Source organism: Hemiscyllium ocellatum, chromosome 22 (genome assembly GCF_020745735.1).
Source record: "Hemiscyllium ocellatum isolate sHemOce1 chromosome 22, sHemOce1.pat.X.cur, whole genome shotgun sequence".
Taxonomy (NCBI): Eukaryota; Metazoa; Chordata; class Chondrichthyes; order Orectolobiformes; family Hemiscylliidae; genus Hemiscyllium; species Hemiscyllium ocellatum.
The window spans coordinates 11,685,011-11,757,099 of NC_083422.1; positions in this window are offsets into that span (position 1 = coordinate 11,685,011).

Here is a 72,089-nt window from a genome sequence, read left to right on the forward strand (position 1 = left end):
TCATTCTATGTATTTACTTTTTCATTTCTATGTTCTGACAGAAAATACGTTTCAATGATAGCGCAGCTTTATCTGACAAAATTGTTATTTTTTTAACAATATTGTTCACAAAGCAATGCATTTAAAGTACAGGTATTTATTTTTCTGCAAATATAAAGCAGGGATATTTGTAAGAATGATGATGAGATTTAAATCCTGTTGAAACTGCCACTAAATATGACTGCTTGGAATTTCCAAACCAACACAATAATTATTTTTGCTTTTTGATTTTTTCCACTTGAAAGAAGTTCATCACTTCTTTCTCTAGTTAGTGTAACGTTACAAATAAATAGTTCCCATTTTGAAAGTTGCAGATGCTGTACATTGTGGGTAATTTGCATCAGAATTACATTTGAAATTACATTAAGAGGGTAGCGTATTTTACAAAATGCCAATTTCTTTTGGTTTAAGTGCCACATACATTTGAGTAAACATTTTGATACTCATCCATATCCTTCGTTTTCACATGTTTTGAACTCATCACACCTGGAAGTGTGGACTTCTCAGAGCTTATGTTTTATTTCCCATGTGGGTTGTGACCTTGACTTTGGCCTACCCTGTGGATACTTATCCTCCAACTGGCCACAGCAGAATGGGAGTCATGTTCTCATTGGCCATGACCATTTAAGTACGGTGAGTGAACCGGACATGTGGTATTCCCAGTTGGAGAATCTGCAGCATGTCTGGTGTGATGATGCTCCTCCTTTAACAAGATTATGCTGTCCAGCGAGGTCATAAAAGCAATGATGCTGAAAAGTCTGGGTTGAACTACTTGAGTGAGATTTCAAATGTTTTTTTAAAAAGCACTTGTACAATGAAAGGGGAGTGGCCAGTTCTCCCAGCTCAGGATGTCTCTAGTTTGGGTTTGGTTTGGTTTTAACAAGCAGAGTTAAGAAGCTGCTGGACTCAAAAGAAGCAAATCTGTGCTGATCCTCCCTCTCTCTGACATCTCTCCTGTAAGAACTTGTGTTGGATTTTTCCTTTTTTGTGCAAAAGGGTGTTTATGGGAATTGTTGCAAGTATTTGGAAGAGCATCATTAAGTTGGGATAATCTGTTTGGTTTTTGGATAGGTTACATTATTCTATATTGTGTTCTCTTTGTTTGTGTTCCATTTGATAATCTTGCAAATAAATTGTTTTGTTTGAAATTAAGTGGTCTGACCAGCTACGTCACTCCTGGAATATTCACTCTACACCTGCTTAGAACAGCTAGCAAAGTTACATTCTTGAAATGTTTTGAGAGGGTCTGGCCTAGTCCATAATACTGGTCAATATCCCTATCTTAAGTGGTGACCTGTGTTGGAGAAAAGGACAAATGTCTTAAAATGGAGGGTCTCACAAAGACCAGTATGAGAAAAGAAATGGCACAATCTCATGCGAGGTCTCATAGTGGATGATGATCTCTCATGAAGAATGCCTGCAGCCACTTTCTATCCTCTTCATGAGTCTTGTATGCCCTCATTAAAACACCTCCACATGTGTGCTCCAATGGCAGGAAACAGATGTGGGTTTCTGAAAATTGCCCTTAAGCGAGACTGTAATTGGTCAAATTGGATGTGTGTCTCTCTGGGGTGGCCTGATAATTGTTTCCACATTACTCTTAGGAATCTTTTTCCAGAGGAGACTTAGGGAGGCAATTGCAACATATTCCTCCCCCCATTTCAGTTGTCCCATCACCAGCAGGTTTGGATTTTCATATATTGTAGCCCTTAAATGGTACAAGGAAGAGTTTCCTACCAGTCAGAGCAAGAGGTGATGGGAACTGGAATAGAACAAAGTCAAACTCATTTAGATTCTCCATGGCAACATTCATTGAGGCTGCTCATTTTGTTGAGCAATAAATCTGCAGTATTTCTGAAGCCTTCCATTGCTCTACATGAAAGTGAACCATCGAAGTGTGTCAGAGGTGTGGGTCAGGACAGCCCCTTATTGCATTGTGACCCTGCATCTAAGTCTGGAGAACATAATAGGGAGGAGGTAGATCCTCTTGGATAATGGTAAATGTAAATGCAGATATATGCCTGAAGATACTGTCTGAGGTAATGATCAAAAAGAGTCCACATTGATCAACAATAAGTGTTATCTAATATGATGATGTCATTCAGACTAAAAGTAGAAAAGGCAGAAAATATCTTAAGGTACCAGGTGGAGGCCACATGATCATGCAGCAGAGGTAGTTCTCTGCTCTCTGCCACTTCCCTTCAACATCCTTTTCTGTCTTGCCTCATGCTCCTAATACTGTCCCATTGAGCTATCTCCTTCCATTGCCCCACTGTACTCAAGGTTTCCACCATGGAGATCTTAATAAACTTGTACAATAACCAAGAGCTTTGAAGGAGCCTCCTGATCCATCCAGACATCTTCAGAAGCCTGATGACCATTTTAATAGTAAGCTGTTTAGCAGGGGCCATTGCTTGCATTGCTCCCATGCTTATGTCAGGGACACAGTCAGAGGGATGAGCACCCCTCTCTTCAAGGGTTTCTTTTCTCCATCAATTCTTCCTGGAAACTCACCCTGTTGATGTATCTCACTGGCTAGTCACAGGGTTCCTTGATGGTTGTATATGCAGAATCATATGGGGGTATCTACAAATTGACACATTAGCCACCACCTACACTTTCAGGACTCTCCCACCACAATTCCCAACTTTGTGTCCAAATTTCAGGACACCGTGAAGAGTCTTCAAATTCCTCAACCTCACCCACCCAGTTGCTGACACCTTCTCTAGCTTGCTGACCTCTGCACTCCTCCAATTCTGCCTACTTGCATGTCCTCGCTTTCCACCATTGATGACCATGCCTTATTAAACTGCAAAGATCCTAGCCTTATATGCACTGATGGTTAAAAGAGTAAGAGATGCCTTGTTTGATAAATGTAAGAAGCTGAGCTAGCCTAACTGGGTAAATGTGGAGAGGATATTTCCTCTCAGAGTAGAATCAAGATCTAAGGGTCACTGCTGTTAAAGATCAGGGATCACTCATTTAAAACAAAAAGATGAGTTGAATATTGTTTGTCATGCTTTGTTTGTGAGTCATTGTAATTTTTTTCTGAAAAGGCAGAAGAAGCAGAGTCTAAATATTTTTATGGCAGAGATGGACAAATTCTTGTTAAACACGAGTACGAAAGATTATCGAGAGTAGTTATTATTGTGGTTTTGAGGTTACAATCAGATCAGCCATGATCTTATTGAATGCCAGAGCAGTGTGAGGTGCCGAATAGCCTGTTGCCCCTAATTTGCATGTTTAATTTTGAGAGCAACAAGAGAAATGTTCGATAGTCTGGTATTGAAATGCCAGAGAAATCATTTTCTGTGCATCAGGAGCACTATCTAATATGAAAACAGAATATGCTGTGACGGAGAAGGAAGCTCTCTCTATTCAATGTGCTTGAGAAATATTCAGATTCTATCATTAGTCTAAAATTGATCATTGAAACACGATACAAACCATTAGATTATCTACTGAACAAGAAGGAACTCAGAATAATCCCATCGAAAATGCAAAGATTTCTACTTCATCTCATGTGGATTTTGCACCAAGAAAATTTGTGAACTGTCAAGTGTCAAGTTAAAATCAAGTTGTCCATATGGTGACCTGGGATCTCCAGAACCATGAGGAACTGATTGCTATTTTTCAGATATGTACCAGGCACAGTACAGAGAAAAAAAAATCTAATCTTTAATAGTCCCAAAATTCCCCACCAGATCTTGGGAATGTTTGGGAATGGGTTTATTTGGTTTTGATAGGAACTCTTATTTTATTGTCAGTGTTGTTTTTTTCCAATGTGTTTAAGGAGTTTTTTTTGTTTAGGGGTTGCTTCCAATCATTACAGATACAGTTTCTGAGTCTTACCTGACATTTGCTGATGTGGTTATTTTGGATATTAGGCCACAATTTGTGAATGAATGCTTCAGCCACTTTGCGGTCAGTTTTTTTTTTTCGCCAGATTTGACCAGATTGAAGCATACTGTGATGAACATCTTCCCCCCCAATCACATGAAGAAGCTGGATGTGGGGTCAGAACAACTGCATCACCCTTGAAGTTTTGCTCCACTTACTTGTGGCTCCTCCTGCTGTAGGTCCAATCTGTTCTAGTCACTGGGAAGAAAGTTGAAGATTTGGCTCCTATTCTGCATAAGAAATTAACCCTACACTTAACTCTTCATGATTACTAAGTTCTATGTAATAAAGAGAAATCCTATGCCACAGAGTATTCCACACATTTCAATTTGCAGAACAATGCGAGGAACCTGGAAAACCAGGAACTGGACAATGGGGGTGAACCAAAATGCAAACATTAAAGAGATGATTGCCTATGGAGGTGTGAATTATCAGAGATCGTGCAACATTCATTGTGTGAACAGGACTGTATGAAGGAACCACAGTGATCTGATCCCTTTATAATGGGTTCATTCACACATTTGTTATTGCGATGAACTGATTTGAAAACTACACCTAAACAGCACACATCTGGGCAGAAGAGAGAATCCATAAAATTGTCTGAACTTGTAGTCAATGACTTGTGTGAGGTGGAGTAATAGTTTTATATGTATTTTACTATGAGGGAATAAAAATGGTGGGTAGAGAGATGCTGTATATGAGTCTGAAAGGGTTAATACTTGAATGAGTGCCATAACCACCATCTGCTGGGGTTAAATCACAGGGATTTAGTCAGAGTGTAAAGAAGGAATTTGTAGAAGACATACTTGGGGCTAGCATACTCCTTATGATCTCTCTAGTAATGTGCATTGTATCCATGTAATCTGTGAATAACTGCAGTCATGCATTAAACTTCATATTGGTTCCTCACCAAGACTGTTCTGGTTAAATCAGGAAAGTACATATGCTAATCTATGCCAGGTCATCTTGGGCTTGAAGGAACCCAGGCACAACAATATCCACCCATTCGTATCACCTTCCTTGATTGCATCATGGATCTCTAGCATAGCATACCTATCAGCTGAAAATGTGTTGCTGGTTAAAGCACAGCAGGTTAGACAGCATCCAAGGAACAGGAAATTCGACGTTTCGGGCATAAGCCCTGCCCGAAACGTCGAATTTCCTGTTCCTTGGATGCTGCCTAACCTGCTGTGCTTTAACCAGCAACACATTTTCAGCTGTGATCTCCAGCATCTGCAGACCTTATTTTTTACCCCTAGCATACCTATCAGACAACTGCAGGCTGCAAAGAATTTCTAGATGATGTAAAATGTTTAAGGTTGGAGCAACTTGATTGACTGATGTCATTGACCTACATTTCCTCTCCATCACCATCACCGTGCATTGGGGCAGCACCTCCACCAATCCTCAAAGAATAACATTTTCAAGGCAGCTCCAGGTCAATATTCTGCTCCTTGCAAAATTGAAATGAGCCCTGACCCTTAAAATGAAATGGGATATAAGGTGTGAGAGTGTGAAACAGGACAGTCTAGCTTTTTGGATAAGATTTGGATTTCATGCTAATTGAATGTTCTGTACATATTTGAAAATATTTAGTTTTTAGTGATATTGATAAAGTTGTTCATTAAATTTGCTCTGCAGAAAAAACATGCAGAAACATGACGAGAATTAAGGCATGTTGTATTGTGGCATAATTTCCAGACCAGCCAGACCTGTCAGTCACATGAATCCTAAATTACCAAATGTTCAAGGACAAAAAGAGGAGAGGAATTAAATGCAATTACTCCTACTAAAGAAAAACGTACTAGGGAAATTAATGCAGGAAAACACCAATATGTCCATTGGATTTGATGGGATGCATTTTAGGGTATTAAAGGAAGTAGCTACAACGGTAGTGGATCCGCTGGTAGTAATCTTTCAGAAACTTTTAGATTCTGGAAAATCCCAGAGGATTGGGATAATCCTTATTTAAAAATGGAAGGAGATAAAAAAACACATTATCATAGGCCAGTCAACTTAATTTTTGTTCTTTGGAAAATGTTAGAGTCTATTATAAAGTATGTATTAGAGCATTTGGTGATATGATCAAGTAGAGTCAGCATGGTTTCGTGAACAGGAAATCTGACAAATTTACTTGAATTCTTTGAGGAGGTTACAAGTGGGACAGATAAAGGGGAGGCAGTGGATGAATGTATTTGACTTTCAAAGGCATTTGATAAGGTGTGACACATTAGTCTACCAAATAAGACAAGAGCCCATGCTATTGGAGGTAGTATATTAACATGGAGAGAGGATTGGCTGATTAACAGAAAAGAGTTAGGTTAAGGAAGCACTTTCAGGATGACAGTCTGTAACTAGTGGCTTGCTGTAGGGATCAGTGCTGCAGCCAAATTATTTAGTATATGCATATAACTTTGATGAGGAACACAAATCAAGTTTGCAGATGACACAACAATACAAGAGAAGGCAAATTGTGAGGGTGGCATAAAGAGGGATAATAGGGATGTGGTGCCTCGTGACATTGTCACTAGATAGTTAACCTGAGACTCCAATTATGATCAGGGGACCACAGTTCAAATCATGCCATGGCAGACGGTAGAATTTGCATCTAATAAAAATCTGTGATTAATGGTCTAATGATGACCGTGAAACCATTGCCAATTGCTAGTGGGAGGAAAAACCCATCTGGTTCACTACAGACATTCAAGGAAGGGAATTACCTTACCTCCTCTGGCTTACATGTGACTCCATACACACAACAATGTGGCTGACTCTTAACATGCCCTTTGGACATTTAGGGATGGGCAATAAATGCTGCTTTGCTAGTGATGTCTACGAGAATTGATAAAGTGTGGAGCTGGAAAAAGCACAGCAGGTCAAGCAGCATCAGAGAAGTAGAGAGTTAATGTTTCAGGTCAGAACTTTTTATTAGGACGGGGTAGGGGATGGGGGCTGAGAAATGAATAGAGAGGGGGGTGGGACTGGGGGAAAGGATGGTAAGATGGCAATAGGTGAATGCAGGTAAGAGGTGATTGAGATTGTTCAGTGGGAAAGGTGGGGCACATAGTTGGAAAGGAAGATAGACAGGTAGGGTCAATTGGGGGGGGGTGGGGTGGAGTGGAGTGGAGAGGCAGGGCTGGACCTCGGATGAGTTGGGGGGGTGGGGAGATTTGGAAGCTGATGAATTCTATGTTTAGGCCATCTGGTTGTAAGTACCTGAGGTGGAAGATGAGGTGTTCTTCCTCCAGTTTGCATGTGGCCTTATTTTGACAGTGGAGGAGGCTCAGGATGGAGTTGTCCTTGAGGGAGTGGGAGGGGGAGTTCAAATGGCAACCGGTAGGTGGGGTTGATTGAAGCATAGAGAACCTAGACATTCACCAGCTTCAAAACCTCCCCAATCCTCCACTTCATCCCATGTCCAGCTCTCCCTCTTCACCCTGCTCCCGTAACCTGACCTAACCTGTCCATCTTCCTTCCTACCTATCTGCTCACCCTTCCCACTGACCAATCACAATCACCTCCTACCTGCATCCACCTATCGTCATCCTACTTACCTTTCCCTCAGCCCCACCCCCTCTCTCTTTTGACATCTCTGTTCCCCTCCCCCTCCCCAGTCCTTATGAAAGGTCCTAGTCTGAGACAACAACACTCCTGCTTCTCTGATGCTGCTTGACCTGCTGTGCTTTTTCCAACTCCATGTTTTATTGACTGACTTACCAGCATCTGCGGTCCTCACTATCTCCTAGTGATCCCTACAACCCCGTAAATGAAAACAAAGCATATAGACAGATTAAAGGAGTATGTCAAAACTTGGCAGATAGAGCCATAGAGTTCTACAGAACAGGAAAATTCCCTTCAGCTGCACAGTTTGAAAACAACCATCTACTACTCTATTTCAATTTTCTAGCACTTGGCCTATAGCCTTGTATGCTTTGGCATTGCAAGTGTACATCTCAATGCTTGTTGCATATTATGAGGCTTTCAGCCATCCCACCATCCTCTGGATAAAAGATATCCTCATGTTCCCTCTAAAGCCCTTGCCCCTTATGTAAATTCTATGCTTCATGTCATTGATCCTTCTACCAGGGGGAAACATTTCTTCCCATCTTCCCTGTCTATGCCCTTCATAATGCTATATAACTCAATCATTCATCCCTCAGTCTACCCTGCTCCAGGGAACACATCCATCATCCATCCCCTGCTCCATCTTCCAATTTCTCTGCATAATTAAAACTCTCCAGGCCAGACAACATCCTCGTAAATTCCACTCTGCATCCCCTTTAATGCAATCACTGCCCTTATGATGAGGATTCTCAAACTGCCCACAATACTCTCTGGCCTAACTAACGTTTTATCCATGTGGAATGTGGGGAAATGTGAGGTTACACACTTTGGCTGGAACAATAGAGGAGATGGATGTCATTTAAATGGAGAAAGGTTGCAGAAAACTTCACAACAGAAGGATCTAGGAGACTTTGTTCATAAATCACAAAAAGCTAGCATCCATGTTCAATGTGTTACAGGAAAGGCAAATAGAGTGGTCACCTTTATTTCATAGATAATGAAATATGAAAGTAGGGAAGTTTTCTAAAACTATACAAGGCACTAATCAAATTACAGCTGTGATATGTGGACAGTTTTATGCCCCTTGTCTAAGGAATAATGTACTGGCATTGGATGCGGTTCAGAGAAGGTTCATTTGGTTGATACTTGGTTGACATAAGGAGAGGTTGAATATATAGGAATAGGAGTAGGCCATTCAACCCCTTGAGTAGATTGCACCTATACTCATTGGAGTTCCGAAGAATGAGAGGCAACCTAACTGAATCATACAAGATTCTTGGATCATTAGATGTGATGAGGTGGTTCTCTTTGTGGAAGAGTCTAGGACCAAAATGCACAAACTCAGAATAAGGGGTTTCACATTTTAGACACAGATGTGGAGGATTTCTTCTGAGGGTTGTGAATCTGGAATATTCTTTACCACAGAGGGTTGTTGAAGCTGGGTCATTAAATATGTTCTAAGTTAAAAATCACAACACCAGCTTATGATCCAACAGGTTTATTTGGAAGCACTAGATTTCGGAGCACCACTCCTTCACCTGGTGGAGTGGCACTCTGAAAGCTAGTGCTTCTAAATGAACATGTTGGACTATAACCTGGTGTTGTATAATTTTTAATTTTGTCCACCTCAGTCCAACACCAGCTCCTCCAAGTCAAGTATATTCAAGGTTGAGACAGACCAATCTTTAACAGTAAAGGAATTGAGAGATATGGAGTAAAGGTAAGGCAGAGTTGAGGATTGTTAGATAAGCCATGATGTCATTGAATGGTGGAGCATATCGATGGGCTGAATGGCCTACTTCTTCTCCTGTATGTTACAGTCATATCATGATATATAATATAATGATGTAAAGGTATCTACCTCACTGTTATTGCCATTTTTTTTCTGTTTATGTACTAGCTGTCACCACTAGCTTTAGTCCCCATGTGTGTCTACCATTATGTAATTTGTGGTTAGCCCACATAACATGTACCACAGAGAGTCAGACTCTTCTTGAGACATATGTCTTGAAGATTATTTACAATACAATTTACATGACGACAACATCACACTCAGTCTGGATTCTGTGTGTTCTAATGGTGCTGTATATCAGATACACATAACTGCAAGGCTACACTGACTCCATCACATGGAAAGTGTGACTGAAAGTGAGGCAAATACCTTTACACTGGAATGTCACGTCATAATATCATGTCACTTTTTTAAAGGCACAGGCCTCTCTGTTCTGGTATCTATGCCATATACTCCACAACCATCTGATGAAAGAGCAGTGCTATGAAAGCTGGTGCTTCCAAATAAACCTGTTGGAATATAACCTGGTGTTGTGTGATTTTTAACTTTCTGCCATCGTACAACAGTATTTTCAGGTTCATCATATTGCTAAACTTACATCATTTTCCCTAAATCACTTAAGAAAATTAAAGACTATTCTGAAAGCTACTGTTGCATATTTAACAGTTCTTTGAAAATTTCAGTGGATGACAGGGAGGTAATCTGGGGGACTAATTTTTGAAGGAAGAAAAGAAATTGGCTGCTGAAGTTGTGATCCAGATAATTTGATGTCACTTGTAGGGAACAGGCTTTCAAACATGATGAAGAATGTGATTCATGTGACCTAACAAATTGCTAGTTTTTGGGAATAGCTGCAAATGTGTTGCTAGTTTTTGGGAATAAAATTGACTCCAAGAAACAGAGCTGCCCCTTCATTAACATGATTACAATTTTCTGGGGAAATAATTGAATTATATGATGGCAATAATTTTTGTTTTGAAATTAAAGAAAGCCTCTGATAAATTCTGCATCAAAATTTGAATAAGTTTTCAGCATGCAGGTTTGTCAGTCAGTTTAATTGCTTTACCCAGAAATTGTGAGCCATGCTACCAAAAGTATAGGTAAGCCATGATGCATGTAAGGAAAAGTTACATAAGCTGAAGGAAAGAAAGGATATAAGAAATTTTGATGGATTTAATGGAAATAGATGGAGCAGAAATACTGTATCTGTTGGGCTGAATGGCCTATATACTGTTCTGTAAATAGTCTATAAGCCTATGCATGTCATTTAGGTATGCCCAGCCTGTACTTACCAAAATAGTGGCAGTACTTTAACAGCTATCTAAACAATAATACAATTAGTATTCAGCCATTCACTGTTTCAAGCCAAAGTTGGCTCCCTCAATTGCTTTCTCAGTTTGCTGATTTCTTGTCACTTCATGTGAAGTAATAAAAAATGCTTTTTTGTATTAGAATCATTTAAAAGTTGTAACAGTGCCAATGTAATTATGTTTACATGAATTCCAGCAACGCAGAGAGAAGTTTCAACATTTAGGGATTGTTATTGTCCAGTTACAAAAACAAACATTATTTTGTGGCAGTTTTATACATTTACAACTGGTTCAGGAAAACAGCAATGCATGAAGCAAATGTTATCGTAATAGTACTTTGATCTCAATCTGTCTTAGTTTCTGTTAAATGTGGAGTGTTGATGCATATGCAGGACAGTCATTATTTTTGATGTGCTGAACTCTTCGGCTGGCTTATTGCTAGGGTGTTGTCCTCACTGTTCAATGAGCAGAATGGGCAGTTCAATAACCATTGGCCAAATCCTCCTCAAGAGATCACTGTTCATTTGTAAGTCTTGACAATTGTCATCAATCTTCATTTGTAACTTGGAGGTAGCATTGCAGACCCCTGATTATGTTCTCCAAATATTTCCAATGGTAATGACTTGAGACATTATCCTTGACTTTCTCTTTCCAGTGATATGAACTGAAAAACTCCTTTCATGTCAGCTGATGTCAACTAACTTGGCGCATTGACTAGCTGATAATTGCACTGTGGAGCTTTGAGGTTTGATTGTGTGCTGAGTATGCACAGATCCAAGAGATAGAGGAAAAAGTTATGACAGTATATTTGTGTCACAACATTTATGATATCAATAATTTATGTGACAAATGTAAAGCCAGTCTCCTTTTTTAATGATAATATATGAACAACTTACTTTAAATTAAGCACCAGTTTAGGATGCTAGTTACTTCAGCCAATTTGCTATTCTGTCTTTTCCTGTGAAATAAACAATGATTCATTCAACTAAATTTGACAGAATTTTTTTTAAAAACTCTTGTAAAGCAGCCAGTATAACTTTGGTGAACTTTAATGAGCATGATTCATATCTGGTAAAATGAATAATAGAAGAAATTGGACTTCTCAGTGTCACAGAATATTCAGTGAAGTACTTTATAAAGTTGAGTCAGATTGGTTCTGAACATTGTGGAATTGTCAGCAATTATCCACACTTCTGATCTCATGAGACAGAGAAGTTATATCTGGGTCATCTGATGAATCATCATCAAGCTATTCATGTTCTTACAGATCTCCAAGTCCCCTCAGATGCCTTGGTTCTAAGGAGAACAAACCCAATTTATCTGTATTTCCACAATCATGGAGAAATTGTGGTAAATTTATTTTGAAGTCTCTACAAAGCTTTAGCATTCTCTGGCACCCAATACTCAATGTCATAATTTCAATGGGTTGAATTGTTTTATATAGATTCACCAAACATTTTTTTTGCTGACACACACAATAACCTTTGGCATGTCAGACAGTAACACCAATGACTCATTCACCATAAGTACTTCCCAGTGGGTCTTCCAATCATAGGCTAATTATTTCCCACATTTGGAGGTGTTAGGTTCATTAGTGAACCTATCAGCTGCAAATATGAGAGAAGAATAGTCTGTAATAGAGCAGTATATGAGAGAAAAAATGTTGATGGAGCTGAATCCTCACTGATTCTGTCTCTCTCAGGTATGGGGACAACTTTTATCTGATTAATCACAGAGAGGACAGTGCCCCATCAACCATGTCCCCCTAAAGGCACAAGGTCTATTAATATATACATCCCTCTTTCCATGACTGGTTGAACCTTCTTATTGAGGTTACAATGCCAATGTGTTTGCTCACATATTCTTTTAGATAGGTGTTGCCTGGCCTACTGAGGTTCTCCACTGGTTTCTGTTTATTTTCCTAAAAATGTTATATTTGTTGCTTCACATTCATTTTGTGCATGTGAAAATATGCAAGTCTTTCTCCAGATTATTCATATGTCATGCAATCTCTTGATACCACAGTAGGAGGCTTGTACTAAAAGCATTTCAATCTTGTGTGGTGGCATTGTCATGCAATTAATCATATTAACTGAAATTTCCTCTGGAAGATTGCTTTGAAGAGCCATCTAATAAGCACATAGAATAATGTAGTGTGGAAGGGTGCATTTCAGCTTATCAAGTCTATATTGCTGTCCTAAAGATCAAACAGCGGAGTTTCATTGTGCCTCTTTTTTACCACGGCACTGCAAATATTTCACCTTCAAATACTTAAGTAGTTTTTCAGAGAAATTCAGCTTTGACAGAGAAGTGAGAGGAGGCAGCAAGAGGATATATTGAGACCCAGGATCAGGAACTCAGCATTTCAGCTTCAAACCTTCAGTGAGAGACGAGCTAGTGAAGGGATATAGATTAGATTACTTACAGTGTGGAAACAGGCCCTTCGGCCCAACAAGTCCACACCGACCCGCCGAAGCGCAACCCACCCATACCCCTACATTTACCCCTTACCTAATACTACAGGCAATTTAGCATGGCCAAGTCACCTGACCCGCACATCTTTGGACTGTGGGAGGAAACCGGAGCACCCGGAGGAAATGCACGCAGACATGGGGAGAACGTGCAAACTCCACACAGTCAGTCGACTGAGTCGGGAATTGAACCCGGGTCTCAGGCGCTGTGAGGCAGCAGTGCTAACCACTGTGCCACCGTGCCGCCCACTCAGACCCAGGACCGAGGGCCAGCAGCGAGAAAAGAGACTGAGTTTAACAGTGCAGCTTTAAGCACTGTTTGTTGGGAGGAATAAAAACATCAAGCAATGACATCACATTGAAGCAGTGGTTTGATTAGTTTCAGATTTTAAAAAAAGGGTTAGTTATTTTGGAAGAAAAGATTAACTGAAAAACAGTGGTCCTGGCAAGAGAAGATGTCTGATGGTCCAAGTGCAGAATCAAATTGGCTAGAGCTAAGGAACAAAAAGGTAATGTCTATAAACCATCAGCTAATGTCAAAAATAAAATTTAGAGGGAGAAACAAACATTTTTGAGTACTTATAGTGGGTACTTTAAGTATTCAGAGTCAGATCGGAATACTGCTGTATGGAGCAGCAAAGGGCAAGTGATTCTGGATTACATGCAGCAGAGCTTCCGACAGCAGTATGTTTCCAGTCAAACCACAGGAATGTGGTTGATTCTTAACTGGGCAATCAAGGATTAGGCAATAAATGCTGGCCAAGCTATTGATGCCGTCATCCCTTGAATTAGTAAATAAAAACTGGAAAGAATGCACTGAGGAACCTGGAAATGAAGGCCAATTGGATCAAATATCAGTTGGAAAACATTTAAGTCACAGCAGTCATTATATCGTGAGGCTTTTTTGATAATGATGTAGAATGATATGCAACAATCAAGACTGACAAATATCAATTGGCGGATGTGGACTTAAATTGGACTAGAACAAAGCTGGGCAAGATTCAAATTGTATGAAAAACAAAAACTGCACAATGGACTAATTTTAAAGTGGAGATGATTCAGGTGTAGCCGTGGTATTCTCTCAATTGGGAAAGATAGAAGAAACAAATCCCGAGATCTCTGGATGACAAAGGAGACAGAAATGAAGATAAAGAATTTCTTTAAAATGTACTTATAACAAGTGTCAGGTAGAAAATAAAATTGAAAACTGGTAGGAATAATGAAGATTTAGAGAGGTGGTGGGAAAATAAATAAGAAAAGCAAAGAGGAACCATGAAAAAAGGCAAACAGGCAAGTCAAAGATATGTCCCAAAGTCGTCTATGGTCATATAAATCATAAAATGGTGGTAAGAGGAGGAGTAAGGCCAATTAGAGGGGTCAAACATGAGATTTTCAACTGTAAGGTGCATTGTTGAAGTATTGAATAAATACTTGGCATCTATGTTTCCCAAACAGAAAGATGCTACCCAGACATGGTGACAGGAAAAGAAACTCAGTCAATAGCAGTGTTCAAAATTGATAGGACAGAACCGTTGGATAGTTGAACAGTAATTAAAGTCAACCAGGCTCTGTGACTGGATGAGATGAATCCAAGGATTTTTAAGGAAGTGAGTGTGGAGATTGCAGTGGTGCTGGCCACAATCTTTTAGTCTCAGTTGGCTGGATGGTTCCTTTGTAATGCAGAGTGATGCCAAAGGCATAGGGTCAATTCCTGCACTGGACAAGGTTACCATGAAGGATTCTTCTGCTCAACCTGTCACTTTGCTTCAGATGTGGTGACTCTCAGTTCAAAGTAACTTCAATTGTCTCCCTCTAATGTTATGGACCAGGCCAGAAGCCCTCTGAACATTTCAAGAAAGTAGCCCGGACCCTACCTTATTTTAAGCAGGTGTAGAATGAATATTCCAGGAATGATGCAGCTAGCCCAACCACTTAATTTTAAATAAAACAGTATTTATTTTCAATATTACAGAATGAAACACGAACAAAATAGAACAGAATAGAATAACTTAACCTATCTGAAAACCCAACAGACAATCCTAACTTAATGATGCTGTTCCAAATTCCTGCAACAATCCTCATAAACACCCCTTGGCAATAAAAGTAAAGTTAACACTAGTTCTTACGGGAGAGAGAGAGAGAGAGAGGTGACAGAGAGATTCAGGATGAAATACCTTCTTCTATGTAGCTATTTCTTGGACCAGCCGCCTCAAAACTGACCAGCAGCCCTGAAAAGCCAGCCTGCTATAAACCAAACCAAACCAGAGAAAAGCTGAGTTGGGAGAACTGGCCACTCCCTTACATTGTACAAGTGTTTTTTTTTATTTGAAATCCTTTTGCCTGAGGCAGTATCTGTTAGCTATAATCAAACTGGCCCTGAACCTCTTCAACATCAGATGTTTTGGAGTCTGTGTCATTTATGACTTTTCTGAAAAAAAACCAAGGACACCATCGCCTTGTTAGAGGAGCAGCATCATCACACTAATAAGAGAGCAGCCTGGCAAAGTTATGCTGACTTTTTAGATTCAAAGGAGGTACCACAAGACTGGGGTATTGTGAACATTATGGACTTATTCAAGAAAGGTAATTAAGATGAGCGAGGAGCGAGCCAGAAATTCTCAACACTGGCCGGGTGTTCTGGGATCCAAAGTTCTGCTGCCATACCATCCTCGATGCTGGAAGGCAGGAATTTCCCCTCAGCTTGTGATTATCATTTCCAGAACCCCAAAAAAAATTCTGAGATGCCTCTAGATATTTACTGATGCTGCTCAATAGGCCCATCCACTTGATGAATGTCTGCATCAGACTCATCTGGCCAGGGCTAAGATTGCAGGGCAGCTCAGCACCACAGACGTCACAAAAAGGGGTTTCAAGTTAGCACAAGAAAAACATCAGCAGTCTCTTGAACTTGGCAAAGGCAAGTGGAGCCATCTTTTCTCTGCTACCTCATACTCACAGTTCATCACTTGGTCTACCTCCACCACTGGATAGGCATAGCCTGCAAACTTCTGTGTCACAGAATGTATACCCCATTTTCTCAAACTACTAAGCCCTTCTACCCCAGTTGTAGATGAAATGAAAGATGGTGGAGTCTGTCCACATTGTCACTGTTGTGGTGGCTCTGGCAGGCAATTGTTTGCCTGCCTCCATGGAAAAGGTGAGAGCTGCTTTGGAGACCCAGGTCCAACAGAACACTCAGTAGTTTCCAGATATGTAATTAGACCCATACTGTATTATTGTATCCCTGCAGTGCTCACCATTAATGTCAAAGTCACAGCAGGATAATGCACCTCAATCTCATTCGAGGTAAACCATCTTCCGATGAAGACACAGTACTCAGGAGAGAAGACATAACAGAGACTCGCCCTAGGGGCCACACCTCAAGGCTGTCTCCTGCCTCTCCACCTCCCCACTGCCTGAAGCAGTTAAAGCTTCAGAAGGTGATCCTGCACCTGTGTAAATGCTGTCATCAGGCTGAGGCCATCTTGGTCCAAAGCCCCCAGGCAACACCTGCCAAAGTCTCCATTGTCACATAGTTCCCACTTTGGTAATTAAGATAGTAGAGGGCACTGCAGAATATTATTGTGCAAGAGACCCTGGCTGAAAGAAGGGCTTTAGCCCGAAATGTCGATTTTCCTGCTTCTCGGATGCTGCCTGACCTGCTATGCTTTTCCAGCACCACTCTCATCTAGACCCTGGCTGGAGCCTACTGCATGATATTTGTTGATCAACTATTGAATGAATGTGCTGTGCTGTATTAATGCTTGTGGTCCTCAGGGAATCACATGATTGAAACCAGGACACAAAGTAGTCTCAATTTGTCATTCACAAGAGTAGGTCAGAATTGGAGGGTGTACAGAGAAGAGTTCCTTTGAAATCAACCTGTCTAGGCATGTTATGATGCACCTTGATGGCAGTATGATTTCAACCCAGACCTTCTGTCCCAGAATTAGGGACATTACCTTGCACCACTTGTTCCCCATGAATATATGAGGAATGGTTTGGCAAAAACTGAATGAGACGCAGATCGCCGAGGAGAGAGATTTGAACCATGGAGGCAGTGTAGAAAATGGCACAGCAGCTGATTTGTTTTCAGAAGGTCATAAACTCAAGTCCTGCTTGCACCTATTTGGCAGGCACTTACGGTGCAGTGTTCGTGTCCCTCCATTCTAGCCAGAAGGCATGGATTCAAATCCTACCTGTTCCAGAGGTGTGCCATACCATTTCCAAACAGGTTGATTTTTTTTTAAAGGGCTGCATTCTTAAATGTAAAAAGATGCTGAGTACTTCGGAAAGGTGCGGACTTCTGGATAGGATAAAATAGGTAGTGGCGTTTGTGCTGCATTATGGATTTTCAAGAAAACCCTTGTAAATCTCTGAAAGTCTTTAGCTGTCAAATTCAGCAAACGGATATGACTACTTAACAGAATTAGCCCCCATTTTTCCTATCCTTTATTATGTAGCTCTCCCTGTATTTCCAATCAGTTTTTAACATCCAGCCGCTTGACCCTTTTCATGACCATTAATATCCCTGCTTTACTCTCAGAGCCACTGACAATCTAGTTGCTTATACCTTTGCTGGCAGTGCACCCTCTCGAGGTCAAGGTCTATAGATGTAATTCATTGTTCGCTTCGAAACCATGAAATGTCCTCTAACAGCACATCAGATCCCATCGACCTATCTGCAATTAACCTCCATGATTGTAACCATTCCAGAGCCATAAATACACCCAAGCCAATCCCTAGACTTGAGTTGCCTGAATTTGCAGACATTATGAGCAGACCATTAAAATCCCCTAGATTATGTCTGACCTTCCCCAAATTACTGTGGCATGCCCCCTGGACAAGATTGGCCCAATCCCTTGACTGAAACAGTACAAATCTCAGTGTTGAACCAACCACCATAGCCAAACCCTGTGGACTGGAAGTGATTTGACTGTGATATTATCCCTGAATCAGTGGAATTCATCCTCTCCCCACTAAACAAATGCAGCGCATTTGCCAAATAGCCGCTGGGACATGTATCACCTTCAGGCAGCAAGGTGACTCAATAGTTAACTATGCTGCCTCACAGTGCCAAGGATCTGGGTTTGATTCTACCCTCAAGTGACTGCTTGTCTGGAGTTGGCAGGGTCTCCCTATGTCTGCATGGGTTTCTTTTGGGTAATCTGGTTTCCTCCCACAACTCAAAGATGTGCAGATTAGGTAGATTGGCCATGCTAAGTTACCCTGCAGTGTGCAGGCTAGGTGGATTAGCTATAGAAAATTCTGGGCTACAGGGATAGGATAAATCTGAGTGCAATGTTTTTCAGGGGGTCAGTGTAGACTTGATGGGCCAAATGGCCTGCTTCGATACTGCAGGGATTCTATGACCTCTGACATTGTTGCAGCAGAGTGTCATGCACTGCCCTGCCCTCTACCTTTCACATTCCCTGTTTTCTGTTACCTACTTCTCTAAGCTGTCTGACTACCTGCGTGTGCTAAACTTTGCACCACAAGGTGCTTGACTGAGCCTGTCTGCTCAATTAATCTGAGAAGGTTGCCAATTGGATGGGGTGTAATGGTCCATGACGACATAATGTCTTGGTCAACAGTGAAGTGCTTACTGCAATTATAATGATTCCATCTGAAGTGAGGAGTAGAGACATTGCCATGACAACTGTGTACTTTACCAGGAGTGGTTTCAGAGGACACACTTGATTTGTGTGAACACATTTCTGAAGTATGGAATATCTTGACTAGTTAAACGTCTTCAGGAATGGGAAGTAAGTTTTATGGACGGGTAATTAATACGATACAACTTCCTGATCTTCAGTAATCTAATTTTTTAGACTCTCACCCAATTTATTCATCACACACCACTATACTTGATACTTCAGAGATTGGAAAATGGTCATTTGGACACCTACACAGAACAAAGCTTGCGGTGGATAGCATTAATCTGTTCTAGACTCCAGGCTCATTCCAAAATATTCATGTAACTTCAATGTGCCATTCCCACCAAATTACCAAAAGGCCAATATTGAAAAATACCTTTAAGGAGCAAGTTCACTGGCTTTACCTCAGAATCAATGAAAGCCGACTAAGCTAAGAGTTCCAACAACACTCAAGTTTTAGAAAATTTCTGATCAACCTGTTCAGAGATGCTATTACACACCTCTGGAGCAGTTGGGACTTGAAATCATGCCTCCTGGCACAGAGGTAGGGGCATTACCACTGCATCACAGGAACTCTAGAACTCTCCTGTTTTGTACAATGGTAGCTTATCATTTTGCTAGTCTTATTCCACTCAATGTTCTCTGTTACTTACTCCTCCTTCCTGTCACCTTCTCTGCAGCTGACTGTGCATAATTTTATATGCAGTGGGTTTAGGATGGGACCATGGTGCAATGGTGCCTTAGCTTTTCAGTGTACACAATTTCCTCCCATGAATACAATGCAAGATAATGCTTTTTTTTAAACCACTGTGGTTTCATTCTTATGGCTCCAACAAATCTTGTTTCCAACATACTTGGTCTTGAGTCTTTGTTCCATTAAAGTCGTTATGATCCCTCCACTGCAGTTCCTTTTGCTCAATAGTAGTGCTTTTATTTCTCAATTGAGAAGATTGGGGTGATAGCTAGGATTGCTGTGTCATAAATTACATTGTTAACAAATTCCTGCATTCCCCCTTTGTATCGACACAAAAGTTTTAAGGTCTGCACATCACTGCCCAGATCCATGAATTCTTTGTTTCCTTTCCCTATGCTGACATAGGAGGAAGAATTCTTGACAGTTTTCTTTCAGGATTTCGAAAATTCCCCAATGAGTTCAGCAACAGCTTGTCTGTCCTCTCCTGTCAATTGCTTTTTTTTGTAAATTATCTATATCCTGTTGCTTCCCAGAGATATCAACTGTCAAATATTTACCAAAATTGATTTTACTCATTCTTGAGGTTGTACAACAATGTGCCCAGCATTTGAAATAAAATGTCGGAGCTGGAGGCAATCGTATGTAGTGAGGATGTGGTTAGTACAACAAGGCTTAATAAAGAGCAGAGCAAGCAGTTATGTCTTTTGGATATTAGGTGTTTAGAAAGTAATAGAAATGAATAAATATGTGTTAGATACAAGTCCAGCATGATCATAATAGAATAAGTTACATTGCCAATTAACAAATTAAACATTGTGGGACATCAATAGAGTAGCAACCGCTATTTAATGATGTATAAAAAAATCTAGTGAAATTGAAATATGAAAGAAAAGGCAAACTTTCCCCCCAAAACAGTTACATATCAACTTCAGGGACTCTGTTATTTCAGCACAGACGAGAACATTTGATCCACACTGTCCATGCCAGTCAACAAAGATTTGACTATATTAATTCCATTTTCTAGCTTTTGGCCCACAGCAATGTAGAAGTGCATGTCGAAATACTGCTTAAATGTCAGAGTTGCTGACTCAACCACCCTTTCAAGGAATCATTTCCAGAAACTGAAAACAGGAATTGCTGGAGAAACTCAGCATGTCTGGTAGCATACGTGGAGAGAGATACAAGAGTTAATGTTTCTAGTCCTGGATACCGTGGAACATGGAAGAGCTTGACAAGGAGGAACATGGAATACCTCTGCAAGGATCGTTTGCGGAATGGACCTTATGCCAATGTAAATGCATGACTATGTAAGGTCCTAATGAGGCATTTAACTTTAACAAGAGCAATGAAAAGAAATAATTTCTAGTGTATGCAACTTAAACTGTACCTCTTAACATCCACAAACCTGTGATCAGTGATGTGAGGATCTGTGCTGGGTCCACATCTTCGCATCATTTATATAAATGATTTGGATTTGAACATAAGAATTTTGGTTAGTAAGTTTGCAGCTGACATCAAAATTGGAAGCGTAGTGGACAGGGAAGAAGGTTATCTCAGGGTCTTGATCAGATGGGCCAATGAGTCAAGGAGTGGCAGATGAGGTTTAATTTAGATAAATGTGAGGTGCTGCATTTAGGAAAGGCAAATCAAGACAGGACTTTTACACAAAATGGTAATATCCTGGTGAATGTTGCTGAACAGAGATCTTGGAGTGCAAGTTCATAGTTCTTTCAAAGAGGAGTCACAGGTAAGACCATAAGACCAGTGGAAGCAAGACCATTCAGCCCATCGAGTCCACACCGCCATTTAATCACAGCTAATGGGCTTTCGATTTCACCTATCCGCACTCTTCTGTAGCCCTTAATTCCTTGCGAGATCAAGAATTTATTAATCTCTGCCTTGGAGATACCCAACATCCCGGCTTCCACTCTCTGGCTGAAGAAATGTCTCCTCATTTCCATTCAAAATGACCCCCTCTAATCTTAAGGTTGTGCCCACGGGTCCAAGTCTCCCCGTCTAACAGAAACAACTTCCCAGTGTCCACCCTTTCTAAGCCATGCATTATCTTGTAAGTTTCTATTAGATCTCCCCTCAACCTTCTAAACTCTAATGAATGCAATCCCAGGATCCTCAGCTGTTCATCATATGTTAGACCTACCATTCCACGGATCAAGTGTGTGAATCTCCACTGGACACGTTCCAGTACCAGTATGTCGTTCCTCGGGTGTGGGGCTCAAGGCTGAACACAGTATTCAAAATGGGGCCTAACTAGAGCTTTAATGAAATCTCAGAAGCACGTTGATGCTTTTATATTCCAACCCTCCTGAGATTAATTTTTATATTCCAACCCTCTTGAGGTAGACAGGATAGTGAAGAAGACATTTTGAATGCTTGTCTTTATTTTTCAGTGCATTGAGTATAGGAGTTGGGAGGTCATGTTACGGCTACACAGGACATTGGTTAGGCCACTTTTGGAATACTGTATGCAATTCTGGTCCCCCAGCTTTCGGAAGGATGTTGTGAAATTTGAAATGGTTCAGAAAATATTTACAAGGATGTTGCCAGGGTTGGAGGGTTAGAGCTATTGAGAGAGGCTGAGTAGTCTGGAGCTATTTTCTCTGGAGTGTCGGAGGCTCAGGGGAGACCTTATAGAGGTTTATAAATCCATGAGGGGCATGGATAGGGTGAATAGCAAGGTCTTTTCCCCGAGATGGTGGAGTCCAAAACTAGAGGACATAGATTTAAGATTAAAGGGGAAAGATTTAAAAGAGACCTAAGAGGTAACATTTTCACGTAGAGGATGGTGTGTGTATGGAACAAACTGCCAGAGGAATTACAGCATTTAAAAGGGTATATGAATAGGAAGGATTTAGAGTGATATGGACCAAATGCTGACAAATGAGACTAGATTAATTTAACATATCTCTTTTGGCATGGATGAGTTGGGCAGAAGTGTCTGTTTCTGTGCTGCACAACTCTATGACTCTCTGACTCTATAATGTTCAATTACAATAAAGCCAAATAAAAACAAACAGCATAACACATATACTATGGTGGAAAAGTATATAGTTAGGCTAAATTTAATTCTAAAAAATCAAATGTTCAAACTACGAACTGTTTCCTCAACCTTTTTAATTTTAGCAATTATGATCTCCTATAATTTGTAGACTGGCGGTCGTTCTTGATTGTGGTGGCATTCCCACTGCTGACTGTTCATCTTGACCTGACTAAGCACTACTCCCACTGACTTTGAGACATAACTATTGAGATGAATCACATCTGTGTTTGCCACCTTAGCTGTTGGCACAAGCTGTAGGTGTGACATTTATGTATAAAGATGCGATTAGGCAATGTGTCCCCCTACTTGACTGATCTGTGCTGACAGTCATGAGAAGATCCTGCCTTTGCATCTGCGCTAAACAGCCAAGCAATACAGCAATAATTTGAACCTGTAAGTTTAAATGATGCATTTTGCTCCACACTGGTGTATGTCCACTGTAGATGAAGGATGCAGATGATCGCTATGAGACCTTGAGGAATGCTGCCCAAGATGAAGGGCTGGAAGAGCAGGCAGTAATCTGTATTTGCCAAACTCCTGCTCAGAGTTTCATGCCAGGAATTGCTGCCTTCTAGTTTCCACAGTCTGATAAAGTAACAAATAGTATAATAGTGGAGTGTGATTAAGTAATAAGCGAATGTTAATACGTGCAAATATGTCTCAGATTGCTCACTAGCAAGGTTCTAATCTCAACATTAAAATGTTGGCTGGAAAATTTGTCATATTTTCTCACCATCAAGAATTTTTTTTTTCTGATCGTACCACATTTTACTAACTTATTCGTCGTTACATATGTTGTTCAGGAACTGGGAAGATTCTGCCAAAGAGTGGGAAAAATTACATTTGAGCAGCTCAGGAACGAACAATGGAAAATTAGGAAAAAAATGGGTGAGGTAGAATAGGAATGGGAAATATTTAAAGTAATGATAAAGTTCAGAAGAAATATATTTGAGTTAAAAGCAAACGAGCAAATAATGAAGCACCATTGGCTAATGTAAAAACTAAAGCCCGCACAGTCCCAAAGGACAGCTCTATTATGAGAAAGAGAAAGTGGTAGTGTTCTAACCTGAGAGTCACCTTGCTTCAGGTGAGGGAAGAGTTTGATAAATCATAACGTCAGCTAGTATGGGAATTGAACACGCATTGTGGGCCTTACTCTGCATTGCAAATTAGCCATCTCAACCAGCTAACTAACGTCCATCTTGGTGAATAGAGATTAGGGTGATTGAGATTTTGGAGAAGATTTGCAGCTCAGGTTATGGTTTAGGTTGTAAGTTTGCTCTCTGAGCTCTTGGGTTTGTTCTCAGACATTTTGTCACCCTGCTAGCTAAAATCACCAGTGAGCCTTCAGTGGGGCGTTGGTGTTCTATCCCACTTGCAAATTATGTGTCTTGGTTTATTGTAGCAGGTGATATTATTTACAATCCTGTTTCTGAAAGGTAGGTAAATAAGGTCAAAATCTACATATTTGTTAGTGGAGTTCGATTCAAATGCCAGCCTCTAGGAATTCCAGCACGTGTCTTTGCTTGGCCTGTCCGAGGATGGATGCATAGTTAGGGTGATATCAAAACTAACTTATCGCAAGCACTGGTCAGGGGTCAGTTGGAGCATCGTGTCAAAATTCAAGTGCCGTAGTTTAGAGAGAGCGTGTGCATAAAGTATTGACTGGAATGGCATTGCGGATCAAGTTCTTTTGTGATATGGTGAACCTACAGAAGTTTTGTCTGTTCTTATAACAGAAGTTATTCCAGGGAAATGTGATTAAAATCTTTAAATTGCTTTGAGAGAGTGAATATAAAGAGATGATAACATCAGTGGCAGAAGATTCAGTAATCACAGAACATAGAATTAAGGTGATTAGATAAAATGTCCAGAGGAAGCAAGAACAAATCCTGATGTCACAGAGTAGGTTTTTGTGATCTGGAATGCATTGTTTGAAATAAGGATGAAAGCTGAATCTGCAGGAACATTTAAAACAGTATTCAATAAGTATATGGAAGAACAGGATATTCAGGGTTGTGGGGTCACAGCAAGATTGTGAGATTAATTGGACAAAGGTACCAAAGACATGTACAAATGTGGTGAGTCAAATGCCCTCCGTAGATGATTCTAAGAACTTGAATAACCCTTTAAACCATTTTGACTTAACTTAGAGTTTGCCATAATCTTTTACTTCAAAAAGAGAGACAAAAAGTATTGCTTCACTTACCCTGAGATCTCAATTATCACTGCTTACTTACCGGATGTCTCACTCTCTTTATTTCAGTTCCTCTTCCCTTAAAGTAGCTTTCTCAATTCTATTTTCTGTTTTTGCTCTGCAAAATGTCTGACAATTTCATTCACAATTGTTTGGTGATTTAGAACTTGGAGTATTATTGATTTTGTGAAGGCTTTTCATCTTGCACCCATCAGGCCAAGAAATCGCAATATTAAAAGAAAACATTTATACTCTGAATGAATAGTCAGCAAATTGATATTGACATTGGAGAATGTACCATTAACTAGTGTGGACTAACTTACTTGAAATCGCAAAAAACTTTGGATTCAAGAACAGCTATTTCCCTGCTGCTATCAGACTTTTGAATGGACCTCTCAAATGTGGATTCTGATATCTGTCCCTCTCTCTGCACCTTCACTGAAGCTGTAACAATGTGTTCTGCTATCCTGGTGTACTTTGTATGGTATGGTCTGCCTGTATAGCATACAAAACAATACTTGTATTGCGGTCCATATGACAACAGTAAGTCAAACTAAAACATTCAGCAGTTGGAGATTGAAATGTCAGGCCATGCCATGTTCAGTCTGAGGTCATGAATGCATCGTAACACATGTTGCATCTGATGTGCATACCATGTGACTGCTGGAGGAACAATACATTTTCCTGCATGTATTATAAATGGATCTTTCATGTGTCCATATATAGCTGCAAAATCATGGAGAAACCTTTCACTTATTAAGATGTTGTAGAGAATCCTTAAGGAAAGATATACATGTGGCAGGGGGAACCATCAATGTGTTTTTGAATCACTCAAACAAAAATTGTCAATATAAATATGCAATCTGCAGTACTGTGGCCCAAGGAGGAAGATAATCCTTGAAGATGCTTCTCAAAGTGGTGGGAGCATATATTAAGCAAGTTGAGAAATTGGTTGCAAATTGATTCAAAAGTCATTCACAAGTGCAATCTAATTGTACAATCTAATTATTCCAACACAAGAGCATTATGCTGAAAAATGGCCATCAAATTTACTGTTGTCAAAGTACAACCTGAACCAACTCCAGGGAGGACAACTAGATAGGCACCATCACTGGATAGTCCATGTGATATTCCACTCCAGATTCCATTTACCCCACTGCCTTGAAGAAGTTTTCCTCCTCTCTCTACAAGAATCTCGGGAGTCCCTCTCTCACTGCAACTCCCAGGTCATTTCCTCTGCCCTGAAGCTCTTCAGCCATGTCCTGAAACAAACTCGGTACCACAGCCACATTTGCTTCCTCAGTGCCTGCCTCTGTAACCAACTCATCCCACACGGGCTCTGGGCCACCTTTAAACCAGCAGAATTCAGAATCAAACAGGACAAACAGGACAGACCACAGATTCAAAAACACCAGCGACAGTTCTCCTTCAAGATCCTCCGCTCCACGCTTGCAGCAATGTATCGGCACCTAACCTCTCTACAGTCAGCCCTGCCTCAGCTGAGGGTCACACTCTCTCAGAATTGCAAAGGACCTATTCTGTACTACACCCTCAGGAGAATTCATACTCTCAACAAACAGTATTTCAACTCCATCTCAAACATCAAAAACTGAAAGTACAACAAACTTTTATCTACCCACCTCCATAACCAGCGCTCCTCAAACATTCCAAAAGATTCCCCCAGCCTCTGGAACTGCTCGGACACCATTAGCCATGCGGCTGGTGCAGCTGCCATGCCCACACTGATTGATGATGTCACTTCCATCCCTATCATGGCCACTTCTGCCCCTCACAATTCCTCATTCATCACACGTGACATCACTTCCGCCACTCACATCATCGCTGATGTCACATGCTCAGTGACTTCCACCATCCCTACTGCCGTGTCTGCCACCACTTCCGCCCCCACCAGAGCCACTCACCTGCATTCTGATGACACGCCCCACCCAGATTCCACTGTCACCATTTCCGGCCCCCAAAACCCTGAGGGGAATGCCGCCCCTGCTCATGACTTCACCCCCATTCCTCCCACCATCACACCCACTCCAGTTACCGGCTCCGCCCCCACTCCCAGCTCCACACCCACACCAGATCCCAGCTCCCAGCCCTGCCAAGTTTTCATCATCCCTCCAGACCTCCCCCTCACTGAGGACGAACGATCAGTCCTCAGCAAAGGACACACCTTCATCCCCCTCCATCCACGTATCAATGAATATAATACATGCTGTGACATCAAACACTTCTTCCGCCGCCTCCACGTCCAAGATTACTTTCACAATCAGGACTCCCGCCCACCTTCCGAGGACCTCTTCGCTCACCACCAACACACTGCATCCACTTTGACACCCCATGCTGGCCTATTACCTGCCCTCGTCCTCTTCATTTCCAACTGCCGCTGGGACATTAACCGCCTCAACCTGTCTACCTCCTGCCCCCACTCCAACCTCTCACCCTCACAACGCGCAGCCCTCCATTCCCTCTGCTCCAATCCCGACCTCACCGTCAAGCCAGCAGATAAAGGGGGCGCAGTGGTAGTCAGGCACCTTGACCTCTACACCACTGAAGCCAAACGCCAACTCGAGGACACCTCTTCCTACTGCCCCCTCTACCATGACCCCACCCCCTATCACCAAACCATCATCTCCCAGACCATACAGAACCTCATCAACTCAGGAGATCTCCCACCCACAGCTTCCAACCTCATAGTCTGGGAACCCCGCACTGCCCGGTTCTACCTCCTTCCCAAGATCCACAAGCCTGACCACCCTGGCTGACCCATTGTCTTGCCCCACTGAACTAAATTCTACCTACCTCGACACTGTCCTATCCCCCCTAGTCCAGGAACTCCCCACATATGTTCGAGACACCACCCACGCCCTCCACCTCCTCCAAAACTTCCGTTTCTCTGGTCCCCAATGCCTCATCTTCACCATGGACATCCAATCCCTCTACACCTCCATCCTCCATGACCAGGGCCTCCAAGCCCTCCGTTTTTTTCCTCTCCCGACGTCCCCAACAGTACCCTTCCACCGACACACTCATTAATTCCACCACAGAACACGGTCAGGTTCACCTCCCCCCCGCGCCCCCACCCCCCCGCGGCAACAACCCACCCTCCCATCCTGGCATCTTCCCCTGCCACCGCAGGAATTGCAAAACCTGCACCCACACCTCCTCCCTCACCTCTATCCAAGGCCCTATAGGAGCCTTCCACAACCATCAAAGTTTTATCTGCACATCCACCAATATCATTTATTGTACCCGTTGCTCCCGATGCGGTCTCCTCTACACAGGGGAGACTGGACGCCTCCTATCAGAGCGCTTTAGGGAACATCTCTGGGACACCCGCACCAATCAACCACACCGCCCCGTGGCCCAACATTTCAACTCCCCTCCCCCACATGCAGGTCCTGGGCCTCCTTCACTGTCTCTCCCTCACCACCAGATGCCTGGAGGATGAACGCTTCATCTTCTGCCTTGGAACACTTCAACTCCAGGGCATCAATGTGGACTTCAACAATTTCCTCATTTCCCCTTACCCACCTCACCCTAGTTCCAAACTTCCAGCTCAGCACTATCCCCATGACTTGTCCTATCTGCCTATCTTCTTTTCCACCTATCCACTCCATCCTCCTCCTTGACCTATCACCTTCATCCCCTCCCCCACTCACCTATTGTACTCTATGCTACTTTCTCCCCACTCCCACCCTCCTCTAGGTTATCTCTCCACCCTTCAGGCTCACTGCCTTTGTTCCTGATGAAGAACTTTTGCCCGAAATGTCGATTTTACTGCTCCTTGGATGCTGCCTGAACTGCTGTGCTCTTCCAGCACCATTAATCCAGAATCTGGTTTCCAGCATCTGCAGTCATTGTTTTTACCACCTTGAAAAACTTGTCAGTTGATTAGTGAGTAATGCTCTAAAACATTTCTTTGGGAAAACAAAGGCATAGCTTAGACACCCTGATGGAATGAATGACATGTGGTCTATAGAAGGAGTGGGATTGTTGGACTAGCTTCATACTGTGCTTTACTTTCATGTTTCATCTTTACGTTTGTCTTCATGGCCAGGTATTGTCTCGGCAAAACCACAGTGTGTCAGAGGATATTCCAGCACTTTTGCAGCTTTATAAGACTTTGGTTAAGCCACACTTAAAGTATTCCGTTCATTTTTGATAACCACATTACAGGAGGAAAGTGAAGGCTTTAGAGAGGATGCAGAAGACATTTACTAGGAATCTGCCTGGATTAGAGATTTTAAGCTGAATAGAGAGATTGGAAAAACTTGGGTTGTTTTCGCTGGAGCAACAGAGGCTGAGGTGAGACTTGATAGAAGTCTATAAAATTATCTAGGAGAAAGTGAGGACTGCAGATGCTGGAGATCAGAGCTGAAAATGTGTTGCCGGAAAAGTGCAGCAGGTCAGACAGCATCCAAGGAGCAGGAGAGTCGACGTTTTGGGCATGAGCCCTTCTTCAGGAATCCTGAAGAAGGGCTCATGCCTGAAATGTCTATAAAATTATGAAATGCATAGATAGGGTTGATGGTCAGAATCATTTTGCAAAGAGTTGAAATGTTTAAAACGAGGCACAATGCATTTCAGGTGAGTGGGGGAAACTCCAAAGAAGATGTGAAGGACAAGTTTTTTTTTACACAGAGTGATAGGAGTCTGGAATACTCTGCCAGGGGTAGTGGTGGAGGTGGAGGTGGATATGATAAACACCTTTAAGAGACTTTTAGATAAGCACATGAATATGCAAGGAATGGAGGGATTTATGCCATGGCTAGGCAGAAGGGATTAGTTTAACTTGGCATTATGTCTGGCACAACATCGTGGGCCGAAGGGCACATTCCTGTGCTGTACAGTTCTGTGTTCCAAATATTTTGAGTGGCACCATGGTTTAAAATTTTTGCTCGTATCTTTACATTCCATTGAATTTGGATATATAGTAACATATTATTGTTGAAAACATGGTACTGGATCAAGCCATTCAGTACTTATGATTTCAAATTCACTCAAAAGGTAGGGGAGGTTTTGTAATAACCCCTCCAAGAGCCACAGGTATCAAGGATTAATTTCCTCATGAAGCTTATTGAGTATGAGGTCCCTTGGTGACAGGAAATGGCCTGCCCACCTGGAACTCATCGCCTGAGCCCTTAATGAAGCAGACCCAGTTTCCTGGGCTCCTTAGACCTCATCACTTTTGATTATTTGCATTGTCCATAATGCACTTTGCTTGTAAATACTTAATTAACTACATGGGTGATTGCTGATGGTGGTTAGTAATTTTTTTTTAAAAGTCAGGTTGATTTGGTGGTGAGCAGTCATTCAATTGCATGTGATAATATTTTTAGGTACAAAAAGAACACAAAAAGCAAAAGAAAAAAGAAATAATGCAGGCCAAACAAGCCCGGGCACTTCAGTCAGTTGAATATCAGACTTTTATTTTGATTGCCTACAGTTCAACCCCTTGCACGGGTAGTCTTTTGACATCAATTTGTTCTCCTCTTTGAAGGGAGCTTCAAGAGTTGTACATTCAACTTACAAACAAGATGAAACAGACCCATGTGGCAATTAGTAGTTAAAAAACTAAAACAAAAATCTCAGAGATTAAAGTGATGGGGTAAAAAAAAACCCAGTCAGTTGTATGTGAGAAAAAAGAAATACAGCAGATTCAGGAGACTGTTGTGGCACAATGGTAGTGTTCCTAATCCAGGAATCCTGGTTTCACAACTCGTCCGCTCCAGAGGTATGTAGCAATGTCTCCAAATTGGTTGATTAGAAAATATATAATGTGAATTCACCCCCTTCCAACTTAATTTTGATTTAGCCCCTTCCAATTCTTTCTGCCTCTCCTTCACCTTTTGATCGTCTATACTCTTAACAGGCTTTGCACATAAAGTATTCAACTGGAAACACATGAGATTTACTCGGGGTGGTTCATAAAAGAGAGAAAAAAAATGATTTGGTGATGGGAAACACAGTAAAGCAGAACCCAGAGATAAGTCTGCAGAACTGTTTGCCCCAGGCTAGGAGTAGCCTATGTAAGCCGTGAGGAGTAGCTCTAGGTTGGTTTTCAATAATAAATGATGCTCCTTTCCACTCGGGCATCCTGAGTTATTGCAAGATTTGAAAAAAAACAAAAAGTTGAGGAAAAACTGGGAGAAAGTTTTACTGGACTCCATCAGCTCATGATGGAAAATAAACAAAAAGCAATGTCTCATGTTATTACTTATGTAGATTGAAAAATACTGTCAAGGTCATAGAAAGAGATGAATATAATAGTTTGGTTGAAAACTATTTGTTATCAAAACTGAAGAGGCTATAGATTCCAAGTTGCAACAGTTTTCAAAATGGAGTGCAAGCAAAGAAGCATTAACCACGGCATCCACAGAACTAAAGAGGATATATAATGATAAATGGACAATAGAAGCATCTACAACTAACTTATGTTGGTGTGCAAAGGCAGCATAGTGAACAGGAATTCAGATAAATTGAAATCTGACATTATGTTCTGAAGCTTTTTTTAAGAGTTGCAGGTTCAACCAAAATATCTGACCTCTTCACCTTCCAAAGAAGAATCCCTGATGATCCATTGTCCAAACTTGCAGTGAAGCTAGGAAATATTAGATACAGATTAGGTGCATAATAATGTGAGCAGTCAACATTCACATCAGTCAGAAGTTGCGGTTTAGCATAATCTTCCACACAATAGTCAAGGATTTCATCAATGAGGCTATGGAATGCCTCTCAACATTGACGTATAACAAAGGGAATTATTCCAATGAACACAGCACAGGCCATGTCACAAAATGGCATGAGATTATAAGTACTGTAGAATTACTGATACTCTATTCCCAAAGTCCTGACCTTCAACAAACGCAGTGTTACATATGGAGAAATAACTATAGTTCAAGATACCCTTGTTCAGCTGATGAGAATGTCTTTGTGAATTGTGAATGATCACCATTAAGATCATCTGTGATTACTTCTGCTTCACAGCGATGACTATGGTATATCTGCAATGAGCAGTAACATGGCCAACATGCTTATGAGCAGGATTTGTCTCATAGTTAGATATTGCTTCCTTGACTTCCTTCTGTACTGTGAAAGTTGCTGAGTAATGCAGTGGCCCGTTGAAGGGTCTCTTCCCACACATACGCAGAACCTGTGTGCAGACACATTCTGCCCATTCCAAGTGTAGTCACAGCCATTTTTCATTTCCATTGTGCATTTAGTTGGGGGGGTGGGGGGGTGCATGGTGCTCAGTGGTTAGCACTACTACCGCGCAGCACCAGGGACCCAGGTTCAATTCCAGCCTTCAACACCTCTCTGTGTGGAGTTTGTACATTCTCCTCTTGTCTGCATGGGTTACCTCCAGGTGCTGCAGTTTCTTGGATTTTTTTTGAATTTTCATTTTATTGTTACATGTATTTTACAGTAAGAATACAATAAAGTACAAGTTTTCATTTATCGCTACAAAAGGGTGGCATTTTGAATAATGTAAGAACAAGGGAAAGAAAGGGAAGAGAGCCCTGAGCCAGCTCATCACCATCATGACCCTCACAATATCAGGGACCCAGATTTGATTTCAGCCTTGGGTGACTGTCACTGTGGGTTTCCTCTGGGTGCTCCGGTTGCCCTCCAGAGTCCAAAGATATGCAGGTTAGGTAGATTAGCCATGGGAAATGGAGGGTTACAGGGATCATGTGGGGGTGGGGGGAGGGGGGGGTCTAGATGAGATGCTTTTCAGAGGGTCAGTGTGGACTCGATGGACCAAATGGCCTGCTTCCACACTATAGGGGTTCTGTGATGATCCCTGTGCCACCCCTTTGTCTTCATCTACACACGGCCCAAGTAACATCGAAGTCGCCGAACATCAGGTGCCAACTTTCACCCCTGGACCAATTCTGCTCTGTTGCTGCCTGTGCCGGAACCCCCAGAGTCATGTCTCTGACCACTGGATCTACCTCATTGATGTTGCTGTGATGCCCTCCTGCCAACACTTTGCTGCTGCCAGTACTGCACTCGAAATGAAGTTGCTGACCCTCAGGCATTTTCTTTTGCCAGTGGGCCTAACTTGCCGATGTCATCGGTACCGATGTAGCACCCACCCATTCCAGATCTTGTGCTTGCTCCATAAAAGTAAATAGGGGCTCATTCTCCTCTGTGCTTGGCCCAGTTGAAATCCGTGGTAGGCCCGCCCAAGATCCATGGCCTAGGCCTGACTCGAGGTCCGTGGTTGGCCTGCCTGAAGCCTGCACCCTGGGCCAGGCTCAAGGCAGCATAAGGTCCATGCCCTGGGTCAGCTGTGCTCTTACTGCTGCTGATGTCATCCAATTTCAGGGCAAGGTAGGTAAATTTATAAAAAAGAATGGGAATAAAAAAGAACAAGAAAAGCGGACGAGCTCCAGCACATGAGCGCTAATCAGCTGCCATCTTGGACCACTTTCCTCCCACAGTGCAACTTTGTGCAGGTTAGATCATCCACCTAACCTGCACAAAATACAAAAAGAGGCAAGGCAGGAATGTTCTGAGCATCCAAATATGTGCAGAGTGAATATGTGCTAAAAACAAGTGACGAGCCATGAGATACACCATGTCCAATCCATGAGGTAGCGCCTGTCCTTACACACAATGTGGAGAAAGTGAGGACTGCAGATGCTAGAGATCAGAGCTGAAAATGTGTTGCTGGAAAAGTGCAGCAGGTCAGACAGCATCCAAGGAACAGGAGAGCTTATGCCCGAAACGTCGAATCTCCTGTTCCTTGGATGCTGCCTGACCTGCTGCGCTTTTCCGGCAACACATTTTCAGCTTACACACAATGTGTCTTGGCAGAAGCTTTACAATAATAAGTCCAAGTATGCTCACAAATGTAGTATTGAAGTGGATTGGATACGTACTAAGTGCACATGTCCAATGCCAACATCTGTGGATGACCAGTATGGGCAGTCACTGCTCATGGAGTGCACTCTGCAAATTTTGGGAACTGCTGTCTAAGGTGGAAGTCCAAATGATGAAGTGGCAAGCTGGAATTACCATGGAGTCAACAAATCAAGTTGGGAGTTGTCACCATCGAGTTTATATACAATGTAAGAGAGAATGGAAAAACTGTATATTAATGAAGTTATATTAGGTACTAAAAGCATGACAGTGCAAGCAAATGGTTGCAAAAAGATCTCCTGCTCTTCAATAGTGAGATCATGGTCCATTTAAAATTATTTGTTGAATTGGTGTTTGTTTTATTGATGTTAAGAATCTAATTGTTCTGGTCTTTTTCACATATTTTTCAACTAACAATAATTGCGTAATTCGGGGGTTGGAGAGGCTCCCCATATTATCTTGCCGAGCTAATAAGGCCACCACACAATCTCACCTGATCTTCAAGTTGCAAAACTAAAACTCTCATGGTGCTTTTTAAGCTACATAAATGTCCAACTCCAATTTCTAATTTATGGTTCAAAGATTAAAAATATGTGATACCTTCCACTTCACAAGCCTTTCCTGATTTGTACCTACATGTTTTTTCTGGTATCATCCTTGCAAATCTTCTCCACATCCTTCCCTGACCTCGGTGGTGGGCAAGTTGTTGGAGGAAATCCCGAGGGACAAGGTTTACATGTATTTGGAAAGGCAAGGACTGATTAGGGATAGACAGCATGGCTTTGTGCATGGGAAATCATGGCTCACAGACTTGATGGAGCTTTTTGAAAAAGAAACAAAGAAGATTGATGAGGGCAGAGCCGTAGATGTGATCTGTATGGGCTTCAGTAAGGCGTTCAACAAGGTTCCTCATGGGAGGCTGATTAGCAAAGTTAGATTTCATGGAATATAGGGAGAAGTAGCCATTTGGATATAGAACTGACTCAAAGGTAAAAGACAGAGGGTGGTGGTGGAAGATTGTTTTTCAGACTGGAGGCCTGTAAACAGTGGTATGCTACAAGGACCGGTGCTGGGTCCGCTGCTTTTGTCATTTACATAAATTATTTGGAGGTATACTTAGTAAGTTTACAGATGACAGCAAAATTGGAGGTGTCATGGACAGCGAAGAAGGTTACAACGGGATCTTGGTTAGATTGACCAATGGAGTGAGGAGTGACAGATGGAGTTTAATTTAGATAAATGGGAGGTGCTGCTTTTTGTAAAAGCAAATCAGAGCAGGACCTATACATTGGGGAGTGTTGCTGAACAAAGTGAACTTGGAGTGCAGGTTCATAGTTCCTTGCAAGTAGAATCGCAGGTAGATCAGATAATGAAGAAGGCATTTGGTATGCTTTCCTTTATTGGTCAGAGCATTGAGTATAGGAGTTGGGAGGTCCTGTTATGGCTGTACATTGATTAGGTCACTTTTGGAATATTGCGTGCAATTCTGGTCTCCTTTCTATCGGAAGGATATTGTGAAATTAGAAAGGGTTCAGAAAAGGTTTACAAGGATGTGCCAGGGTTGGGAGTTTTGAACAATAGGTAGATGCTGAACAGGCTGGGGCTGTTTTCCCTGGCGTGTCGGAGGCTGAGGGGTGACCTTATAGAAGTTTATAAAATCATGAGGGTCATAGATAGGATAAATAGACAAGATCTTTCTCCTAAGCTGGGGAGTCCAGAGCTAGAGGGCATAGGTTTAGGGTGAGAGGGGAAAGATATAAAAGGGACCTAAGGGACCAGTGTTTTCATGTAGAGGTTGGTGCATGAAGGGAATGAGCTGCCAGAGGAAGTGGTGGAAGCTGGTACAATTAAAGTATTTAAAAGGCACCTGGAAGGGTATATGAATAGGAAGGGTTTCGAGGGATATGAACCAAATGCTGGCAAATGGGAGGAGAATAGGTTAGGATATCTGGTTGGCATGGACAAGTTGAATCAAAAGGTTCATTTCCGTGCTGTGCATCTCTATGACTCTATAACTATTATATCTATTTTCTAATATGGCGTTTGAACTGCGCATGGTACTCTAAGTAAACAAACCTTCATCCCATACCATTTTAGCATGACTTCACTGCCTTTCAATTCTGTCCCTCTAGAAATAAAAACTAGAGCATGGTTTGTGTTTTTGGATTGCTAACCTGTGGGGCAACCTTTACTAACTGATATGCTTTCCCTCTGAGATCCCCTCTGGTTTTCTACCTTACCTAGACTTGCACCATCCAAGTAATAAGTGGCCTCCTTATTCTTCCTTCCTATTTGGCATGAAGTGGAATATATTTCCTTAAACTTTTCATTTACTGCTCTTAGTTCTCCATTGTTCATTATGACTCTACGTTTTCTTTAAATTCACAGTGATTAATTTTTGTCATTCTGTGGAGAGCAAAGATGCCAGATTGTGCAATATACCCCTCGGAAAATAAAATCTGTTATTTTTAATATGTCCTTACATCCAAATCACCCTACACATGTCAGAATTCATGAGAATAAAATAAAAACAATGAATTCTTCATTCCGAAGCACTAATTAATTAATTCAAACTTGAAGCATTAATTCTGGTTCTCTCTCCATGAATGCTGCTGGACCCATTGAGTTTCTTCAGCACTTTGTTTTTATGTGGGATTCATGGTATTGCTAGCATGGGCAGTAGCTGATAACTGATGGTACAACACCAGTCTGTGAAGTGCATCTATATGCATAAGAGTGAGCAGAGCCAGATGTGGATGCTGGCAAAGTCAGCTTGAATTGTATTAAATAGAATTGAATTTATTGTCGCATGTACTGAAGCACAGTGAAAAGCTTTGTCTTGTGAGCATTATAGGCAGATCACAGAGTTAAAAAGCATAGATAAGTAAATAATAGGTAAACAGTGACAAAAACAAAAACACAGGTACAGGTGAATGTTAAGAGTTTGTGAGTCCATTCAGTATTCTAACAACAGTGGGGTAGAAACTGTTTCAAAACTGGTGCCGCGTGTGTTCAGGCTTCTTTATCTTCTCCCCGATGGTAGAGGTTGTAGAAAAGGTGGGATGGATCTTTGAGAATGCTGGCGGCCTTGTTTGATCCATCTGATAACTCAGAGAATGTGTAGCAGCTGATAGGACTGGTGATGATGTGGAGTTGTTTTGCCAGCATATGCATGAAAACAGACTTGGTTTCAGGTATTACCAAAGGGCAGCATGTCAATGAGAAATAAGAGGGATCTTTGTTATTGGGGGCAGAAAGGTACAAATCGTCTGGGAACAACAAATCCTGGAGATCACGGTGGGTCAGGCAACATCCACAAAGAGAGAGAGCAAGCTGACATTTCAAGTCTAGATGACTGATGAAGAGTCATTGAGATTGAAAAGTTAGATTGCTCTCTCTCCATGGATACTGCCTGACCCAATGTGGTTTCCAGTGCTTTTTGTTTTCAGTGCAGTTTCCATTATCTGCAGGTAATTCGTTGGATTGAGTAAGTGGATAAACTGGAACTAAGTGAGGGCAGTCTCACCCAGCTGATCAAAAGAGGCAAAGTGTTGGAGGAGGAAAGGGCACCTTGTGACCTAATATAGCAGAAGTCATTTTGAATCTGTCAGCAATGAGGTTGTCAATCAGATCTCCTCCTGGCAACGTATAACCTCTGATCCTTCTATATTAAAATCAGTGGTTTCAAAATGTTATTGAATCTGCACAAAATCTTACAGAAAAATAATATACTGAAAGAAAACTACTTAGAGCATCATTTTCCCCTCACATTAGCTAGGACTAGGCACATAAATATTTATAAGTAATTGCTTGACCTTTGCATCATAAGGTGATTATTAAAGTTGGATGTTTGCAGCTTTTAAATAACAATTAGCCTGTCTAGGTTTATTTTATACTAACAATTTTTCGAAGTTAACTTATGACATTGGCAGTTAACTTTTGTATATGAATAGGCGAGGCAGTGGCCTCGTGGTATTATTGCTGGACTGTTGAGCCAGAGACTCAGTTAAGGTTTTCGGGACTCCTGTTTGAATCCCACCATGACAGATAGTGGAATTTGAATTTTAAAAAGTCTTCAATTAAGTGTCTAATGATGACCATGACTCGATTGTCGGAAAAAGCTATCTGGTTCACTCACATCCTTTAGAGAAGGAAACTGCCATCATTACCCTAGTCTGCCCTATAAGTGACTCCAGACCCACAGTAATGTGGTTGACTCTTAACTGCCCTCTGGGCAATATGTTTTGGCCTAGCCCTGTGATGCCCACATCCAATTAACGAATAAAGCATATGACTATTTCAATTTATATACAATGTACAATTTATGCCTTTGATTTTACGAAGTTTTAAAATTAATCAGGGTGCCAGAGGATTAAGTTAATTGCCAACAAAACAAACCAGAGCTGAGGAGGACAATTGCCTTTGCTAAGCAGTTGGTTATAATCCAGAAAGCGCTCCGGTTGGTGTAAACAGAGACAACATAAGTAGGCTTCTTGGAAAAGGGAAGGAAACAGGGTCTGATTGGTTCTCTGTTTCAAGGAACTGAAATAGATAAGTTAATTTGAATGGTTTCCTTCTGTGTTGTCTGGTTTTATGGTTTTAATTTAACAATTGCAAAAACGCACAGCTTCAGAATAGAAAGTAGGAGATGTTTTTGACTGAAGGTAAAAGCCAACTCTTTTTGTGTTCAGAAATGAATTACAACGGAAATAATTTGAGGCCAGCAAACAGAGCATTTTGTCTGGTAGGAATGTAATTTCCAATTGCTATCATGTACAAAAAAGGTTACTTCATATTAGAAAGCCAGGCATTTCAAACCCTTGCCACTTTTTCTACAAGGTATAAAGACTATGTGCAGCCAGATTGCTGCACAGAAACTGTCTGAAAGGATGAGATTTCCTTCTGATCCACAGCCTTCTTTGTAGCCTGTGGCTTCTATTCAACAAACTTTGGTATGTAATGGGGTAGTGACCACAAAAGAATAATAGCTTGCTGAGAAAAGCTGGAAGAATTGCAGAAAATGTTAAATTCTGATATCATGAATGGATTAACAACTTGCTTCTTATATGTTTCTATATCTGTTTAATTGTGTAAATAAATGCTGATAGTTTTAGTCTACATGCACAGATCTACCCAGTAATATAGTATTTCAATTGCTAGACATTCTATATTTTCTCACGTCGGCAATTTATTATGATTTAAGGTTAATTTTTTAAGACATTGGCAATGATCATTTATATGTTAAAGATGATGGGTGGCTGTGTCTTGATTCTCCCTTATGCCATTTTTCCAAAGCCAATACTACAATCAATTAATTACCTTGCATGGGAGAATCAGAAACATATCCTACAAGCTGCAGTGCAGAGTAGAGGTTGCATTGTGCTAAAATAAAACAAAGAACTGCGGATACCTTTGGAATACAGTATTGTGTGTTGTGAAATTTGAAAGGATTCAGAAAAGATTTACAAGGATGTTGCCAGGTTTGCAGTGTTTGAGCTGCAGAGAGAGGTTGAATAGGCTGGAGCATCAGAGTCTGAAGGGTGACCTAATAGAGGTTTATGAAATCATGAGGGACATGCATAGGATAAATGGACAAGGTCTTTTCCCTGGGGTGGGAGTCCAAAACTAGAGGTCATAGGTTTAGGGTGAGAGGAGAAAGATTTAAAAGGGACCTAAAGGGCAATGTTTTCATGCAGAAGGTGGTGCGTGTATGGAATGAGCTGCCAAATGAAGTGGTGGAAGCTGGTGTAGTTACAACATTTAAAAGGCATCTGGATGGGTATATGGATAGGAAGGGTTCAGAGGGATATGAGCCAAGTGCTGGAAAATTGAGTTAGGAAATCTGGTCGGCATGAGTGCGTTGGACCGAAGGGTGGTGTTTGCGTGCTGTACATCTCTATGACGAGAGCTCTGATCCAAAGACAGAAATTGCTGGGGAAACTCAGCAGTGCCTGTGGTACCTGAAATGTTTGTCTGAAAATTAATCAACAACCTTCAAGCTTGGGCTGAATAGTACCATTTAACATACGCACCACACAAGTGCCAGACAATGACCATCTCCAACAAGGGCAAGTCCAGCCATCGCCCCTTGACATTCAATGGAATTACCATTAACAAATCCATTAATAAATATATTGGGGACCAGCATTCAACAGGAACTGGAATGGACCAGCCACTTTGTCAACAAGAGAAGGTCTGAAGCTGGGAATACCGCATCGATTAACCCAATTCCTGCCTTCTCTAGCCTTATCCATTGTCTACAAGGCATAAGTAAAGAATGTGACAGAATATACTCCACTTATTCAGATAAGTGTATTTTCAACAACAATCAGAAAGCTTTACACCACGTAGGACAAAGAAATGCACTTGATTGGCATTTCATCTAACAATTTCAGCATTCACTCTCCCTACCACTGATGCACATTGGCAAGAGAACAAGATGCATTGCAGCAACTCACCAAGGTTCTTTCGACAAACCCGCAATCTTTATCACCTGGAAGAATACGGGCAGCAGGTACTTGGGAATGCCACTACCTGCAAATTCTACTGCATGCAGCATACCACTCTAACTTGGAGCTTCATTGCTGTTCCTTCACTGGATCAAGTCCTGGCTTCCTTAATAGGACTGTGGATTTCTCTATACAGCATGGGCTTCAGTAACTCATCAACTCAGGAGCAGAAGTAGGCTATTCAGTCCCTCAAGCCTGTTCTGTCATTTAATGAGATCATGGATGATATCTGGTCTAACTCCAAACATCTGTCTGTGGTCCATGTTCCTTAATACATTAGCTTAACAAAAATGTATTTATTTTAGAGTTAAAATTAACAACTGATCTAGTACCAACTGCCTTTTGTGGAAAAGAATTCCAAACCTCAACCATCCTTTTCATGTAGAAGTGCTTCCTTAACATCTCTTATGAATGATCTGGCAATCCGACCCCAATTTTTAAAGTGTGTCACCCAGTTCTAAAACCATCAACCAGCGAAAATAGTTTATCTTCACCCACCCTATATTTTCTTGTTACCATCATGAAGATTTTGATCAGATCACCCCTTAATCTTATAAGTTCAAGAATAAAACAAGCTTAATTTATATAATCTCTCCCCAGACTTAACACCTGGAGTCCTTCCTAAAGTGAGGTGCCCAGATCTGCTGTCAGTACTCCAAGTTGGGTCTAACCAAAGTTTTGTACAACTGCACCGTAACATCGGCATTCTTGTACTCCAGTCCTTTAGATAAAAAGGAGAAAGTGAGGTCTGCAGATGCTGGAGATCAGAGCTGAAAATGTGTTGCTGGAAAAGCGCAGCAGGTCAGGCAGCATCCAAGGAACAGGAGATTCGATGTTTCGGGCATAAGCCCTTCATCAGCCCTTCCTGATGAAGGGCTTATGCCCGAAACGTCGAATTTCCTGTTCCTTGGATGCTGCCTGACCTGCTGCGCTTTTCCAGCAACACATTTTCAGCTTTAGATAAAAAGGCCAGCATTCTATTAGTCTTTTTGATTATTCTCAGGCATTTTAAGTACCTATGCATTTGAAACCTCAACAAGCAGCTCACCACCATCTTCTAGAGGGTAGTTAAGGATGGACAGTATATGCTGACACAACCAATGATGCCCACATGCCATGTAAAAAAAGTATGTGATGGGTGAAGCACCATCAATGAAAATGCCATAGGGTCTGTTCCTGTGCTGTAATTTTCTTTGTTCTCTTTAAAAAAGCTGGAACAAGTATTTTTTTTTTAATTATAAAGTCTAGTGTGATGGTATTCAAGCCAAAGTCTTCACATCAAGATTTTGTGCACTCATCCTACTAATTTGTGAAGAAGAAGAACGGCCAATTTCAAGTAGATAACCATTGTGACTAGCTGCTTCTGTTTTAGTTTTGTCAGCACCTAAGCTCTGAATTGTGCAGTGTGCCTTTGGATCACTTCAATCTTATTTATGCCTGAGCATAAGGATCCCATGCACATCTTGCAAACTCCAGGATTGCCTTCAATCTGGAATGTAAATCTTTCTCTGGAAACTACTGAGGTGCTTACCTCTGGTCCATTGCAGGAAAATTTTAACATGCATTATCTTGAATTGTTAACTTTCTGTGGCTGAAGAAAACCTCTCCTTGGCTTTTGACCTTCAAGAAGGATCTCTGACATAGATTTATTTTACAATATTGACTGAAAAGAAGTGCACTCGTTGATTTGATCAAAGTATTTGACTCAATAAATCATGAGGTTCTACAGATTGTTTTCCAAAGTTTGGGATGTCCAAGAAATTGTTTGATATATTCCAATTGCTTCATGACTCCAAATACCTTGGGTAGGAAATCTGAAAAACATGTCTTCAAAATCCACATCAGTATTAAGCAAGGCTGTCTGATATTTCCCATGCTATTTACAACCTCCATTTCATATATGCCAACACTAAATCCAGCCGTCATAGACCACATTATCTACATTTTACATATCTACATATCGTTGCCCACTCTGTACAAGATTTACAAACTACTCCCAAACCACGTCTGCAAACAAGAAATGTAGCCAAAACAAAATGCCTGCATCAACTCATGGAGAAACTGAGGACTGCAGATGCTGGAGATCAGATTCAAAAAGTGTGGCGCTGGAAAAGCACAGCTTGTTAGGCAGAATCCGAGGGGCAGGAGGATTGACATTTCGAACATGAGGTCTTCATCAACCCATATCTGGCCAGCCAAATATTTCATAAAGATTGAAGGAGAGACTGTGCACAATATTTTAGTGCTTCACAATCCTTGGCAGGAGCAGACAAGCAGCCACCATTGATGAAATAATCCAAAACCTAATTAGCTGCACAGGCAAAGTTTCCAACAAGGTACAGCAGCAAATGATTGACAGCAAAGGCCTAAACAAGTCAACAGAAATCCTAATGTACAGAGCAGTTGTGGTCATCGCACGTACTAACTAAGGTGTGACTTGGATTTCATCAACACAAAAGAGCACATAAGTTATAGAGTCATAGAGTTTTACAGCATGAAAACAGGCCCTTCAGCCCAACTTGTCCATTGCCATCTAATTTTCACGATTGATCTAATCCCATTTGCCTGTGTTTAGTCTATATTCCTCCATCCCAATCCCATACAAATGTTTCCTAAATGACAAAACTGTACTCACCTCCAAGCACAACCACTTCCACCATACCCTTCAACTTCAATGGGAAGACCATTAAACAAATGTCAATATCCTCTTGCAGCCAATTCCTCATAGATTCAGGCAAAATGCCTGCAGAATCAACTTTGGTGGATTGGACATTGTTCAAATGGTCAAAAAGCATCTCCCCTCCTGTTTTTTCTAACCTCTAAATGGCCAGGAGAGTATAAACAAAATGCTTCATAGACCATTTGTGAGGCTGCACTTGCATTGTGGCAGCAACAGTGTTAATGTCTGATAGGGACTTGTTGCCATTTGTTGAAAATGGTGACAGATTGTCTACCGAGCTGCAGTTTCTTTTGAGTTCCAAGATCTTAATAATGGGGCAGATCAGAAGCAGAGGAGGACAGAAAAGGAAGCAAATCCTGAATTCTGGATCCTACTACTTCATGGGACAATCTACCCTATTTATCCCATGTCTGCAGGTCAAGAATTGCCTTGTTCAGAGACAGGGCATCATCCTGAAATTGAGGGAGGTACTGTGGTATCATTTATGAAAATCTGGTACGTTTTCATATTTGAATCCATCTCTGTCATCTGGTATGTGTCATGCTTTTTGTTAATTTATGTCACATTATGTTTTTCTGCTCTTTTCAATGAACTCAAATTCATCTGTTTTATTTAGCAAAGACATTGATATAATTATATGCAAAAATGCTTCCAGGCAGAATCAAGTTAATTTGTGATCGATAAACCTTGTCATGCAGAGAACCTTTCATGACAAGAAAACATTCTCTTCAGTAACTGCAGGATGCACTTATTTTCAGCACTTCGACCTTGTAAGCTTTGACAGTGGACATTAGGTTGCTGTCAGTTCTACTTTAGCTGCCGTATTTCTTAAATGTGATATGGGATCACAGTTCTTGCTCTTTTTATAGAGCAAAGCATTGTGAGCAAAGCCACATGAGATCAGCAAATAAATTATTTGCTAAAATAATGCAATCTGAAGAATGGAATTGAAAACTGTCTTCTGAATGTGAAGACTTCCCAATTTTATTTTTCTTACAATTGCTTTATTTACAGTACTGTGTAGAATTAGGCAAAATTAACTTTTAAGTCCTCCCCTGCCATCATCATAATCTAATAGAAATTACAATTCATTTGCAGCAACAGTACACTCTTATTGCAAAGTTACTGATGTATTCACTCGGTTTTGTACACATTAATTATAAATATCATTATGTGAACTGGTTCTACTTCTAAGGTTAAGTCTTCTAACGTTCTCTTTAATATAAATGGGAGGTACCTCATGTAATCCAATCTGCAGACTATAGGTCTTCATCTTCCATATATTAGCTGGTGTCTCTAAGGAGATTGTGTCTGATTGTTATTCTAATCCACCTAATTCATTACACAGAATGTTCAGCCTCTTGTGGATTTGGAAAATTGTGTATTTTTAGTCTTACAATGACTGATTAAAACATTTTATAAAATTTGAAGACTGAATTTTATTCATAAAATATATCTCAGTTGCTGTACAGTGTGCCTCAGTCACATAGAGGAGAGTGAAGTTTGTTGTATATATATTTATTTGTTTTTTGGCCGATATATTAATTTGATTTGATTTTTGATTTTGAATTATTATGATCGTATGTATCAAGATACAGTGGGAAGTATTGTTTTGCATGCTATCCTGGTAAATGTTACTTTACATTACTTGAAAGAGTTCAGAAAAGATTTACAAGGATGTAGCCAGGGTTGGAGGTTTTGAGTCAGAGGAGAAGCTGAATAAGCTGGGGTAATTTTCCCTGGAGTGTCAGAGGCTGAGGGGTGACTTTATAGAGGTTTATAAAATCATGAGGGACATGGATAGGCTAAATAGACTAGGTCTTTTCCCTGGAGTGAGGAAGTCTCGAATGAGAAGGCATAGGTTTAGGGTGAAAGAGGAAAAATATAAAAAAGACCTAAGGGACACTTTTTTCACACAGAGTGTGGTGCATGTGTTGAATGAATGCCAGAGGAAGTGGTACAATTACAACATTTAAAAGGCATCTGGATGGATATATGAAAAGGAAGGTTTAAGGGATATGGGCCAAGTACTTATCTAATGGGTCTAATTGGTTTAAAATATCTGGTCAGCATGGATGAGTTGAGTTGGACCAAAAGGTCAGTTTCCATGCTGTACTTCTCTATGACTGTATTAAAGTAATAGATCAGAATGAAGTATATAGTGTATAGCTACAGAGAAAGTAGAGAAAGATCAACTCTAATATGAGAAGTGCATTGAAAAGTCTGAGAACATCAGGAAAGAAGCTGTTCTTGAATCTGTTGGTGCATGTTTTCAAATATTGGTATCTTCTGCCTGACAGTGGAGGATGGGGGAGAGTATGACAGGGTGGGAGATTGTTTCCTGAGGCAGTAGGAAGTATGGACTGAGTAGAAGGTTGGTTTGAGTGATGGACTGTGTTGCGTTCACAAGCTGTGGTGCATCCAAATAAGGTGCTTTCTTTGGTGCATCTATGAAAATTGTATAAAAACATAAATCTGTATTTGCAATTTATATTTTTAATTCCAGTTTTTTAATCAGGTTGTCGATTTGCTCACTGAGCTGTGGGTTTGTTCTCAGATGTTTCATCACCATGCTAGGTAACATCATCAGTGAGCCTCCAATGAAGCATTCATGTTATTTCCCAGTTGCTATTTATATGTCTTGGTTTCATGTGGTGTGTGATATCATTTCTGGTTCTGTTTCTGGGAGGTTGGTAAATGGGGTCCAAATCTATGTTGTTAATGGAATTCAGGTTTGAATGCCAGGCCTTTTGGAATTCCCACACATGCCTTTGTATAGCCTTTCCCAGGATGGATATATTGTCCCTCTTCGGCTGTGTGTATGGACACCAGTGATAGTTGGTTATGTCTTCTGGTCATGTCTCCTGTCCAGTTTATAAATTTTTATTCTTTGGGATTTAGTTTTGAGAATGATTGTACATTGACAATGGACATGCTAAGACAAAAGGTGAGATTTTTAGCTGAGTTTAGACCTGACATGAGGACAAAATAGCATTTTTGGAACACATCCTGCAGTAGTGATACCAGCTCAGCTGTTTTCCTCAGCTGCCTCTGAGCTCGCTTTCCAAAAAGGACTGCAGGCAGGATATAGACACTGTCGATCCAATCAAAAGGCCAGCAATTCCAGAGCTTCAGTGACACTGATGAGGCAGCTTAGAGTTGATAAACTTGGGGAAAAAAAACTGAAGAAAAAAGTCGTAAGGGTTCAAGAAAGTACTGGGATGGCCTTCATAGCTTACATCTCGAGCTTTATGCAGCTGGCTGAAGGACAGCATGCCACCAGAAAAATAATGACGGCTCAAAGGAATCATCCATTAATTAATTGTTAATTCCATGACTGAGCTGTCTGGAGAAGAGGTCTCAATGCTTGCCAATGCACCAATTTGGAAACTCGTTGCCCAAAGTTCAGAGCTCAATGAGTTCCTCCATGTCTTAGAACAAGAGACCATTCAGAATTAATCTGAGAATGAGGTCTGTGTTTCAAGAGATGGTCATCTACCTGTTATCTTCCTGACTAATCTGCTAAGAATCTTAAGCATTTTCTTTTTATTTCAGATTTTCACTGTCAGTAGTATTGTGCTTTTGTGCATCTTTGGGCCTGGTGATAACCCACTAAGTGCTTACGATTCACATGAAAATATTGTAGGTTTAAGTAGCATTAGTTGATTACTATCAGATTGACTGTGCTGAATAACTTGTTAATTGAAGCAAAAGTGCTGATGTGCACTCCTGTCCTGGTTATTTCTTGTAGCCTTAGTTAATCTATTTCAGCTTTGGGGGACATTTTAACTGAAAAGCATTGGATTTGTGTTAGGTTAAATAATACAGAGGACAATGTTGTTGATGGTGTATTTACTCATTGCCTTGTACAGCTACGGAGAGCACTGTTTGTGAGCTAAATGAATGGAATATCTTTTAAAAGTCATAATTTCTTAGTCAGATAGAAGTCATGTATTGCTGAGAACTGAGGTATGCAGTTAAAGGATTTCATCTTGCACTAATTAGGAAATTTGCAGTAATTGTGAATTGCAAAAGTGGTATAGTTAGTACTGCAGGACGAAGGGTATAAATCAACTGGCAAGGTACGTTTGGTTGAAGCAATGCTATGAAGAATGTCCCAGGGAACTATTGTTTCCCTCATTATTTAGTTTAGCTCAAAAAAGCTGCAATGCCTGTACATGTATACATATTCTGTTTGCTTGCAGAGATAGGTCCTTGTATATAAATATATGTAGTTTTGAGTAAACATAACTGAGTTACTTATGAGTCTGACTAATAATATTAAATTGGTTGTTAGTGTCATTCTTTGCACCCTCAGAATTGAGCAGCAAGTTCAGTCTAATTGCAGAATTATATTTAATGTTCTGTTCGGTGGTTTGCAAATACATGGCTGGGTACAGTAAGTACTCTGCCTATTGCATCAGCCAGAGCATAATGCTGTTTAATATCCCCCTCCAGTCATTGGGACTCATAGTCAACCTTCCTGGTATTGTCGATGGGCACAGAGGGAAAATATGGTTAAGGAGGATCGAGTAGGGGCAAATGCTGCTCAAGGACCTCTTCATTGAATAGATGATTTCTGTTAAGTGGACAAGAACCAGACACACAGGGATCGCTAGGATTCACCAGGCAGTTTTCCAATGCCTCTAATGTGTTAGGTCCAAGTAGTGTCAGCATGATCCCATGTGGGTCTCCAAAATGGAAAAATTACAATGGTGACTGAAGCAGGTCCTCAACTGGTCACTTAAGTGGCATGCTTAGTGTTTGGATGGAAGGGACATTCTCTCCACTGCTGGGAAAATGAAAACAATGCACAGCATCTCTCTTGGTTCGTGGCAGGTCAATTGCAAAATTTTGGTGAGATGAGAAAATCTAGATCCTTAGCATTGAGAAAAGATTGTCAGATTTTCTACCCAAGGTTCGAATGGTGAGATGTGAATCTCACTAGTGAAATGCAACTCATTTGTGGTTTTCTATTCTCCCAGGCAACAAAGCAAAACTTCATGATGACAATTCCGAGCATGAAAGCCAGAGTGGGTGACTCATGGCTCAAGCTCATTGCTTACTTCTTCAGGCTTCCATCTTGGCTTGCTGTCCCAACATCTCAGGGTACACTCAAATCAGCAGTGTCTGTCTGCATTCTTCATGTGCAGAGTTTGGCATCAGACGCAGACTTACCAATGTCATCAAGGCACATCTCTGTCCTACTTAGATGTATAATCCATGTAACAGTTGCACTTTGGAGCACTGAATTGTAATGTATTGCATTGTCCTATAATGCTACTGCCAGTTTATGTTGCACAAAGGATTAGATAGTGTTAGTAGCACAAAGAGAGCATCAGTAGATTCCTCTGACATTCAAATCAGTTTATTAACTACCACTGACAAACCTGCCTTCAGTTCCTGAGGTAGTTTGTGCACTTAAATGAAGTTATTAATGCTCAATATCATGGGATCCACTCCTGCCTGTAGCTGCTCAGGTGCCTGGTTTCCAGACGTCTTCTGAGTGCCAGTGAACTGGGGCATTTCTTCAGTCACTGGCTGTTGAGATACACAACAATGTGCAGGAGGCAGCCTTACCAGTGCTTGCTTGAGAGATGTGTGGCTTCTATTTAAGGTGGAGGAGTAGATGATGTTCTGAGATGCTGGTCACTCTATGGTGGAGATTGTGTGAACGACACTGGTGCCTGCAGGAAACAAGAAAGAGAGTGAGTTGGAGAATAGGGGGGTGGAGGTTTCTGATTGTTGAGAACACATTCATGGTGCTAGTAATGGGAGAGCAGTACCAGGCTTGACAAAAAAAAAGTCATCCTTGGTTTGCCAAGACATGAAGGTCTCAGCATCTGCATGAGTGATCATGGCAGGGGTTCATGAGTCAAAACTCAGTCACCCTACCTGCTACCTTGGATCTTTCAACCTCTTTGGACTGTTTTTTCCCAGAATGAGACTAAGAGGAGCATTAAGTGAGATGAATATGGCTGGCACAGCTATTGTTGCTGGTAGAGCATTGGTGAAAGGTAGTGTGATGTACATTGTGTATGCACAAGCTACACAGAGACCTTGCAAGGTTAGTAGTCTGGGATTATTGGGGTAAGTGAAAGCAACTGAGGGAAGATGTTGCATGCCATCGAGTGAGTAGACCGTGAGCCTTGATGGAAGATGGTGCAGTGGTAGAGTTAATGTGTGAAGTATCAGAGAGAAGATGGTCACACTTAAATTAGCAGAGAACAGAAGTCATCTTCCTGCAGTGTCAGGCATGTCTCTGGGCTGATCCTGTTAGGAAGTTCAGACCAGGCTGACAGGCTCTGGACCTGTGGTCTCTTGTGGAGATCCTGAGGAAAGAGGACAGCCTTCTTTTCTACTGCCCTGTCCACTAGGACCTCCAGATTCCTGTCAGAAAAATTGGGGTGCCAAATCATGTCTGTCTGTCAACTTTGGGGCAATTCTTCCCTCATCTTCAAATGTGAAGGGGAACTCCTGGCTGTCTGTGGTGAACAGTCAGGGTTTGAACATTGCAAAAAGTACTACTTCTTATTTTTCTGTAACTTTGGTTGTGAACAGAAATGGGAAAAAAGATTGTTTTTGAAATCCAAGGATTGAGGAAAGGATTATGGAACATCTTGGAAACAAGTTACTGAAACACATTGCAAGTCGTGTATATGCTGCTGATTTATTAAAACCGGAGAGGGAATGCTGTTTGTAGGCAGGCCAGCACTCGAGGCTGTGTACAAAATGAGATTTGGCTGGCAACGGTTTGGTTCTTGGAGTTATGACCAGCTGTGGATGCCAAAGTCCATCAGTCTGACTACAGCTATTTAATTGACTCCTGGGTAGCTGAGCAGCTTGTAGGTGTGAACGATGCAGACAGAAACCTTCAGACTGCTGAAAGGGCAGACAGTTTCTCTATTTCTCTTTGGACTTTTTATTTCTTTATTTTTCTATTTCTTGTCCCTTAGAATCTGTACCTAGGTAACTTGCAACCTAAGATGGTACTGTAAGTGGTGAATTATTAACATTTTCACACACTCCTGTGAGTACATTTGACAAGAAAGCTAATTCTAGTTCTTGTGTGTGCAGGTGTGTGCAGCTCTATTAAAACACCTACAGAGTCATAGAGATGTTCAGCATGGAAACGGACTCTTCAGTCCAAACCATCCATGCTGACCAGAGATCCCAACCCGATCTAGTCCCACTTGCCAGCACCCCTCCAAACTCTTCCTATTCATTTACCCATCCAAATGCCTCTTAAATTTTGCAATTGTACCAGCCTCCACAACTTTGTCTGGCAGTTCATTCAATACATGTACCACCCTCTGTATGAAAACGTTGCCCCTTAGGTCCCTTTTATATCTTTCCCCTCTCACTCTAAACCTATGCCCTCTAGTTTTGGACTCCCCGACTCCAGGGAAAAGACTTTGTCTATTTATCCTATCCATGCCCGTCATAATTTTGTAAACCTCTGTAAGATCACCTCACAGCGTCCGACACTCCAGGGAAAACAGCCCCAGCCTGTTCAGCTACTCCCTGTGGTACAACTCCTCCAACCCTAGCAACATCCTTGTAAATCTTTTCTGAACCCTTTCAAGTTTCACAATATCTTTCTGATAGGAAGGAGACCAGAATTGCATGCAATATTCCAACAGTGGCCAAAATAATATCCTGTACAGCCACAACATGACCTCCCAACTCCTGTACTCAATACTCTGACCAAGAAAATAAAGCATACCAAATGCCTTCTTCACTATCCTATCTACCTGAAACTCCACTTTCAGGGAAGTATGAACTTGCACTCCAAGGTCTCTTTGTTCAGCAACACTCTAGGATCTTACCATTAAGTGTATAAGTTCTGCTAAGATTTGCTTTCCCAAAATGAAGCACCTCTCATTTATCTGAATTAACTCCATCTGCCACTCCTTGGCATATTAGACAATCTGATCAAGGTGCAAATACATGTACATCCTGCCCCTCAGGATTCAGTCGAACTACTTTCCTACCACCAACGTCAGGCTCACTAGTCTATAGTTCCCTGGCTTGTCCCTACTACCCTTCTTAAAGGCACCACGTTAGCCAGCCTCCAGCCTTCCGGCACCTCATCTGTGACTATCGATGATACAAATATCTCAGTGAAAGACCCAGCAATCACTCCCCTAGCTTCCCACAGAGTTCTCGGGTACAACTGATCAGGTGCTGGGGATTTATCCACCTTTATGCGTTTCACACCTCCAGCACTTCCTCCTTTGTAATATGGACATTTTTCAAGGTGTCACCATCTATTTCCATACAGTCTATATCTTCCATATCCATTTCCACAGTAAATACTGATGCAAAATACTCATTTAGTATCTCACCCATTTTCTACGGCTCCACAAAGGCTGCCTTGCTGATCTTTGAGGGGCTGTATTCTCTCCTTAGTTACCTTTTTGTCTTTAATGTATTTGTAAAAACCCTTTGGATTCTCCTTAATTCTATTTGCCAAAGCTATTTCATGACCCCTTTTTGTCCTCCTGATTTCCCTCTTAAGTATACTCCCACTGCCCCTACACTCTAAGGACTCAATCGATCTATCCTGTCTATACTTTACATATGCTTAACTAGACCCTTAATTTCTTTAGTCATCCAGCATTCCCTATACCTACCAGCCTTTCCTTTCATCCTAACAGGAATATACTTTCTCTGGATTCTCGTTATCTCATTTCTCGTTATCTCATTTCCCATTTTCCAGCTGTCCCTTTACCTGTGAACATCTGCCCCCAATCAGATGTTCGAAAGTTCTTGCCTAATACCATCAAAATTGGCCTTTCTCTAATTTAGAACTTCAACTTTTAGATCTGGTCTATCCTTTTCCATCACAATTTTAAATCTAATGGAATTATGGTCACTGGCCACAAAGTGCTCCCCCACTGACACCTCAGTCACCTGCCCTGCCTTATTTCCCAAGAGTAGGTCAGGTTTTGCACCTTCTCTAGTAGGTACATTCACATACTGAATCAGAAAATTGTCTTGTACACACTTAACAAATTCCCCTCCATCTAAACCCTCAACACTATGGCAGTCCCAGCCTATGTTTGGAAAGTTAAAATCCCCTACCATAACCACCCTATTATTCTTACAGATAGCTGAGATCTCCTTACAAGTTTGTTTCTCAATTTCCTTCTGACTATTGGGGAGTCTATAATACAATCCCAATAAGGTGATCATCCCTTTCTTATTTCTCAGTTCCACCCAAATAACTTCCCTGGATGTGTTTACAGGAATATCCTCCCCCAGCACAGCTGTAATGCTATCCATCATCAGAAACACCATTCCCCCTCCTCTCTTGCCTCTCTCTCTATCCTTCCTGTAGCATTTGTATCCTGGAACATTAAGCTGCCAGTCTTCCCATCCTTGAGCCATGTCTCTATAATTGTCATGATATCCCAGTCCCATGTTCCACACCATGCCCTGAGTTCATCTGCCTTCCCTGTTAGACCCCTTGCATTGAAATAAATGCAGTTTAATTTATTAGTACTACCTTGTCCCTGCCTGCCCTGACTGTTTGACTTGCTTCTGTTCTCAATTGGTACCAGTCTCAGATTGATCTCTTTCCTCACTATCTCCCTGGGCCCCACCCCCACCTTACTAGTTTAAATCCTCCCAAGCAGCTGAAGCAAATTTCTCTGCCGGTATATTAGTCCCCTTCCAATTTAGGTATTATCCGTCCTGCTTGTACAGGTCACTTCTACCCAAAAAAGATTCCAATGGTCCAAAAATGTGAATCCTTCTTCCACATACCAGCTCCTCAGCCATGCATTCAACTGCTCTATCCTCCTATTCCTGCCCTCACTACCTTGTAGCACTGGGAGTAATCCAGATATTACTACTGTCGAGGATCTCCTTTTAAAATTCCTGCCTAACTCTCTATAATCTCCCTTTAGAATCTCAACCTTTTCCCTGTGTCGTCAGTTCCAATGTGGACAATGACCTCTTGCAAGCCCCTCTCCCCCCTGAGAACATTCTCTACCCTCTCTGAGGCATCCTTGATCCTGGCACCAGGAAAGCAACACACCATTCTGATTTTTCGCTGCTGGCCACGGAAACATCTGTCTGTACCTCGGACTAGAGAGTCCCCTAACACAATTGATATCTTGGAACCTGACGTACCCCTCATTGCATTAGAGCCAGTCTCAATACCAGAAACATGGCTGATCATGCTACATTCCCCATAGATTCATCACCCCCTACATTTTCCAAAACAGCAAACTTGTTTGAAATGGGTATAGCCACAGAAGACTCCTGCACTAGCTATCTACCTCTCTTACCTTTCCTGGAGTTACCCCATCTATGTGACTGTATCTGAGACTTTCCCCCCTTCCTATAACTGCCATCCATCACATACTGTTGCTGTTGCAAATTCCTCATTTCTTCTAATTGTCTCTCCAACCGATCCATTCAACCAGGTAAGATTCGCAACCAACAGCATTTATTGCAGATATAATCCACAGTAACCCTTAAACTCTCTTTAAACTGCCATATCTGACAAGAAGCTCATATTGCCCTACTAAAGGCCATTTTTGCTCCTTCACAATCTACAGACCCAGAAAATAACACTGTCTTGTTCTTCTACAAAACACTGCCCCAGGTTAAATTAATAGCTATGGCTTATATTTTAAGTTTAGTCCAGAGACATCTCTCAAAAAGCATATAATCAAGAAAGAACCCACTGTACTCACTACTGCAGATTTTCTGTAGGTCACACTTAAAAACAATACATGTATCTGCTTCTGTGCTGTGAACTTCACCCAAACAATTCCTCCAAAATCAGTTGTGAATTTCACTGTTTGTTAATTTTCCCAGATGCACTCCGATGTCCAGCGATACCTGAATTCAAACAGCAAAGGCAGTAACTGTGCATGTTCACTGTTGTGTCAGTTTCTTTCTCTCTCTCTCTCCTGTGCTGACCTCACCATGTGCTCCCTTTGTTCTTCTCCCTTTCATAACTGCTGTTATTTTGACTTTTTTTCCCAAAGTTCCACAGCATATAAAACAGTAATTGCTGGAATTCGAGGAAATCACCTCCAACACCTGAAATGCCTCAATAAAAGAGTAGCTGTTACAGCCAGAAATTTTTCCCATCCTCCATCTTGGATTACCGTCCCATTTTATTTTCTCCCACCTGTAGCTTAAGCTGTGAATTTTAAGTAGCAACTATGGGACTTTATATTGAGTGTAACAATCATCTGTGCCTCTTGTGAAGATGTGAAAAGAACCAGGAGAAAAGTCATTGAAGAACAGAAAGTCCTGCAAATGAAAGGATCAACTCATTGAACTGCTTCTCCAGTTAGTTTCTCTCCTCCAATAAAATCCATGTTCATTTTGTCTGTGTATGATTTTAGGAGGTCATTGTTTGAACTGTTAGAGTTGTTTGTCAATAGTTTATGGCTGATTTCTGTGCTTTGAATCTAATATTATCAGTATTATAATAATAAATAACCTGCTAAGACAGCTTGGCAGTGCTGTGATCAGCACTGCTGCCTCACAACACCAGGAACCCAGGGTTGATTCCACTCTTGGGTGACTTCTGTGCGGAGTTTGCACATTCTCCCTGTGCCTGTGTGGGTTTCCTCCCACAGTCCAAAGATGTGCAGGTTTTGCTGGATTGGCCATGCTAAATTGCCCATCGTGCTCAGGGATGTGCAGGCTAGGTGGATTAGCCTTAGGAACTGGGTAGGGTAGGGGGTGGGATGGTCTATGGAAGGTTGGTGTGAACACGATGGGCAGAATGGCCTGCTTCCAACCTGTAATAAAACTGAAGTCCAGAAACCTGATCTGTTTTCTGTTAATTTGACAGATAGGCTGGGACTCTGATGATTCCAGGAATAGTGGGACTTGATTTCCTGTTTGTTATCCCACTGATGTGTAATAATATGGTGTTGGTGGCATGGATCACGATTGTCCTCTGCCACTAGGCTGTGCATGATACTACGAATATGGTAACACAGAAGGATGGTGCATACCTAATGACGTGAGTAGTGGAGAATTGTGTGAAATAACATGGTAGATATCACAAGAGAGAAATCTGCATGAAATGCCACGAAATTGACACCTGTTGAAGTCATTTTTGAATTCCATGATGGATGGAATGCTGTTTGGAAATGTGTTCACATGCATTTAAATTAGTGTTTTAAAACTGTGTGGTGAATTGCTCAGTACTCAGAACCTCAACAGTAGAAGAGAGAGGAAAAAAAAATAAGCTGTTGCCCAGCAACAAGATGTCATAATTTACAGCAAAACAGAGACAGAAACAAGTTATTTTGGAATGATAAAACCACTCCTAAGGCCAGTGAGTGTGCGAGATTCTTTCACAAGGCTGTATGACCATTAGGTGTTGGAACAGAAGTAGGCCGTTTGGCTCTTCAAACTTGCTCTACTCTACAATGAGACCACTCTCATCCTCAACTGCATTTTCTTGCCTTTTCCCCTTAACCCTTAAAGATTAAAAAGCTGTCTCTCTCAGCCTTGAATATTGATCGATTGCGAGTGGGCAGATACTTGGGATATTTAACATAAGGTGGAAAAATGTGAGGTCATGCACTTTGATTTGTAAGAGTATAGTACTAACTATTAACAGCATTCTGACCCATACTCTACAGTTTTCAATGGATAAATATTCGACAGATTTATTATTCTCATGAAGGAAACATTCCTCCTCATGTGTGTCTTAAATGTGCAACCCCTTCTTCTGAAATTATGCTGTCTGGTCCTAGATTCTTTTGGCATGGCCTTAAAGGAACTTGTATGTTTCAATAAAGTCACCCCTCACTCTTCTAAACTCCAGTGTGCATATACCCAAAATACTTAACCTCTGCTCGTAAGAAAATTCCTCCATTTTTGAGATCAACCGAGAGAACCTTCTCTGAACTATTTCCAATACCACTGTATCTTTCCTGAGATCGGACGACCAAACCTGTCCATAGTATCCCAGTTGTAGTCTGACCAGTGCCTTAAAAGATTTTAGCAACTCTTTACTATTTTTACATTCCATTACCTTTGAAATAGAGCTCAACATTCTAATTGTCTGCTTATTGCCTGCTGATTTTTTTATGCTGGCTTTTTTTTATTTCTAAATCCTTCTGTGCCACAGCTTCCTGCAGTGTTTCTTCAGGTAAATAATAGCCAGCACTATACTCTTACAAATCAAATTGATGAACTCACATTTTTCCACATTATATTACAATTGCCAAGTTTCTGCCCGCTTGCAATCGATCTATATTCCTTTGTATAGATCATTCTCATCATTTGTCTGACATCCATAAATGTGGCAATAGTACATTCATTTCTCTCATTCAAGTCATTGTATATTGTGACTATCTGTGATTCTAGCATTGATCCCTGTCGCAAGTTGCAAGATGCCACCCTGAAAATGGTCCTTTTTTTAAATAGTTTTATCTTCTCCTAGTTAACCAATCCCCTATTCATAGTAATCCTGAACACCATGGGCTCTTATTAAATAGCCTTAAATAGAACATATTGTAAGCACTTTTTGGAAATCCATATATATTCCGTCTACTGGTCCCCTTTATCTATCCTGCTTGTTACCACCTTAACAAATAATAAAAGAATGGTTTCCCCTACACTGAGCCAAGCCGCCTCTGTTCATAACATGTATTTCTAAATGATCTGCTATAACTTCTCTAGAATCAACTCTAACTTAGCTCATAATGTTAAACCAAGTAGTTTAAAGTTAACTGTTTTTGTCTCCTCTTTTTGAATGAGGATATTACATTTCAGAGAGCGAAGCAGATTATTCAGAGAAAAATGCCTAAAGCATTAGCAATGCAGTTTAGCAGTCTCTCTATCTGTCAAGACAGAAGAAAATAAGTCTAGTATTGGTGTAATGCTTGTTCGAGAAAAGATCCAGATAAAGAAGACTGGGGAAAATATGTTTAAAAGTAGAGTAGAGTAGATTTTTGTCATTTCTATCATATACAACTGATACAGTAAAAATGAGACAGCGTTCCTCCAGGACCGAAGGTGTGACATGAATAGCACAAATTCCACAATCGTACACGGCATAAAGTGCATAAGAGGTGCAAAACACGTAAGTTACAGTGTAATAGAAGAATGATAGATAATAGACATTTTTCCAGCAGCAATTCAAAGTCGTGCAAAGAATTTCAGATGGAAAAGAATCCAATCATGTTGTGTTAAAGAGCCTGATGGCTTGGGGGATGGAATGTTGCACAATCTGGCCATGAGAGTCAGAATGCTCCGGTATCTTCTGCCAGATGGCAGGAGGGAGAAGAGTTTGAGTGAGGGGTGTAAATGCTCTTAACCTTTCGGATGCAGTATGTGTTATACATGTATGTAATGGAAGGAAGAGAGACCCTGATGATCTTCCCAGCTGTCCTCACTATCTGTCATAGGGTCATACAATCTGGGACAATGTAATTCCCAACATGAAACCAACATGGTCTTTCTAAAAGATGAGAGACTTAACAAACAAACCTTGTCCTTTTCAAGATATAATTTCAGTTACAACACAGTGTAAACCTTAGCTATAAATTCTGTGTCTTACAATCTTATACTCCACAACCACCTGATGAAGGAGCAGCATTCCAAAGGCTATTGCTTCAAATTAAACCTGTTGGACTATAACCTGTTTGTGTGATTTTTAACTTTGTAAATCCCAATCCAACACCAGCATCTCCAAATCTGTAGAATGTGATGAAGATGGGGGGTGGGAAGGGGCTTTCCTCAGTATGCACAGAAAGTTGAGATACTTGGCTATGTCATTTTGAGAACTAAATGAGCTGTCTTCGTACTTTATCTATGGGTCACAGGAAACCAGTTTAATTAAATAAATAGCTTTTAAAGAATGCAAATGTTTGCCAAAAAGAAACCAATTACAGCCATCACCACTCAATAACAGAGTCTGATGTGGAAATAGGATTCCTGTTCATTGAAGTTTGAGGATCGGTGTGGTTGTTGGTGAGAGTAAAAGGGTTGACTAATTTCTGAACATCCCAGATGGCCTACTTCAAGGACTGCAATTTCCCTTCCCACAAAGTCAACAATGCCCTCCAGCATATCTCCTCCACTTCCTGCATCTTTACCTTTGAAAGTCACCCCTCCAACTGCAACAAAGATAGAACCCTTGGTCCTAACCTTCCAGCCCAGCAATCTCTGGATACAACATATCATCCTGTGCCATTTCTACCACCTACAATCAGACCCCCCACCAAATATATGTATTTCCCTTCCACCCCTATCAGCATTCCGAAGAGACTATTCCAAATATGACTCCCTTGTTAGGTCCACGCCCCCCACCAACCCACCCTCCATTCCCAGTACCTTCCCTTGCCACCGGAAGAAGTATAGAAAATGCACCCATACCTCCGTCCTCACCTCCATCCAAGGCCTCAAAGGATCCTTCCACATCTGGCAGAGATTTTTCTGCACATCCAAACACTGTTGCTCCCAATGTGGTCTTCTTTACATTGGGGAGAAAGGACTCCAATTTTCAGAGCAGTTCAGTGAACATCTCTGGGATACATACACCCAATAACCCCACTGCCAAATGGCCAACTTCAATTTCTCCTCCCAATCTGCCAAGGACATGCAAGTCCTGGGCCTCCTCCATTGTCAAATCCAAGCCACTCAATGCCTGGAGGAGAAACACTTCATCTTCCTCATTGGAACTCCCCAACCACATAGCATCAATGTCAATTTCACTACTTTCCTCATCTCCCCTCCCTCACTTTATCCCAGATCCAACCCTCCAACTCAGTACCGCCCTCTTGAAATGTCCTATCTGTCCAACTTCCTTTCCACCTCTCCGCTCCACCCTTCCCCCTCATATCACCATTACCACCCCCACCTTCATCTATCTATCGCATTCACAGTTACCTTTTCCCCAGATGCACCCCCTTCCCCTTTTATCTCTCAGCCCTCTTGCCCCCCCTAACATTTTTGATTAAGGGCTTATGTCTGAAACATTGAGCCTCCTGCTCCTCGGATGCTGCCTGACTTGCTGTGCTTTTCAAGTGCCACACGTTTTGACTCTGATCTCCAACATCTTTCTCCTATTTATTTCTGATATTTGCAGTAAGACCATTTCTAATAATCCTTGCATTGTTAAACATTATGTTTTCCCTCTATGTTTAATAATTTTGTTCTCTTGTTAAAAGAATGTTCATGGTCTCTTGTGTATACTTTCAGTGACAAACCATCACTCTGGGATCAGCCTTGTTTGGTATTACCATCCGCTAGGTTCATAACAAATGTAAGAGATAGAAAAAGTGTTAACATTTCATGATCTTTTGTTACTTCGCGTATTCACAAATAAATGTCAGTGAAAATACTAATTTATAGACATACAAATAGCATGCTATGGGATTCCTTATTGTGTCACTTAGCTCAGTTCATCAAACTTTCTTGCAGTCGTCCAGATTTAGAAAACTCTGGATGCAGCAATTATATTCAACTCTATTATTCCAATCTATGTTTATTTGGTGAACAATAGTCCCTTCGCGTTTTTCCCCTAACTCAAATATTTGTATTTCTATTCTCCAAATGTTTATGTAGGATATTATTTTTAATGCAGATTATTCTGGACTTCATCACTCTTTCTACCATTGGAAATTCCCTTTTGAAAACAGTCACTTTCATGTACAAACTGTTATCTGAATCTCTTAACGTTACCAGTTGTAAAATTGTTCAGGAGATTATCTGCCTAACAGCCCATATTATAGTCCCGTGTGAAAATATGAATGGTAAATATTTATATAAATATATTTTATTTAACAGCTATAGCTGCTCAGTCACATCTATTCTAGCTCAGTTACTTATTTTGAACAGTTGGCTAAGATTAATTTATTTATTATGATTGAAGACTGATTGGAATTATGCTTGTTTACAGTAGTCTGATGTTTTAAAGTTGAATATTGATGTTATTGAAATGTCAAAGATTGAAGTTTAATTTTGGGTATGAATTTTAGGTGGTTTTGCCTGGGAATTTCTAATCTCAAAAAAGAAGCAGGAAATATATAGTGTGCTCTAATAACTAACTTCATGGACAAGTCGAGATTAGAGTGGTGCTGGAAAAGCACAGCAGGTAAGGCAGCATCCGAGGAGCAGGAAAATCGACATTTCGGGCAAAAGCTCTTCAACAGGAATAGAGACAGGGTGCCTGCAGAGTGGAGAGATCAATGAGAGGGGGTGGGGGTGGGGAGAAAGTAGCATCGAGTCTAAGGCATAGTCTAATGTGTATCGTGGACTCAAGCTGTTAACAAAAGGCCAGACAAGATAAAGAAGAATGATCAATCAGAAAGGACAAGCACAGGTAACAATTTGCTCTATATGTGCTCCAGAATTTGATCCAGCTTTGTAGGGGGAGATAGGACTGTATGATATAGTAGATAATCTGCTTTTATGTGGAATAGGTTGAATCTTACTTTTGGAGCAGATGCTTTAAAACTCTGCAAAGGCCACTGTGTAATATTTAAATTGTTGTTTTATATTTATATAATTATATTTATATTTATAGTGACAGTGTATGATTTAGATTTTATTGATAGGCAATCAGATTTTAAAAATTGCATTCCTGTGGCTGAATTACAAGCGCTGAGAGATCATGTGGGGATTGCAGGCATTTTGAATCTTATGTTACAAACGAACTGTTTGTCAAATTTATGTCACGCCCATACATGAACCTTATCCAATGGGGCCTTTAGAAATTTGCTTCAAACAGTCAATAGTGTGTTCCAACAGTGTCCAGAGAGAGAGGTGATCTAGTTTTATTTGGGAACTAACTCAGGTGTCTGGAAATTATAGTGTAAATAACAGCTGGTGAAATGCTCTCCCCTCAGACAGGCATGCTGGATATGAAATAAATTGTGAATGTAAAACTCTTGTTGCCTGTGTTTTCACAAAGTCTCAAATTCAGTGGTCCCTTGCCTCACTACCCTGATTCAGTCTCTGCAAGCTTGAAACTTAATGAAGAGAATGTGGAGAAACTGGTTTATCACAAAAAGGTGTGAACATTCACTATTATGCAGCTATGGATTATAATTTAGAATCATTTGAATAGACCATAGAATTATTGATCATGTGGTCAACTCATCGAAACTGATTTCAACTAATAAATCTTCTTAATCCAAGAATCAGCCAGAGACAAGCCAGTCCAGAGGCTACCAGGATATATGTTCCTCCAGCAAGAAGAACAGAACTCTGCCGAAACACACAGTTTACTCAGGCAGTGTAAGGGAGACCAATTTGCTTTTACCTACTTCTACTTAGTCACAAATCCATGCCAAACCTAGAAATTTCAACTTTAAATTTTATCTTCAAAGAACCACAAAGGAAAATCCATCAGGCTTGCAATAGAATCATAGAGTCATAGGGATATACAGCAAGGAAACAGACCCTTCAGTACAACTCGTCCATGCCAACAAGATATCCTAAATTAATCTAGTCCAATTTGCCAACACTTGGCCCTTTTCACTCCAAACCCATCCTCTTCATATACCCAAATGCTTGCATTATAAAGGATCAACTTTATCAAAATGAAACATATGATTTCCTTCTTGCTATTCTTAATACCTAAGTGCATTCATCTTTACTCATGTTTATGTCCAAAGGAGAATGAGAGTTGTAGTTGTTTAGATTTTGGGGTTTTGTGTGGTTAGTTGATCTTTTGTTTTTGATTTAACTTACCAGAAATCTTATTTAATACCCATTATTAAATGTCATAACACTCCAACTAATATATGCATTTTGTTGAGACACAATAAAAATGAATTGAGACGCTAGAGGAAAGTTATCTTCCTCCCGGTCATTCCTGCCATTGAGTAGGTACTTTTGTTGCATCATTATATAATTGACTAAGCAACCTGTTCAGTGAAGTTCTTGCACACCTCTGGAACAGGTGGGGCTTGGATCCAAGCCTCCAGGCTTTGATGTAGGAACAGTAGCACTACACCTCAAACAACGACCCCCATGTATCACAAAGAAAATTTGTAATCATTCTGTTTATAGACGTTACTGCACATGTTTGGAGTAGATAGGACTTGAACCCTGGGTCTGCTGACTCAGAGGTAGGTACTCTGCCACTGCACAATGAGAGGCCCTATTGACGTGTAGGATATTTTCTGAATCAATCTGGTTAAAGATGTTATTATACACCTCTTGAATTGGTGGGACTTGAACCTCAGCCTCCTAGGACATTACCCTGTACCTCAACAGCCCCAATGAACAATAAATAAAGATCGTCTGATAGTTATAAGCTGTGTGCTATTGGTCAGACAAGTACCTGAGGCATACAAATGCACAATTATGTATAAAGGTTACCAATTTAAGTTATTCTGAAATCTGAAACAATATGGTGGAATACTGATTGCCTTGCAATCCATATTATTTTTGTAGAGGACTGTGCTCCATGTAACCAATCTCAAGCAGACATCAAGTGGCTTTCCTCCACCTCCATATCCTACCTAATTCCCCACCCTCATTGCAATAGGAAATGCAATGATGGGAGGAGTAGGGATGGGCAATAAGTGCTGGTATAGCCCATGATATCCACATCCCGTGAATTGATAAAATAAACTAATTCTTCTTTATGTCTCCATATCTATCAAACTGCTGTGTCCCCAAGCTTCATGTGGTTTCTGCCTCCTCCATCCTCATTTCAGTTGAACCAGGAACTTGAAATTCATTTTAAAATTTTAGAAAACCTCTCCTGGTTTAAGGGTACCTTGGGCTCAGTAAGACTGTATTCACTGGCATTTAGAAGTTTGAACAGTGACCTCATTGAAAACATATCAGATCCTGAGGTAACTTCACAGGTTGGACGCAGAGAATTTGTTTCTCTTTATGGAAGTGTCTAAGACTAAAAGGTATGATCTCAGAATAAGAGGTTGCGCACTTCACACAGATAAGGAGGATTTTTTTCTCTCAAAAGATAGTAAATTTGTAGAATTCATTCTTGCAGTTGGCTGTCAAAGCTGGGTAATTAGGAAAAAGCTGGGCTATTGAGAATATTCAAGGCAGAGATAGATTTTTGTTCAGTAATAGTTGAGGACTATCAGATCAGCCATGATCTCATTGAATAGTGGAGAAGAATTGATGGGATGAATGGCTTACTTTGCTCCCAGAGTTTATGATTAGATTAGATTCTCTACAGTGTGGAAACAGGCCCTTCGGCCCAACCAGTCCACACCGACCCTCCGAGGAGTAACCCACCCAGAGCCACTTCCCTCTGATTAATGCACCTAACACTATGGGCAATTTAGCATGGCCAATTCATCTGACCTGCACATGTTTGGACTATGGGAGGAAATCAGAGCACCCGGAGGAAACCCACGCAGACGCGGGGAGAGTGTGCAAACTCCACACAGACAGTAACTGAGGCTGGAATTGAACCTGGGACCCTGGTGCTGTGAGGCAGCAGTGCTAACCATTGAGCTATCATCCCATCCATTAATTAATTAATCAGTGGTGTATCAATGAAATTCCATTATAGGAGCCTCTGTGAATTTTCCAAGGAGTGCACAGCAGATATGCAAACTTAGCAGGTTACGTGAATTGCCCATAGTGTTAAGTGCATTAGTCAGGGGTGAATGTAGGGGAATGGGTCTGGGTGGGTTGTTCTTTGGAGGGTCAGTGTGGACTTGTTGGGCTGAAGGGCCTGTTTCCGCCTTGTAGGAAATCTAATCGAATCTATTTGACCGGATGAGAAATAAGTGATAAAGTACATTTAAAGAGAGACAATGAAGTGTAGGTCACTGCTTGAGCTGCAGTAAAAATAATTATGATGTATTGGGAGTTGTTGTGCAACCCATTGTCCCACACAAGACTGGATAAACTAAATCTAAGTAACTCTAATGGGACTCCTATTTTTGAAGGAATTTTTCAAGGCTTCACAGTGTAATACATTGGCAACTGTGGTACATTCTTCATGCAGTTTTAACAGTATAGCTCACACACAATGTTTCCTGTGATTCAAAAGCAATTATGAGAAATATTTTGAAGTTAATTTTTGGGATTTATTTTTAGAAAATAGATATCCATTCTGACACTTTGTAAGAACTATCCAATTAGTCCCAATCCCTTGCTCATCACCATAGCAGTATTATTTTTTCAAGAATATCACCAATTCTCTCTGTTCTCACTAACCTTTTAAAGGCAGTGGATGACAGATAATAACAAATTACCACATTTAAAGCAAAAATTTGATTTTCCTCCTCAATTGATCTCAAATCTGTGCCTGTGATTTATCCTTCTCCTGTCATTTTCTTTTATTCATTCATGGGATGAGGGCATTACTTACTGGCCAGGGCAGCATTTATTGCCCATCCCTAACTGCCCAGAGAGCAGTTGCAAGTCCACTATATTACTGTGGGTCCGGAGTCACATGTAGGTCAGACTGGATAAGGATAGCGTTTCCTTCCCTCAAGGACATTAGTGAACCAACAATTGATGGTGGATTCATGGCCGTTATTAGATTCCAAATATCCAGATTCCACCATCTGCCGTAGAGAGATTCAGAGCTGGCTCTTAAGAACTTTACCTGGTTGCCTGGAAAAACAGTCCAGTCATCATAGCTTTAGACCATCACTTCTCCTAAAGAGTCATAGAATCCTCCAGCACAGAGAAAGGATCTTTTAGCTCAAACTAGTCCATGCCAACCAAAATGTCCATCCACTCTAACCACGTTTCCCTGTGCTTGGCCCATATCATTCTAATCCTTTCCTATCCATGTAGTTGTCCAAATGGCTTTTAAACGTTGTTAGTGTTCCTGCTTCAACAGCTTCCACTGGTAGCTCATTCCATATGCGTACCACCCTGTCTGTAAAAAAGTTGCCCCTCAGGTTCCCTTTGACCTGAAACTGATGCCCTCTCGTCCTCGATTCCCCAATCCTGAGAAAAAAACTGAGTGCATTCACCCTATCCATGCCTCTTATGATCTTATACTCCTCTGTACGATCCCCCCTCAGTCTCCTATTCTTTAAAGAAAAAAGCCCTAGCGTGTCCAACCTCTCTCTATAACTCAGGTCATTGAGTCCAGGCAATATTCTTGTCAATTTCTTCTACACTCTTTCCAGTTTATTAACATCCTTCCCATAACAAGGTGACCAAAACTGAACACAATACTCCAAGTGTGGCCTCACCAACATCCTCTATAACTGCAACGTAACTTCCCAACTTTTATACTCAGTACCCTGACTGATGAAGGCCAGTGTACTAAAAGCCTTTTACACTGCCCTGTCTGTCTGTGACTCCACTTTCAGAGAACCATGCACCTGAACTTCAAGATCCCTCTGTTCCACTACACTCCTTAAATGGAAAGAGTTTTCCCTTATTTATTCCCTTAAAATTTGTTTCCTATAATTTCTTCCTCCTCTCCTAAATGGTTCCTTAACTTCTCTTCATTGAAGGGGACTGTCCCAGGAGTGAAAAAATGCCTGTAAAATATTGAAGATGTACCACATTTTGCAATTTTAACCTATATTGAAAATATTTGTGTGTGATCATTTATCTGATTAGTGAGCAATTACTCTGAAAGTGCACCTTTGGTTTTTTTTTAAATTCAGCTAGAAACTGAAATATTACACATTTGGGCGGCACGGTGGCACAGTGGTTAGCACTGCTGTCTCTGAGTGCCTGAGACCCGGGCTCAATTCCCGACTCAGGCGACAGACTGTGTGGAGTTTGCATGTTCTCCCTGTGTCTGCGTGGGTTTCCTCCAGGTGCTCCGATTTCCTCCCACAGTCCAAAGATGTGTGGGTCAGGTGAATTGGTCGTGCTAAATTGCCCGTAGTGTTAGGTAAGGGGTAAATGTAAGGGTATGGGTGGGTTGAGCTTTGGCGGGTCGGTGTGGACTTGTTGGGCCGAAGGGCCTGTTTCCACACTGTGAGTAATCTAATTCCCAACCTTGTACATTGCTATACTTTGCCATGAATTTTTAAAATAGAGATGTAATTTGCAATTTCACCTGGGAGGGCAGCCTGGCAGAACACAACTCCCATCCAGTGTGGAAACTGCCTGATTAATATTCTTTTACTTCAGCATATAGAAGCCCAATTTTTAAAAATATCCATGTTTCCTTCATTACACACAGTTCAATCCCGAGAGCCCGTAATACTTAATTGGTTACATAATTTCCCCACCACTTCTCCAGGAACCAAAATGTAAGCTTTGAAGGAACAAAATAACTGTGAATGCCAATTCCTCTATTCCCTCTAAATAAAGTAATGCCCCTAGCCGTACAAATTACCTTGCATTACATATAGATAATTGCTTTTATTTGTATAAATATTTTATGATGTTCAATCTGATATCACCTCTCATGGCTGTGACACCATTGCTTCATGGAAATGCTTCGACCTTGATTATTATCTGATTTTTCGATCGTGCTTTCATCGCCCTTTCTAAAAGAAAGCAATAAAGCAACCAAGTTATTTTATAAAGTTTGATTAAAGTAACAAAATTAAATCTAAATGAAATCTGAGTCCATCAAGACACTGACATTGTTTCTACCTTTGCATCATTGTTGTCTTGCTGTCAAGAAAAATAGCTTGAAGACAAAGAATCTGACTTTCCTGTGCCTTGTCCTATCTGTGATAGTCTAGCAGTGGCATTTCCTATATTAATTTTTTCATTGCTGATCTGAGTGCCGGAGGTACTGTGAACAAGACAGAGGGAGATGTCATTTCCAAGGAAAACAGAAATATTAAAGTCAAGGCAATTCAGTCAAAACAAAAGCAGTAAAAAATATAATTAGCCCGACTTGCTGCTGCAACATTGTTCATCACTACCTACCCAAATTTAGAGACTAATTTCCACAGTTTTAAACTTTCTCATAGAATAAGAAATTCCTTATGAGAATTAATGTGGCTTCCCCTTCGTGTATTTGTCATGCTAAAGAGGTCTGAAAATCTTTAGTGATCGACAATATGATTCACCTTGGGATGTTCCTGAGAGATGAGATAAGGCACAATATAAATGCGTATTCTTCAGCTAGCAGGCAAGCATTTATTTAAACCCAATACACAGACTACTTTTAAGAATGATTGTGATTCCTACTCTTTTGGCACAAATGTAATATTTGAGAAACTTAAGGTTAGCATTGTCGATGCAAATAAACATGACAAAGTTGCACATAATAGGCATTGGAAAAATTCTGCTGATTGTTATTTTTGGGTCATGCCTCTTAAATTTCTCATCAGTGAATTAATCTGTTCTGGAGCTCAGCTTTAATGTCCTCTTCAATTCTGTCATTCTGTGATTTAAGTGGATGAAATCCTGAATGGTGTGTATCGTAATGCTACTGATAGGGAATGTCTGCATTTTTGTTTCTAATGTGACATGATGATTTTTTACATTTAAGGACATGTCACAGTCTTTGGGTCAACCTTGCACATTTGCTAAGTGTCAGCCATTGCTCAACATAAGTGCTGTGAGTTCGGAATCAGAAGGTTGTATGTTCAAGTCTCCAATCACAAATGCCTGAGGGAGAGAATGTGACTTTGGGTTCCTGCTTCATATGAAATTCTGAGTCAAATTTGATGTTGAACTTTAAATGCAATACTGTTCAGGAACTGAAGTGCCGGGTAGGTTATCTTTTCTGCTTTCTGTATGTTTAAGTAAGAAAACCAAAAGAACTGCAGATGCTGGAAATCAAAAACAAAAACAAAAATTGCTGGAAAAGCTCCGCTGATCTGGCAGCATCAGTGGAATGAAATCAGAGTCAACATTTCAGGTCTAGTGACTCTTCTTTAGAACTGAAGTAGTTGGAAGTTCTAGTCTGGAATAAAACAAGGTTGGGTGGTACAGGAGATGCTTTTGGGGGTGGGGGTGGAAGGTGTAGGCAGCAATAGTTCATAGCTTTTTGTTAGCATTTGATTGGAAAATGGATCAAGAACATTTGAATATGATCGTTGAAGCACGTGAAATGTAAATCACCAGAGAAAACTCCATGGGCGGTATTTTGTCCTTGTTAGAAGTTGTTGAGCAGTGTTGGTAGGAAAAATAGTCAGTTGGGTTGGCACTGGAAAAATACCTGCTCCCTTCCTGTCACTTCGAACTTCAAGTTTTTTGGTAGATAGGTCTACTGCTGACCTTCCTAACCTGCTATCCATTTAGGCCTCTAAGTTCTCAATTAAACCTAAGTGCCTCAACTGCCGCCTGAGTGGGCGGCACGGTGGCACAGTGGTTAGCACTGCTGCCTCACAGCGCCTGTAGACCCGGGTTCAATTCCCGACTCAGGCGACTGACTGTGTGGAGTTTGCACGTTCTCCCCGTGTCTGCGTGGGTTTCCTCCGGGTGCTCCGGTTTCCTCCCACAGTCCAAAGATGTGCGGGTCAGGTGAATTGGCCATGCTGAATTGCCCGTGGTGTTAGGGGGGGGGTAGGTGTGGGGGTGTGGGTGGGTTGCGCTTCGGCGGGTCGGTGTGGACTTGTTGGGCCGAAGGGCCTGTTTCCACACTGTAAGTCTAATCTAATCTAAAAAAAAACTCACCGCCAGCCCAGTTGGCTTCCAAAAAACAAAGACCTACAGATTCTTGAAATCAAAAACAAAAACAAATTGCTGGGGAAACTCAATTCTGGCAGCCTCTGTGGAGAGAAAGCAGAGCCAATGTTTCAGAATGATCAATTCTGCTTTCTGTCCATAGATGCTGAGTTTCCCCAGCAACTTCTGTTCGTCTTCCAGTTAGCTGCCATCTTGGTGGGGAAGAAATGTGGATGTTTTCTCAACAGCAAAACCACTGTGATGTGCCAGCTGAGTTTTAAGGAGGAACATCCATTTGCCCAGCTTTGAGGGCAGTGGGGGTGAGGAGACGACAACTGAATGTCAGGCTCCCTCCATTCTCCTGATGCCTCTGTCCCTACAATCCTCACCCCACAATACCTCAGTCATAGTCTTCCTTGATTCTCTCCACTTCAAACAGGCTGTAAATTGTGACTAGCCTGCAGTTTCAGGCAGGGTGGAACTTCAGCCCGAAAAAGTCTGATTGATGCTTGAACTGCCTGGCCATCTTGTTGATGGGAATAATTTGCCTTTAAAGATGTGCACCCCCCATCACTTCGTGCAAGAAGAATTTTATCTCTGCCAATGCACGTTTTTTTTAAGGATTGAATTCTCTACCACAGAAGGTTGTTGGGGCCAGTTTGTTAAATATTCAACAGTGAGCTAGATGTGACACTTGCGGCTAAAGGGATCAAGATATATGGAGAGAAACGAGGAATGGAATATTGAAATTGCATGATCAGCCATGATCATATTGATTGGTGATGCGGCTCTGAAGGGCTGAATGGCCTCCTCCTGCACCTATTTTCCATGTTTCTATGAATAGAGAACATTTGGAGGGATACTGGCCAAGCATAGACATGTGGGACTAGTTTAGTTTGGGAATATGGTCAGTATGGACTGAAGAGTCTGCTTCCTTGCTGTATGTCTCTGTGACTCGGATTCTATGCATTGGATTAATATTGCTTCCAGCATAAGTTTGAATTAAAGACTTTTCCATAAAGTCAAACTGCTCTTTTTCAAAAAAATGGACAAGCTACCTTGTTGCTGATATTTATACCATATCTTCCAAATATTATTACACAAAAACAGCTTAGATATCAATGTTGTAAGAACTATTGGAGGATTTGTTCATATTTGTTTAGATCGAAGACACCTATATCCAAAGATACAAATGCAATCTCTGCATAAATACAATGCAAGCTATAAATGGATTTCAATTTTATTTTATGGTAAAATCCTTACTTTGGTACTTTGATAAGAATAAATTATTCCACGGGGGATTTACAATGTTCAAAATAACTTCTGCTATAAATCTCAAATCTTCTTGGAAAAATAATGATCGGTGAACAACATATGCCATTAATAATGTACAAATCAGACAGGACGGTCAGAAACATGCCGTGAGTGTAGATCCCCAGAATCCCTTGGTTGATTTATGCTAATCTGCTATTTTGCTGGTGCAAATGAGGAAATTGCAAATTCCTTCTTCCATTGTTTATGAGAACTTTATGAGATTTGCACATTGATTCAAAATTAATGGAATAAATGTCCTTTTCACAATGCAATCATTTTTAATGCAATGCTTTGATTACCAATCTGTCCAGGAGGTGAAAAGAAATATATTAGACTGTTAGTTCCCATACCTGCATGCAATAAATTGTTTGTTTGAGATCTAAAAATGGCTTTCTCTCACCTTTTTCTTCTTTAATTCTATTTGTGGCAAAGAGTCGTACATCATGGAAACAGACTCTTTGATCCACCAGTCCACATCGACTGTGTTCCCAAACTAAATTAGTCCCATTTGTCTGCACTTGGCCCACACCCTTCCAAACTTTTCTCATTCATAAATTCATTCAAATATATTTTAAATGTTGTAACTGTGTCTGCATCCACAACTTTCTCTGGCAGTTCATTCCATACATGAACCACACTGCATACATGTCCTTTCTCCTCTCACCTGAAAAATATGCTCCATGAATTTGAACTTCTCCAGTCTAGGGAAAAGACTCATGTCATTCACCTTATCTGTGTCTCCCATGATTTTATAAACCTCACTGTAGCGGCACGGTGACTCAGTGGTTAGCCAGGGTCCCAGGTTCGATTCCAGCCTTGGGTGACTGCCTGTGTGGAGCTTGCACATTCTCTCTGTGTGGGTTTCCTCTGGTTTCCTCCCACAGTTCAAGTGAATTGCCTATGTTAAATTGCCCATCGTGTTAGGTGCATTTGTTAGAGGGAAATGTGTCTGGGTAGGTCACTCTTCAGAGGGCCGGTGTGGAGTTGTTAGGCCGGAGGGCCTCTTACCACACTGTAGGGAATCTAATCTAATCAATAAGATCTTCACTGCAACATAGGAGGTTAAGGTGTAAGAGTCCCAGTCTATTTTTCTATTGCAAATTTCTCCATTCCCGGCAATATCCTGGTAAATCCTTTCTGAATTCTCTCCAGTTTAATAATATCCTTCCTATAATAGGGTGATCAGAACTGCACAGTGCTTCAGAAGAGACTTCACCAATGTCCTGTACAATCTCAACATGATGTCCCAATTCCTATGCACAAAGTCGAGAGTATGGCTCTGGAAAAGCTGATCAGGCCGCATCCAAGAATTGATGTTTTGGGCATAAGCCCTTCATCAGAAATGAGACTTCTGAGCTGGGGGCTGAGAGATAAGTGGGAGAGGGATGAGGCTAGGGGCAAGTAGCTGAGAGTGCGATAGTTAGATGAAGGTGAGGGTAATGGTGATAAGTTGGAGACGAGGATGGAACGCATTGGTGGGAAGGAAGATGGAGAGGTAGGACAGGTCATGAGGGTGGAGCCGAGTTGAAAGGGTGGATCTGGGATAAGGAGAGGGGGGAGGGGAAATTAGGAGACTGCTGAAATCTACATTGATCCCGTGTGGTTGGAGGGTCCCAAGGCAAAAGATTAGGTGTTTTTCCTCCAAGGGTTGGATGATTAGGATTTCTCGTATACTTAAAGATTGGAGCAGTGAAGGCAAGTGTGCTAAATGTCTGTATTTTCCAATTTTTATTTCTCTTTCAGTATATTATGATAAAAGGTGCATAAAAATCAGCTGTTTCACCTCCATATCCTTTGTTATTCCAGGCCAGATCAGCTAGATACTTAGACCCCCTCCCAATCAGTAAGCAGATGAGAAAACCCATTTGCAGCTCCTTAGCAGCTTTTGGGGAAGTGGTAATGTAATGGAGACATCATTAGATGAGTAATCCAGATCCCCAATTTAATATTCTGGAGACATGAGTTCAAAACCCTTCCAGGAACAGATGGTGAAATTTGCATTCAATTTTAAATAAAAGGTCTGCAATATAAAAAGAAGCTAAGGATAGTGCTGACCCTGTAATCATTGCTTTTCATGGTAAAATCTATCCATTTCACTAATGTCCTTCAGGGAAGGAAATCTGTCATCATCCATACCTTGTTTAGCATACATGTGACTCTAGGCTATTAAGAATGTACAACAAATGCTGGCCTAACCAGTGGTGCCCATATCCTGTGAGCAATCTATTTTAAAAATTAGCTGAGACTCAATATCAAATTTTGCTCAGACCACCATGTGAAACAGGAGTTCAGGTAGCTTTCCATTCTTCATGTGTTTGAGGGATAGGATATCAACACAACCTTTTCACTCCAAATATGATAGCAGTAACGTTGAACTAAGGCTGAAAGTGGGTGAATATCAGAGAGCAATCCAAAGATTTTGACAGGTCCTTCATGAAGAAAATCCTCATCTAATGTCTGGAAACAGGAAGTCAGTCATTTTCTGTCAATAACCCCATAATTTACATTTTTCTTGATTTAAACAAATTAATTCATAGAA